Source organism: Anser anser (assembly GCF_964211835.1).
Source record: "Anser anser genome assembly, chromosome: 4".
NCBI lineage: Eukaryota > Metazoa > Chordata > Aves > Anseriformes > Anatidae > Anser > Anser anser.
In genome coordinates, this window is record NC_139724.1 from 64665920 (window position 1) to 64738008 (window position 72089).

General features: G+C 36.9%; 2 long non-coding RNA genes across 2 annotated transcripts; one reads left to right on the top strand and one right to left on the bottom strand.

Moving 5' to 3' along the window:
- Positions 1-14408: 14408 nt before the first annotated feature.
- On the bottom strand, positions 14409-32444 carry LOC310898555. Its single transcript, XR_014583422.1, has 4 exons — positions 32396-32444; positions 22524-22634; positions 19338-19428; positions 14409-16445 (listed from the first exon to the last, which is right to left on the bottom strand). It is a non-coding gene; the product is annotated as an uncharacterized lncRNA (long non-coding RNA).
- LOC310898556 lies at positions 18018-19630 on the top strand. Its single transcript, XR_014583423.1, has 2 exons — positions 18018-18914; positions 19353-19630. It is a non-coding gene; the product is annotated as an uncharacterized lncRNA (long non-coding RNA).
- Positions 32445-72089: the final 39645 nt, after the last annotated feature.

The following is a 72089-nucleotide window of genomic DNA, read 5'->3' on the forward strand; positions in this document are numbered from 1 at the left end:
TTTAAGCAAAGTGCTTGTCCTAGGCTCTGAATACATTTCTAGCTAGGTTCACCACTTATCTCATGGGGCCACTCACAGGAATAAGGTTTCCCTCACATCAGGTCACAGGAACTGCCTGCTCTGTATCCCTGGAAAAGGCTTAAAGCAGGAAGGAAACCTGATTTAGTAAAGGGCAGAACCATGATATCACCCTCTCCTCATGCAGCAGAGGCACTCAAATGCTCGCAACACAGGCTTCCTCTTGAGATCTCAATGTGGGGACAATGAGGTGAAGTCTGTGAAGACTGGGAAGGGTGTGAGTACAGCTCCATCAGCCCATGCACCATTCCCAGTCCCAGCCTTGTCCTGCAGGTCCTCCTGGGGCACTGCTCTTAATCAAGGCTTTCTCAACACTTTCTTACTCTTCCTTCACCCTGCTACAGCGATATCCACCCTGAGTTTCTTGCTCTGTTTCCAAAACTCTCCTACAATGTGTCCCCAGTCCATGCGTGCATTCTGCACCTTTTGCCTATAGAGCCACTATTCCTTGTCTATCTAATTATATTGCAGGGGACATGCACCATCTGGCTGCTTGTATTATAAATATTATAAATGACTGGAATTGTCCACTAATTTTGAACTCTGGAAGTCATTCTGTTCTCAAACGCCCACTAAATCAATCATATATATTCTGAATGTAGGTATTGTGTCATGATGGTCTGCATTTTTATTTTTCTAATAAACAAACTTTCAATTTTCTGTCTCTGTTTTTTTTTTTATTGTTTGTTTGTTTGTTTTTCAAAAAAGTGTTAATTTATAAAAAGGATCTTCAATCCTCCTTAGACAACACTTCAGAAAAGTAAATAAATATATAAATAAAATCTGGGCAATATCTCTTTTCTTCTTGCCAATCTCTCTCTCTCTCAATCTTGCTAATCTAATGGCTTCTGATTATATATAGCAATGTTCATATAGCTCACAGATCACAGGTACTGCTGCTTATGGAAGTTGACATCACCTTTGTCATCAACTGTGCTGTGGTTTCTTCTCCCTGAGTGGCTTCTCTTATCTTTCTATGAGCCGGAAAGAATCACTTGAGTTTTTAATTTCCCAAAGAAAAGGTGGAAAAAGTAAGTTAAAGGTATTCTGAGGTATTGAAGATGATTCCAAATATTTTTAATCCCTATTTTGCTAGAGATGGCTGTTTTTTACTATGTTCATGGACACTAGGCTTAATGATATTTGAGCAACTCACTAAGGCACATGATGGATAATTTTATTGTCTTGAAGACAATCAATCACCTACTTTATTTTCTTATTTATGACCCTATCCATGCATTGATCTGGATGTAAATACTGATGCTTCCCTCATGTGGAAAGCAGGTGGAGTTAGCTCTACAGCCACAATTGCCTCTTGTTTATGAACAGATTCCATGATCCTCCTTGTCCCCTGACCAGGAGTGCTCTCACTGTACTGTCATGTAATGACAGTAATGACAAAGAAAATGATATATCTCACAGAAAAGTCCCCTTAAATTAAAACATCTGGTTAAAGCCAGTCTCAGGTCTTTTTTTTTTTTTTTTTCTCCTTTTCTTTCTGTATAAGGCCTCACTTTGCCTGGAAATCTATTAGAGAATTTCTTCCAAACTGGACATAATACAGAGATCCATAATCTTGCAATCATGCACTGAATACAGAAAAGTAACCTCTTGTTTCATATGTCAAGAACTGAATAAACTGTGGCAGTTTTTAGTTTTTATTTTTTTTCTCTGTATATGTTCAGTGAACATTTTCTAGTGTGGGAATTCATACAGACTAGCATGCCCATCTTTTGCACAGCCCCTTTTTAGATTCAGGTGGATGACTTGGCAAGACGCTGTGGGACTGCCTGATGTACAGATGCTCTGAAGTGTAACAGATTTGATTAGAACAGTAGGCAGCTTGATTTCTTGTACAAGATTATCTCATGGTTTCTCTCTCATGTGCCACAGCATTAAATGAATGATAGCTCTGAAGCTAACTGGATGCTATTCAATTTAGATGATGTTTGCTTTCTAGTCAGAAGTAATATGGACACAGATACAGAAAAAGGAATCTAGACAATGTTGTATAAATGTACCTTTCTGACCCAGGTACTGAACTTGAACAACCTATAGCAACTACAAAAATCAGATAGATAATACTTTAAACACTATTTGAAAGCTTCCTCCTCCTATTCCTCAGCCTGTCTTCCAACCCTGCACAGATATTTTCACTTCAGCAGATGTTTCCCCTTTGAGCTTTTCCTGTTTAATATATTTCAAACTGAAGTCTCAAGCTGCTTGCTTACCTCTCTCTACTTCAATGGATCAGTTGACATGGAAGGAGAAAAATAGCTCAAGCAGATGTTTCAGAAGTTTGAAATATTAGAAAAAAAGTGGAAGATGCTAATGTGGAATTTATATTTGTGTATGGCAGCATTAACATATGCTCACTGAGACTAATAACTACTTCTATCATTTTCCATGGAAACTGAGAGCAAATTTGAATTAAAAAAAAAAAGTTGCTTTGAAAAACTCATGTGGGGTAATATGATTTATTACATACAGTGAAAGTCAATGATATTTTGCCAGGGAGGTACTTATTATATTTCAGACAAATGAAAATGACAGACCCTTGCCCTGAGGAACTTAGCAGGTTTTGACTTTCCTATGTGGGGTTGTACAAAATGCTGAGAAGAAGAAATTAGCCTCTCTATGTCATGCTTCACAAGACCCAGTTAGTCACAGGCCTATGACCCTTTTTGTCTCTTTTGCTCTTAATACAATAAGAGCCAAAAAAAATCAACAGCAACAATGAAAAACTTACATACACACTACATACTGGTGTAATAATGTTAGTCATATGGTAAAAAAACATTTGCAAAACTAATCTGCTTTTCAAATGCTCTTTTATAACATTCTTTATGTTTGCTATATTGAGAGATGGAAGAAGCTTGAAGCACCTGAGAGGATAAGAGATGCACAAAGTTGCAGAGAATACACTTTAGAGAATAGTCATTATGTAAGTAGTAGCAATTATATTTTAGCATGTCTGGTTATCTGTGAACCAAAAACTGTATTTTGAGTTTTGTTTGTAGAGTAGAAATAAATCTTTCTACAGGAGAAAAATAGACTGTATGGCAGCTGAAAAATTTAAATGGTATTTCAGAAAAAAAAATACACATTTAAATATGTATGGTTAGTAGTTTTGTCTTCCTTAATTTTTGAGTGATATAGTTTGAAACATTGTTAGCATAGAATAGGATGTAAATATTTATTCTTTCTCCCTTGTTTCCCTTCCTTTTCTTCCATTTTTTCTTTGGGTCAGAACTTGCATCAGCTAAATTTAACTGTACATAATTAACAAACTTCACATATGCAAAACTGGGGAGATCTCAAACTTTTCTCCCCAAAATTCCCTTCTCAGCCACTTTTCTATGAAGTGATAAGGTAGTAAGACTGCTTACTAGATTCAGCAAAGTCACCCGAGCACCATGTAATCCTTTCTACATTATAGTTAATTCCTCCATAATTTCAGATAAAAGGTGCACAATGTGGTTCTTAAGTGAAATTGCGAATTTCTGAGCTACATCTGTAGAAATTTTTTACGTTTTCTTTATATACTATATGAGAGAAGTGAGAGAAGTTCACTTCAGAAAAACAACAACACAGCGAGATTGTTGTTTAGGTTAGTCATACATACTCTCCTAATTTTGAAGATATATTTTGAATGCCGTGTTTGACACAGGGTTATTGATCAGAATACACCTAACCACACCTCTTTAAAAGTATTGCGTGTTTTAGAAGCCTATGCTCCAAGCAGGGCACACTACGAGAGGATGCTGGACCAGATGATTTCCATCAGTCCCTTAGTGCTTAAAACACTCTATGATTCTCTGTGGAAGATTGGTATCAAAGGTATTTTTAGGAATTAATTACCCATTTAGTTTTTAGCTGTTAGTATTTGGGAGCAGTCAAATACAGTTGAGATGCAGGTATCTTAAAGGACAGAGATTCCACGGCTGCTCTGTGCAAGCTGGTCTGGTCTTTCACAGCCCTCACTGTGAAGATTTTTTTCCTTACTTTCTGTTGGAATTTCTCTTACTTTAACTTGTGTCTTTTCCATTTTGCCCTCGCATTGTATACAGCTGAGAACCAGGCTCCATCTTCTCTATAACTACTTATTAAGGAAGTTAAGACATCATTTAAGTCTCATATACATTTGCTTACACATCCATAAATTGGTTTTACTCTAGTTCCTCAGATACTGCCACGTGACACAGGAACCTGTTAGCACACCTTACCAGAATAGCACTCAGTGAGAAGTACCTTATCCATCCATGCTTGTCTTCTGTCATGCTTACCATTCCTGTGCTTTGAGGAGCTTGATCTACTGATCTCCTGGGCCTGTTTGGTCTTCCACACAGCCTAGCAAGAGGTCTGTATTGGGTTGACATGGACAGGTTTTGATAGAGGGGGACAGATGGACAGGGGTAGCCTCTGTGAGAAGAGTCCAGGAGCTGCCTTGTATTAGATCGGAGCCAGTTCCAGCTGACTCCAAAAGGGACCCACCACTGGCCAGAGCCAAACCACTGAGCAACGTTGGTTGTGCCTCTGGGAAAACAGATTGAAGAAGGGGAAAAAACTGCTCAACACAATCCAGAAAATTTCTGGATTACTTGTGCCCCACCAAGTTTCTCTTTCAGGAGGTGGTTGGATGCTTCACACTCCAATGAAAAATCAGGGCCTTCAATGAATCTTCTTCCAGGTTTGTAAAGGACTTGTTGATTTCTTTGTCTTGATTATGTAGTCTGTAACAGACACCTGACACAACACTCCCTGTCTTTAGCCTTCTCTCTTGTCCCAATCCACTGACAGGCTAGTCATCACAATGGTCAGTGCAAAGACAAAACTCTGCACTTCAGCCCCTTTCTGGAGACCCCTACACCACATTCCCTGCTTGTCTTTCCTACAGAGCCTGCATCCATCCATCATGACAGCTCTAATCATGAAAGCTATCCCACCACAGTTCTGTGATGCCAATGAGAACGCAGGTCTTTGCTTTGACAAAATCCATTCTTTGACAGAGCATGGGTTCCTAATTCCTTCTGTTTGTTTCCTGTGTATTCATGTACAGACACCTGAGACCTTGAGGCAAGCCCCCTAGTAGTGCCATTTTCCAAGAAGAATTACAAAATTTTTAATTTATTTATTATTTTTTTTCACAACACACTTGCCTCCTGGCCTTTCTTCCTCCATCTGTCTGATATTTGACCTGAACCCCCTGAATTGGCTAGTTATAAATCCCCATCACTGTGTATCAAATGAAATCTCAAGTGTTGTGGACTACAGGCCCCATAAAAACCCATCACTTCCAAGTGGATCTTTGAACAACCTGAAATAGTGCACTTCCTACGTGGACAACACCTCTGTGGTCCTTCTCATCGCACCTGGCAGTTCTAATGGCTAACAGGACACAGAGAAGGTAATACACTGCAGCATGTACAGCTTACCAGATATTACTGCAAGCAGTAAAGGAACACATGAGAATAGAGAGGTAAATTGTATACAATTGTGGTGAGTTAGCCGTGAAAAACAGCTGAATGCCCACACTGCTACTCCCTTATTCCTGCTTCTTATGAGAGTGGGAGAAAACAGGATGGGAAATCTTGTGGGTGAGGTAATAGCTTACCAGTTACCATTTTGGACAAAACGGCCTTTACTTGGTGAAAAATCATTTAATTTAATGCTAACTGAAATAGACTCTGGTAGTGAAAAACAAATATAGATATTAAAATAACATAATTTCTCCCAGGCTTAATTTCATGCTTTCATTCCAGACTCTTCTCACCCTGGGCAGTGCAGGGGGGGACTGGGGAGTGACAGTACTCAGTGGTTTCCCTCTGCTGCTCTTTCTCTCTTGCACCATTTTGCCCTGCTTCAGAGCGGGTCTCCCATGAGCTGCAGTCCTTCAGGAAAATATCCATTCCACTGTGGGATCTCCACAGGCCTCAGTTCCTGTCAGGAAACATCTGCTCCACCATGGAGCTGCAGGGAATATCTACTCCTCCGTGGAGCACCTCCTCATCTGACCTTGATGTTCCCTTTGACATTTCCCGCTCTTTTTCCCCCCTTGTTTCTCTCTCTGTCCAGTGCTTTCTATCCTTTCTCAAACATGTTTTCCCAGAGAAATCACCAACTTCACTAATAGGTTCACCTGTGTCTTACAGTTGTCTGTTATGGAGCCAGCTGTATCCAGCAGTCCCTGACCTCTTCCACCTGAGTCCACCCAGCCAGACCCCCACTACCAAAACCTTACCACCTATACCTAATACAATAATATAGTTCTGCTGTTTTTTGCTTTTGTTTGATTGTTTCTGAAAAAATGTGGCAATCGTAGTGCTCACTCCTACAGACACCCTTAGGCTTTGGGAAAGGATGCACTTGCATGTTTCTGAATTAAAATAAAAGCTTTAAAAGCTGGATTATAGTTTGCAGTGATATGACCGTAGACACCTCCCATTAGGAACTGAACTTAGATCATGGTTTGCAGCATGTGACTCACTGGAAAGTTATACACACAGTGCAAAATTAAAATAGTGACTATTTCTATTAACTTTTTATCTAAATTTGTAATCTGTAACATAGCATTATTGGAGGTCTTTCCCAGCCTTAATGATTCTATGATTTACTGGGTGATAGTGGTGGCAGGGGGATGGTTGGACCAGATGATCTTGGAGGTCTTTTCCAACCTTAATGATTCTATGATTCTATAAGATCTTAGTCACTGCTCACTTGAATCAGAGTGAATTGTTGTAATTGGATTTACTTAAGTATAATTGCTTGCAATTTACACTAATTTAATACTAACTTCAGTTTAGTTCCAACTATTTTATACCACTTTCATTTAGATCTGTAGAGGTGGAGGTGTTCTTTTAAGACATCATTTAAACTAGTGATCAACATTTCCACTTGCAATATTTTTTGCAAGAATAAAATTTCAAAAACAGCAAAGTATCAACATTATGTATTTTCAAATATACTGATTCAGGATTTTTTGTACAAGGTGTGTACAATTTCAGAATATTACTTGAAATGACTTGTATTTATTGATTTAGTATAAAAATATGGTATTCATGTTGGTAAAGGGAAGATTCTGGAGTGTAAGTGCGTGTCTGGGTTTTTTGTTTTTTACTTGGACACTAAAGAGCAGTAAAGGAAAACTAAAAGGTAGCTGCATAAAAATGTTTTATTTTGTGTAAGAATTGCTCAATTTTTGTGCACATTTACAGAGCATAAGTGTTGATTTTGATTTCTTTATGTCCTGCTGTGACATAAAATCAAGGGAACAGGAGGTCAGCAAAGGTTTCCTATGCTTCTGTCACTTACTAAATGATTGTTGCATTGTGTTTTCCATTTATTTTATTTTTATTTCTCTAAATGTAAGCTAATATCTAGATCAACTAAACTGTTTCAGGTTGCATAACAAAATTGAAACTGTGAGGTTTTTAGCCTCCAAAATAATCCCACAATATTTCTTTCCTGTGCCAGCACTTTACTTAATCTTGTCCCTCCAGGGCCAAGAAGCCAGAGCTACAGAAATCCTGGCTCCTTGGTGCAGCAGAGCTAATGCAATCCAGCTGTAAAGTGAAGCTGAATGACTGTGAGATTCCATCTCTGTAGCTGTGCAAAGACACAGACGGGCTGTGAGAATTTGGTCCAGAACATATTTTCTTTGATCTATTTTTTTTTCTGTCTAAATGCATACATTTATTTCTCTGCAGTATCAGTATTCATATCCCCAAGTCATTTTATGTGATGTGTGCTTTATCCTTTCTATCTCACAGATGTATACATTTATTTGTAAGCCTTTGAGATTTTACTCTTTCTCATTGTTCTTATGCACTGCTCCTTTCACATCCACAGTCCCATTCTGACATGTTACTTTAATTTCCCTTTCCCTGTTACCTTCTCCAAATAACAGACCAGAACTAATGGGATTCAGAAGGTAGATATGAATGTCACCACTACCACCAAAGCACGACACATAAGCTAACACATTTCATTTACATTTTCATCCTTTAATAATGCAATCATAGAATCGTCGAGTATCCCAAGTTGGAAGAAACCCACAAGGAACATCGAATCCAACTCCTGGGTCCCCCAGGGACCACCCAAAAAATCAGACCATATGTCTGAGAGCATTGTCTAAACACTTCCTAAACTCTGGCAGGCTCAGTGCCATGTCCACTTCCCTGGGGAGCCTGTTCCAGTGGCTGACCACCCTCTCCTGACCACCCTCTCCCTCTCAATGAAGAACCTTTTCCTAACACCCAGCCTGACCCTCTCCTGTCACAGCTCAATGCCATTCCCTCGGGTCCTGTTGCTGTCATAGAATCATAAAATGAATCATAGAATGGCTTGGGTTAGAAGGGACCTTAAAGATCATCTCGCTCCAATCCCCCTGCCATAGACAGGGATGCTACCCACTAGATCAGGTTGCTCAGGGCCTCATCCAGCCTGGTCTTGAGCACCTCCAGGGATGAGGCATCCACAACTTCTCTGACCAATCCTGTCCCCAGGATACTGTGAGACAGTATCAAAAGATTTGCTGAAACCCAGAAAGATTACATCAACTGGTTTCCTTTGGTCAGGTAGATGGGCGATCTCATTATTGAAGCGTGTTAAACATGACCTTCCCCTTGTGAACCCATGTTGGCTGTTACCAATGTCTGCGTTGTCCTTCAGATGTTTTTCAGTAACTCCCAGAATAATCTCCTCCACAATTTTACCAGGCACTGAAGTGAGACAGACAGGCCTGTAATTGCAAGGATCTTCTTTCTTGCCCTTCTTGAAAATTGGGACCACATTTGCCTGCTTCTAGTCAGCTGGAACCTCTCCAGATTCTCAATCCCATTGAAAAATAATTGACAGAAATCCTGTGATGACATCAGCCAGCTCTCTGAGTATCCTGGGATGAATCCTGTCAGGCCCCATGGACTTATATACATCCAGGTGGAGAAGAAAATCCTGCACAAGTTCAGGGTTGACTGGGAGTTTACCATTCCTGCAGTCATGATCCTCCAACTCAGGGCAGTTGGGGTCCCAGAGCACATCACTGGTGTTGAAGACAGGGGTGAAAAATGCTTTAAACATCTCTGCTTTGTCTATGTAATGTCTGCTTAAACCAAGTGGTTGAAAATGGAAAGAAGATTCTTGCTGTAAAAGCAAAGTTTCAGTAAAGGCAAGTATTCACCCTGTGCTTTACCAAGAAAAACAACAAATAAAATGATCAGGTGGCTACTCTATCTTAAGAAAGCTACTCTACCTCCCTAAGTCTCTTTTTGTGTCTCTAAGCAGTAAAAAAAGAAGTAGCAGAGAGCATCGAAAGAAGAAAATAGGTCATTCCTTGTTTAAAGTTCATGCTGCACAGCAGTTCCTGTTCTCAAAAGCTGTTTTATTTCACAAGAGCAGTTGGCTGTGTGCAACATATTCTGCAAGTTATTCACTAAAGTCATCTGGGGGTTAAAAAATAAATAAAATAATAAAAAAAAACACACACACACAAACTGCAGAATAATTACCATAGTAAAACAAACTGTTTTGCAACAACAAAGCCAGTATTGCATAATACAGTTCTGATCAACACTTCTTTTGACATAACAGTTTGCTCTCAAGGGAATAATTTAAATGATTTATACAGATACATGGATTTTGTGTTAATTTAACTTAGACTGCAGAACTACTGTCTGGGAGAAACAGAACTTCCCTGACCCAGTAAGCATGCATGTTAACTATTTATTGTTCTGTATTTGATACTTCCTGTTATTGCTGGCAAATATTGTGTTCCTCCTTGTCTAAGATCTTTATGCAATAAAGTTGTGACTGACATTAGCCATAAACTGAATAACAAGAATTTACAATAATTTTCTGGAGTTTTTATCTATTATTTTGATGGTGGTTGGCATTGTACTTCCTCTTTCATTACACTGAAACTATTTTTATCATGGTATTTAGCACACTGCAATGCCTTTCCAATCAAAGCTTTAAGGTACAAGTTATGCCTGCATTACATCTTCTTCCCGGGCAATTTGATAGTATTAACCACAGTCTCCTTCTTGATGTGCAATAGCTGTTCTACAGAACTTCTCTTTGACCCTTCAGGCTCAGACACAGACAGAAGAGATCAAACTCACAGCGCTCCTTGGTAAAAACTTCCATTCACTGACGGCTGTATTTAACCCACGGGTACACCAATCTGCTCAGTAACTCACCTGTTGCTATTCAAGTTTCAGCTGTAAAGTTACATGATTCACTTGAAAGAAGCATTTACCTTTCAGCTTTCCTCCTTTATGCAGAGAGACTTCTCTCTAGTGAGGGGAATATCCACAACTGTGAAAACAGTATGCCCATGAGAGTCAGATTGCATTGAATGGACAGGACAGAGAAAAAGGAAAATATTAATAGGTCATGGGTATTTAATGTGAATCTAAAAGATAAAAAGCCCATTGCTCTATTTATATGATTTCTAGACTAAGCAGAAGGGATGGCTACTCAAAAGCGTGCAAGATGCATCCAGACATAGATCTGAGATCACTGTGATGCAAATATGGTGTTTTTGTCACCAATTGCTGAATGCTTCATGATCTGCAATGCATTTAGCTTCATGATCTGCAATGCATCCAGCCATAAAACTGCCCTCTTCTCTCACTAGCTGAGATCTTTTTAGACCTTAAGTAATCAAATATCAAGATCAGCAAGCGATTGTACCTTGTACCCACACATTAAGAATCACATAGTGTATTACACTGTATAAAAAGAGCAGGATTGAGGCAAATATCAGATAGACAAAAATAGAGTCAGGCAGAGCAAGAGAAGGCAGGAGATACAGATACCAATGTTACTAAATCATATTAAATATTTTAGATCTCAACATCAGTGCAGATTATTTTTGCAAATCAAGGACAAGTAGCACAAATAACACAAGGATACAGGGAAATGGAAGAGATGTTACAGCAAACAGGAAAATGGTTCTGCATCCTCTCCTGCTGGTGTCAGAAATCTGTTGAGTTTTCTAGTCATGTTTTTGCACATTCTTTGATGAGCCTACAGTAGCAGCAGGCAAGGAAAATTGGTCTTTTCCAACTGCACTATCTCCAAATTAGGGGTCAGAAAATTGGTACAAGAGTTAGGTTGGAAAACAGATCCTAGAGTAAAACTGCATGAAAGTTCATCACTATGCTCTGCAAAGAAGAGAGTCTGGAAATACCCTCCAGTCTGATAGTCCTTTTAGATCTCAAAAACCTCTTTCTCTCTCTCTCTCTTTTTTTTCTTTTTTTTTTTTTTAAGCCTGTTTTTTGTTTGTTTTTAATGCATATAAAGACACGGGCCTAATTTGCCTGTAACCTGTCTTCATTCATGTTATATTCATCCCCACACATCCCATAGCCTGTGAACTTCATGTGCCAGTTTTTCCTTCATATTGCACCTTCCTTCATACAATCCTCTATTCTTTCTCATTACTCATGCCTACATTTGGAGCATTTTTGAGCCATTTCAACCTCTTCCAATTCTCTCTACTTACCTGATTTTGCCTGCCATTACCTGCTTATCTGCCATTAATTCCGCTCTTTTATTGGATGCCCTGATGGACATATTAAAAATCAAGCAGAATTCAAAATCTTAGAAATGCAAATGGAGATTTAAAAAATAAAGATTTAAAACATACTAAAAAACTGAGACTGAAACTGAAGCTTTCATACGTTACATGAGAAGAGAAATGAAAGATAAAAATCAGGGCAGAGAGAGAGGAAGGGGAATGAAAGAGGTTTCATAATTTAAAGAAAGCAAATGTCCTTAAAAAAGTAGTTCTAAAACATATCCCACTCAAATCAGAATGGGGAGAACCACAACCTCATAAAATGATTTACTAGTTAAACTTTACCAAGAACTGTACAGCCCTGCTTTGAAATTCTAGCCTGACAACTAAGAAAAAGGCATTTTAAGGATCAAGAAAAACATAATGAACTTGGAGTTTAATTAACATGCTGATTAAAAGTATCTTATGTTGATTAATTTGAGGATATGATAAAACCAAAACTTGTATCTTGGTGGAAGATGATAATCTAATTACAAAGCTGCTGCAGATATGAATATGCCAGAGGGAGACATCAAGAGAGTGCCAGATTTCCAATTTACCTTACTGCAAGAAGGAAGATAGGGTCTCTTCCACAAATTATACAAAAACAAACATGCTCAACTCTGATGGTGAGCTGCAACACACCCTACCAATACTGCTATTGGAAAAGCTCACAGAGCCTAGCAATCCCTAAGAAAAATACACTTATGGAAGAAAAACACCTCTGAAGGCCTTCCCTAAAATCCCTTCCCATGCCACTCAATAGCTTTCTTCTCCCCTCCATTATCCCAAATATATTAGGCTATTGGAAAATTCTGACAACTTAACACCACTTCAGATTTATGATATATATATATCCTGTGTTGCATATTACAGCAGGCTAGAGAATCTTTTTGCTTGTATTCTTACAAGGAACAAAAATAATAATAACAAAAAAAAAATCAGTGCAACAGAATAAAAATGTGTCTAAACACAGCAGTCATACTTCCACACTGCAGTGCTCAGGTATCACACTTTCATCAGATTTCATCATGACGCTAAAAGAAACATGAGAGCAGAAAAATTGTCTTGTACAAATTTTCTTTCTAAAATATATAGATCATTTTACTGCCCAAGTTTTCTTCAGATAATTGTTTTCAAAAGGAAACAATTAGGCTCTCTGATGCCAGGGTCACAAATGTTCAGGTTCCCTGACACTCCATGTCTTTCTTCCTCAAGAGTTACTACTTTTCTGGCTAACCCCAGACACCTTAATTTTTGGAGAGGAGAAAAAAAAAATGATGCAGGCAGAAACACTGACACAGGCATTCTTAAGAAGTAAAGTTAAATGTGACAATCGAAAAGCTGAAAGATAGGAACTTCTGCTACATAATAAAAATAAAGCTATTTAATGAAATTTTGCAGTCCTGAAGCTGGACTGTCTTATTCCTGACAAAAGCAACAAGAAAGAAGTAGGCAAACAGCAGACTTCAGAATCTGGCAGTTTCTTTTCATTATTGTAGGACAAATATGGTACTACACAGAAATCACTTTTCCAAATGTTAAAGAACTCTAAAAAGTAAGAGTGAAATATTTCACAAAAAATATTCATAGCTCCATCAGTACATAAAAATATGTAAATCAAGGAGAAGTTTTTCTGTTATGCTTCTTTTGAAAGGAATATTCCAACTTGCAATACACATGCAGTGTACCATACCATTGCCTTTGGTATGGGTTGCTCAGTTTTGGTCTTGTAGCAGATATGAGAAAGATAAAATCAGGGAATTCTTAATTATCAATGAACCTAGAATGAAAACATACATTTGTTTTTTGAGGAAGAGATAGAGGAGAAGGTGTGTATCACCGATCTTCAGCTGTTGAGTTCCCTACCTTTTGAAATCACTTCATACTCTACAGCTGAAAATTATGTTTGGGGGTTCACAAAAGGGAATCTCCACACTTAACTTCAGCTCATTATTTGATTAAAAAAAAAAAAATTATTTCAGATACCCATTTCTTCTAACTATTGAACCTCTGTACATATGTTTATAGCCTTTTTAATTTTATTTTGGAAAATTCTCAAACATTTCTGTTTTATTTTCACCTCGAAACATACAGTGTTGCCTTCAGAGATTTAGTAAAATATATTTTTAGTTAGATTTTAACACAGTCCTGAGAGAAGCAAAAGCATTTTCCCACCTTTTTTCTAGCATGAAAGAAAGACACCAATGGAGTGAGAAAAAAAAAAATCACTTGCTTCCAACTATTTTGAAACATAAAACACTTCAAAAAATTTTGTCTGAGAAACACCTTTTCAACAATGCAATTGGATAATGTTTGGAAAAAAGTCCATACTGCTTCTACAGATCTGGAGACATCCCACTCTTTTTCCAGTTTAACAAACAGATAGTTTAGACTGTGAGTAAAACAAGGAAATAAACAAAATTTTATGTGTAAGCCATTTCCCTGAACTACTGGAAGGACAGTATTGCACTGAAAAGAGAAACAAAAAAAGTAAAAACACAACTAAAGGATATTGTAGGTCAAAATTATTATTATTGATTTAAATAGAAAAGCAAGCAAAGAACAATTAAAAACCTCTACTGAACACTGAAGCAAGCTATTTTGGATAGGAATTAATCTACTGACTTTGCCAAGGCTCACGCTTCACTTTTAAAGCACATTGTAGGTTTTTTTACTTCAGTGAATAAAACTATCTGCAGTTTATTCCACAGTTGGTATCTAATTTACGAGAGAAATTAATAGTGAAAATACAAGTGTCTTAAGATATTTAATATTCATTTTGAATTCTGTTTACAATAAAAAGATGACATTTTATCTAACTGGCAAAAAAAATACTGAAAAGTATTTTCTTTATTCTGGCTAGTCTGTAGTATGTGGAATGATAAAAGAATGTTTTATGGATGTGCAAGTATGCTACCGAAATAAATCTGCATTTGGAACAAGAATTTGTGCTGAAACAGTACTTCCCATCACAGCTTATAGAATCATAGAATCATTCAGGTTGGAAGAGACCTCTAAGATCATCTAGTCCAACCCTTAACGTAGTACTGACAAGTCCACCACCAAACTATCTTACTAAATGGTTCATAGATTTTCATTGCATTCATCAACTTCATCTCCCAAAGGCTTTTTTTTTTTTCTTTAAATATAAAGTAAAAACAGATTATGAACTCTGATAGATCATGGTAACCTATGTCAACTCAGCCTTTCTTACAGAACCTTTATCCTATACTCACTTAGAAACAAGATCAAAACTCACTTGGTTTTAGCAGTGAACAAAAAATCCTGTCTAAACTTTTTTGTGACATACAACTGTTTCTCCTGCCACAAACTTCTACCACTTCCTTTCCTGTGCAAACCATGAACATGTTGGATCAGTTCTGCCATATTGAGGAAATGATGAGCAATGTCTTTCCTCATAATTCCCTTAACCATATTAGGACTCAGGCAATTCAGGTAAACAAAAATGTATTAAATGACAGGTCATAAATCATGGATAAAAATATTTTATGTAATGCAGAGCAAAAGACAATTTTGTCATAACACTAACAATAGATGCTTTCCAATATGTTTAATCACCTGTATGTATTAGTAAGTCTTCTGTCCCATTCAGTCATGTTGTACTTGCATAGGTTCAGTCTACTGGGCTTTTTTAACTTCTATTACATTATCTACTCTAGTCCTCTCACACTGGCATTCATCTGAAATTGGATTCTGAGTGCTAAAATAAAGTTGTCATTAATTTACTGCAAATATATTCTCACTTTAGATATTCAATTTATTTATGTCATCTTCAAAAAAAGAGCGGTACTAACAAACTACTAATATTGCTCTTTTTCTACCACCCATTTTTATAGTGTTTTGGACTGCTAACCTCAGGACAACATTTAAAAGTTAACAGTAATTGCCTTCACTTTTGCACTAGACAATCAATTAAATACAAGTTTTATGGGCTGATTACCACTGAATATATTTGAGTTTCCTAAACATGAACATGTACTTAAATACTACCAATTAGGAAACTCTTTGATGATATGCAACCAAAGCCATAAGTGCACAAATTTATGATGTCTTTTTCATAGGTTGAGGACTCAGCAAATACTGGGGAGGAAGGTGAGATACAATTTCTTCCTTCTATCGACTCAGTGCTAATACCCTCAAATCAGTGCACTTACCATCATTTTGGTATTTCCTTTAGCATAGATCAACTCTTCATAAGCTAAAAATTAGGACTATTAAGGTCAATGTAGTTGCATTGCTATAAAGTCTGGGTTAATGATCAGCTTTAAATATTTCCAGATCATTAGCCACGTGGCGGTTGACATTTCAACATGCAGTTAAAGGTTGGGAATGCATCAGGCCATAAGAAAAAAAATACATGGTGTGATGTTCAATTTCTACTGCTGCTTCAGAGATGCTATAGTGATTTCCTAAAATGTTTGGCATGTTACCTTTTCATTTACGATAAACAGGAATATTATTTCTTTGTCTTAAGCAGACCTCACTCTGATTTACTGAGACATCCTCTGGAGCTATGATTCATCAAAGTGAAAGCCAAATAAATGCCACCCTGGTGTATATATATAACAGCAAGTGTTGCTTAATCCAGCTTGTGTCACTATAAATCACCTCACCAGGCTTTGGCATTATCCCTTTTCTTAGCTTCAGTGGGTCATTTCTACCTCCAGGTAAGCACATGTTTGCAGGTAATGTTTTCACTCAGTCTGTTGATTTTGAGTTCTTGCACAGTGTGAAGGCCAGAGTTCAAATTGCAGCTTCAGGCCTTCACTGGAGACAATGAGAACTATGAGGAAAAAAAAAAAAAAAAAAGAAAAAAAAACCTTTAGAAACATAAAGGATGTCCCTGACTTAGTAGGATAATACATGGATTGAATGAGCTAGAATCCTTACAGGGAACACAGGATTGTTTTCATCGTCTTACTTTTATGTTATCATTCACACATGAAATGGGAAAAAAATAAAAATAAAAGGAAAAAAAAAAGAAAAAAAGACAATATTTCTTTCTCTTCAGACCTTTTTTTCATGGTAGGCTTTAAAGGAGCTTTGTATGACCATGGCAGGTAAGATATTGAAATTTTGTTTTATAGTGAAAGAACCAAATATCTGCTTCATAAATACTTTTTAAGAGACAAGAGAATTAAGCACTGTGTAGAAACTTCTTTACTATACTACACTAATGATTAAGCTTGTCAATGAAATAAGTTAGAATCTGAAATTTGGTGTTCAGATTGGGATTTGAAATATTACAGACAAATTTGAAGAGGTAAAAATATTCAGAAAGTAAAAAGATTATTGACTATGGCAGCACTTTTTCAGCAACACTGGTTATATGCTAAAATACATCTACAGTTTATCCAACATTACAACTTCTAAACAATAAATAAATAAATAAATAAATTCAGCTCTAGACCTTTTTAGTCAATTTTTTGGTATTAGTAAAATAGAGAATTCTTTTCATGTCAGTGAAGCTATTCAGATTTTTCAACATTTATAGGAAAGTCTGGAGCCTCAACCAATATTTTAAAAATAATTTAAAATTGATGTCTGATTGGTTTTGAATCTAGATTCCAATTTATTTAAATTTTTAAATATTGTAAAACATTGTAAAATGCTGAGAATATTCAGTATATTCTGGAATTCATCCTTCTCAGATGAAGCTGAAAACAGCATTTGTAGGGCCATATGCCATGGGCTCTTACTGATTAGAAGTGTTCAGATATCTTTGTTCTATAAAACTGAAACCATCAGATCATCAATATAGCAGGTTGCTGTGCTATATGACTTTTTTATTGTTTCCTTTAAGGAACTGAAAAATACAAAGCAAATTTGTGGATATTTCCTAAAGAAAGAGCTTCCATGTGCCATGAAACAAAGACTTGAAGAAGCACCAAAGCATCTTACAAAATTCTATATATCTTTCTATATATCTTTGTTAATGCTTCCATGTGAGGATATAATCATATATACTTGATGTTATATAATTTAATGTTACTTTTAATGTGGCTTAAATGGTTGATAAGGTTAACACAATTTATTGGAAAGCTAATAAATTTTAATATTATTCAGACAAGTGCAGAAAGCACATTCTTATGAAGAAAAAAGTGTTTGCAGCCATTGTGAGTGAGCCTAAAATAATTATGAACATCATTAATCAGAGCCAATTAAACAAATTTTGTTTAAATTACATGCAGCCATAGGCTTTTGGCTTACAACAGAATATGTATTTTCTTTGCTTCTCTCTCATGTTCTTTGCCATTCTCAGTTCTTTTAAGCCATGAATCAAGAATTTATATTCTTGTATTCTTTCAGGCAGAGAGAGGCATTTATCATTCAGCTTCCTTCTACTGAGCAGGACATCTGTGCTTGTTTATTTAACCATCTTCAAGACTAAACTGGCAGTTTCATATTTGTATGATTATTCCTGCTGTCTCCAGTGGAGATGGCTCTAACAGTTTGCAGGTATTGTTCAAAGCCTGTTCCTCTTCTTCCAGAGTTCACAGAATTCAGGACATGTTTTTAAGCAAAAAGATTAGGAAGTTTTGAGACAAAAGAATTTCTTCAAAACAGCAAAAGGAATTGTAGACATAGGATGTCTCAAGCAGCTGGACAGAAGAGGAGTAGTTGAGTCCTTATCTCAAACATATGCACGAGGCTTGAGAAACCTACTCTGCAATGATTTGCTTTAGCAATTAGCTTTCTTCATCACCTACTTCAACAAGCCAAAAAAAAGGCAAGCTAATGAACATGGCAGTAATTAGGACTCTAACACTGGGATAGTTGGGTTTCCAACCTTATCCTTATTTTTGCTTTCTGTATTAACAGCCAACGGCTACCTGTAAGAATAGCCCTAAAAAGAGGGACTACAGATATTATGTAACAACCTGATGGCAAGAACAGAGCTGGGATGTTCCTTGCCTAATAGCTCGCTGAGGGACAGCCTTGCTGATCTGAATTTCTTTAAGAAGGCCAGTAAGTCTGAGTGAGAGTTCTTGTTTTTATCCTGTTAAGGCTGGGAAGCATCAATCTCAGCAGGCATCTCTTGGATAGAATCTGCTCTGTCAGTATTATGGGATTTCCAAGCAGAGCTGTCAGTTTCAAACCTTTCAGAGAATTTAAACTCGGGCATGGCTGAGCTATAAATTTCAGACAGGTGTAGGAGAGAGACAAGCACCAAGCATGCAACTCAGCTGTGAGACTAGCAGTTCTTAGCCTGAAGAGAAGAAGGAATGAAGGCACCTAGGATTTTGGTTTGGTAAAACTGAGACTACTGTGCAATTTTACATAGATACCTTTAAGACAAGAGCTTTGTGGATTTGTTAGAAACTTGGATTTTGCAATAACCTTACTTTTTGGGTACTTTTAAGTACTTAGACCCTCTTGTAGATTTGGTATAAAATGACAGTTGTTGATAAATATCACCAACAGTTAACTCGGTCTATAGATAATTTCTGAAGAATTTGCTTCCTGAGTAGTTCTTTAGCTGTAGATAAACTAGAATAGATTCTAATTATCTGGCAATTTGTATAGTTCAAACATCACAAATTGAACTGTTAATATATACATAATTCCTCATCAAAAGCAAATATAAGATTTTGAATATTAGCACAGAAAAATATATATACGCATTACAAAAAGTGTTTTCTTTAATCTTCAAACTAATATGTGCACATATTACCTTGTATTTGTCCAGATCTACGATGAACAGCATATTATGCGATTTTAGCAGCAGACAAGATGACAGCTGGATTCAAGTATACCAAGATATTCTGAAAAGAAGTAAAGGGCATGTTGTTCATCACTGCCTCCTGCATGTTCCTTAATAGAATATACAAGACTATACAGATAAACCTATTGTACATTTTTGGCCTAAGAAAATTAGCTTCCCTACACAAATTTTGTGAGCAATTACATGCCACCATAGTTATGTAATAATCCCCCAAATGTAGTAGTCCATACAATTTTCCAGTTTTACTATGGGAGATCCAGTTGGGAGAGAAAAAAAAAAAAAAAAAGGAAGAAAGAAAGAAAATCTATCAAATTGAACAGGTAACAAGAGGTGTTTTCTCTCTGTCAGAGAAAGCTCTTCCTTTCCTCTGATGCTAATTCACATCTTGTTGAGGCAGAATTTAGACCCCTATGAGCATCCTGAGAACAAGTGAAGAAAAAGATAAAAAATGCATTCAGTTACATATAGCATCTATCTGCAAAAACTCTACCATATAAAATATCTATGAACTTTTGTAGTTATTCCAGGTGTGTTCACTCTTTTTGAAGACTGTACTTAACTGTGGGCTAACCATCAAGTGCACATTGTGATTCTACTACCTTAATGTCTTATATCCTCCTTTCTGCTAAACACAGGCCTACATATAAGTACATAATGTGTTATGGAAGCATTTTTCAATATCACAAACATTAATATTTGCATATTTCTTAGGAGCAAGTTTTACTACCAAGCTTACAAGAGCAACCATCTTTCTAGCAAAAACTTATATTAAAAATACTGTGGCTATTTTCCTTTTCAATTTCATTTTCAAATGCAAATTCTCGTGAACACTTGAAACTCTTCAATTTCACCACAAAATTCTATTTTAAAGTTATAAAAATTGTACTATTTAAAATGGATGTGTTATAGTGTGCTATAGACCTCTGAGACCACTGTAGAGACAGAAAATGAAGACTAACATGCCAGCAGTTGTATTCTCAGTAAATACTTAGAATATATCAGCATACAGGAAAAATCAATATTTTTATAGAAAGTAGAATCATAGATGAAAAACGATGAATCACATGGAAGCCCATAATCTAGTGTGTCATATCAGCCTGGCAGGCATTCATTTTGGATAAGTAATCTTAATATCACAGGATAAAAATTATATAAAGGAGATGCCAATATTTTGTTATGGAAATGAGAATATTCAGGGTTAAAATAGAGCCGAGCGATTTCTTTTCATCACTGAGTGAGAAGATCAGCAAAAACTCACATGGAGCATCTTTCTGCATCTCTGTGGGAATTCTGCTTCTTGTGATCTGCTACTGCCAGATTTAATGTGCTGAATTTATTAAACACAAAGTTGTTTGACTCACAAGTCCTTTTTTTATCCTCAGCAGATACTGCTTTATGTTGCTGTCCAACAGCACAACAAGCATGTTTTTATCTCTATATATCCTATAATAAATAAATAAAGAGATGTGGTTTATTTCACATATTAAATATGTAATAAAAATAAATGTTGGTACTACCTTCATGTTATTTCTAAAATAGTCTCTAATTCTTTCTCCAGGATCCTCTTTAAAACATCCTTCATATGTGATGATTCTCAGTGTTGATCTCTGACCACATCACCTGTCATCCACATGACTCTGATCAGGGCATTAATCCCTTCAGGACATTAAGCCATTTTTTCTAGTCGTTGTTAAAATACTTGAATAATTAAAATCCTTAGTATTTTTGCTGCATTTTTTTATTTGAACCTCAGTGAAGCACAGCTGAGAGCAGGCCCCTTTCCTGCTCGGGACTGGTGTTATCACTACACCACTCAGTGCTATTACCAGGAAACAAGGGTGGGACAGCGTGTAACTGTGCTGCATAGTCACTTTTCTTTGGACGTCTTTCACCATGGAAAAAAGAACATACACAGTTCAAGATTACTCAGGCATTATCTGTTGGCTAACATAGCAGATAGCAAGGAATAACATTCAACTAGCAGAAACATTAGTGTGCCTACCAACCCCTAGGGAGGACACAGCTGATAAGTCTCTCCTAGACAGGCAGCTGTCAGGCAAGTTGGGAAGGGTTGGATCTTTCTTCTTGGAACGGACAGATCCTTGATGCTGCTGAGTTGCTGTCTTCTAATGCTCTGCTTGTTGTTCATTTTTGTTGTTGTTGTTTGTTTATTATTGTTGTTCTCCCCCACACACCCCTTAGGGTTTCTTTGTTTTCATATCGGTATTTTTCCCCTCGTATCCTTGAGCTGTTGGCTACTACCATCTCAGCTACTGCACTTCTGTTTTTGTTTTCACTTTTCTTGTCTTGAACAACTTTAGCCCACGTATTTTCTTCTGTCTTAATAACAGCTTTCTCAGTAAAACTGAGTCATAGTTTCAGAACTGTCATGCATCAAACCAGGCCTGGATCACATTCAGCTGAACCCTTGGGCCATGGCTTACAACAGCATCAGCATTCACAGCTAACAGATTTACTCAGTGTTGTTGATAAGCCTGGGTTATACTCTGTCCATCCCTGCTGAGCTTAATGACTTATCTGATAGGCCGCCTTGCCTGCCTTCAGTAATGGCACTCACGTAGTCGTGTTGCCCAAACCACAATGGTAAAGAACAACATCAAGTCTGCAAAGTCACTGTTCAACTTTTGCAGATGCTGTAACCAAGTCAGTGATAGCACCTAATTCACTGCCCTTTCTATTTATGCATTCTGATGTAGACTAATCATACAACCACCTACTCCTTTCTTTTAAGTATTATTCAGCCCTCATTTAGGAAGAAGCTATTTAATAATCTGTTGCCTTCCAGTCCCTTATTTGTTGCACATTATTAAAGACCATTACGAATTCTTTATAATGTTCCCTATGAAGTTAATTTCTGCAGTTGACTATAAGGTTTAACCACAAGTTTGGCTGCTTGGTTCAGGGTAGCTGAATCTTGATTTCCAGTCCAGAAGATACATGGTTGTTTCCATATATGCCATTAAAACTTGAAGCTCTACAATCAACCTTCAATCTAATCTTTTCCATTCTTTATTCTTCTGCCAATAGTAACATAATCCAGTGTTAACAACATACTACCCCTTTTTCCTTAAATTTTTGATGGTCATGAAATGTGAAGACAGAGTCAGCACATACCTCAGTTCTGTAGGAAATCATTTAAAATTGGGCCTGCAGCATTGATGTCAAGTGTCAATTTAAATGTTGTGCATTCTCAAGTCTGCAGGAATTCTCAGTCTTCCTCTGCACCTGTCCAGGGATCCATGAGGAAGGAAAAATAAATTGAAAAATATTGAGGGAAAACTATCTGCAAACAGGTTAATTCACTGTCGGTGCATAGAAATCACACATCTTTAGGTAACTTACACAATTTTCATGACTAACTTCCACTTGAGACTTCTGGTCATAACTTAAGGTCTAACTGTTTTTAGAGCCTGATTACATCTGTACAGCTAGGTCAAGTCACATTTCCAGTCTTTGAAAGGTAAACTGAAGTACTGAATATATATTTTATATAAACACGAGATGTTTACCAAGTGGGCAATATAAGGTCTTTATTGTGCAGATCACTAAGGCAATTTAAGTAATGTGGGTTGAAGAGGAAAAGCTGGTGTCTGAACCATCTCAGTGAAAACGAGGTGTCTAAATCAATCTGCCATCACTACTGTTCAAGTGCGTCTACTCAGTGTCTATCAGTGCCTACTTGATAAGGTTCTTTTCTGTCTCCAGAAACCATGTAAACAATACACTCCCCCCCTCCCCCCCCCATATCTGGGAATTTTGGGTAAAAGGAACCAAAATCATCATTTTGTGATGAATGAATTTTTAATTGTCTCAAGATAAGCTTGGTTTTGCTTCACATTTACACCTTGGGCCAAAAGGAGGTGTTTCCTTGAAGAGAAATTCTGTCTTGTATGTGATCAGTTTATCCATTACATAGCAATCTTATAATAGACTAGTATTTTTGCTTTATGTTTTTAGGTGTTTATTATTGCGAAAATCCTTACTTTTATCCTTGTCAACCTATAAAAAACTTAGTTATAATGCACCAGTGTAACTATAACCATAGAAACCTAAGAACAAATACTAATATAGCAAAATAAATTACTTGTATTTTGTTTTCTTTTCCATATGTAATGAGCTGCACATCCGTACATAAATAAACCCTCAGAACTGAGGGCTATGCTTTTTCCACAGGAAATCAAATCCTTTACTAGATTACAAGCTCATTAGGCCTGACTTTCCTCATTTATAATAATTTCTTTTCTCTGATTTATTTGAGAATTTAGAAAGCAAGTTTTTGGAGTAGAGAATCTCTCCAGCCCTCCTTATTAGTCAGCTATAAGCCTCTTTCAGGGAGTAATTGGTTCCAATTAATGATGGTATAATTTGGGAATTCATTAATTAATGAGAGGTTGTACTTTCCACAAAGATATTAACATTTTTCATTTTAAAGACTATGGAATTTTCACTCTTACAGCATATTTTGTTTGTTTTCCAGCAAATTCAATGTAGACCAGATATCTTGCTTTCTCTTTGAAAAAAAACTTCATATATTTGCAAGTAACTTAAAAATAAGTGCACCCAAAGTTTTCCTGAAGTATTGATTAATTTTTTTATTGATTATTTTTTCCAGCAGCTCAAGTTCAGTACCATTCATCTGCACTACTGCATGCATGAGGTATTATCCGATACAGGGTCCTGATTTTTTAATAAGAATTTTGCATTTTGGCAGTCAGTCAGACTGTCTCAGATAATTTATGAACTCCTTTGCTCACAAATTAAACTGATTCTATTCTGGAGGAATCCATGAACTATTTTTTCATGTGTGACAGCGTGATGCATGTTTTCCATGATGAAGTGATACCTTCCTAAACCCCTGTCTTTCTGTAAGAGATTAAGCACTGATACTCTTCACTTTACTGAAAAGGATCTCTCAGATTTATAACAATTATGCTGACTAATTTAACAATAAAGGCCAATTAGGTGGCTGAAGTGCTCAGATGGGTCAGTAGTAAAATAGGCATTGCAGCAAGGGATTATCTACTGTCAATATAGATCATTGCTCCTTTTTTTTATAAGACAAAAAAATGAATATCAGCCACCCATTGCCTATATGTTGTTCACTGTTTCCTCTGGGGCAATTAAAATGATTTTAGCTGGAATATATTTCAATACAATTTAGCAGAAAGAAGTGGGTGTGGAAAGTGGAAAGAACACAATCAGTTTTGAATAAGTGAGCAATATTTGCAGTGGCCCGAGTTTAATAATGAACAAATTATTTTGATGTAGTAGGCTAGATGAAGGGAAAACACAAATTAATCCCGTAATAAAACTAAACACAGAAATAAAGATTACTGTGTGGATTTTCTAGGCATGAACATTGGTAAGGTATGAGCTTTCTTACAGCTGGTTTTTACTCTGCTTTACCCTATTAGGTTAGGTATTTTGCAGATTTGAAGGGTTTACCAACAACAGTGATGGTTATGTTACTATTTGTCACTGAAGGAATTCTCTGCTTAAAAGATGGCTGATGGTTTGTTCCCTTCCAGAGCCCTCTGCAGTCCTACTGATCTGTAGGAAACATACATTACTTTATAGTTCCCCATCAGCAGGGAACTGACACAGAGCTCCTACACATCCCATTAGAGTTCACACCTTCTTATGTGTTTACCTCAGTTATATAGTGTTTGGAGGAGACGAGGGAATTACTTGCAAATTGGATACTTATATTTTGTTAGATAGCCAAAGTTATACAGGTCTCTACATATAAATTACTACCTTTTAAAGCAGTTTATTTGGCTGAGTCTTTCCACATCCATTCTGAGCATATGTGCTCTCTTAAAGTACTGTAAATCTAACTGTCCTCTAAATCACCTTGGAGACTTCTCTTCTGTCAAAAAGAATAGGATTTCAAAGGCTATGTCTTTCCAAAATCATAATACTGGTTTTATTTTATGTTTATGGCTATGCAAAAGAATTACTGATTTATCCAAAGGCAGCAAAGACACTTTCTGAAAGTATTGAAAGGGATTCTGAATTAGAATGATGAAGTGCCTATTGCCTGATGGCTGGTACTGTATAGCAGATAACAGCTCTCCATCATTACAATATATGCAACAGTCAAGCTTTTGCTAAAATGTGCTTAAGATTTAGAATGTATTATTTATTAAATAAACTTGGTTTTCATTTTTTCCTCTCTCTTCTTTTTCATTTCTATTCAGAACAAGATGTTAAGATTGTAGACTTTTCTGCTAGATGGGTGGTTTAAAAACACTAAGGAAATATATAAAAAAAGGCAACATATACCCATATGAAGACTTGCCTGTGGCTTTCTCTAGCAGTTATATGCTTTTGAAAGTCTGGTGCTTCATTAAGTAAATGTCTTCAATTTTAAGATGCAGTTGTCCCATTCATTAATTTGGAAATTTCTAATATTAAAATAAAGCTTTATGTTGTAGTTACTGAAAATAGCTGTTATCTAGTTCCTGAATCCTCATTTTAATACTCTGAAGTATAACCATATTAGTATCACTTCATCCTCCTGTAAAAATCCAGGAGCAAATCTAAAGGAAAACAATAGGATCATCCAGGGTTGTTAATAGAGGTAAAGAACAACAGGACTAAGAGTAGGACAAAAAATATCTCCAGATATAACTGCAGAAAGAAATGGTAAGGAAAAAATGTAAATATCATGCAGCATCGGGAAAGCTAAGCACTGGAGGAAAGCTTTATAATGGAAGTTAAAATTCCATTTCTTCCAACAGCGCTGAACGGGATACTTAATATTGCTGAAAAAAGAATCCATGCTATTGAGCTAGAGAGACTCAAAAACAAAGACATCTACTTAAGGCTTTTAAAGCCAACTAGAAAATATACCTATACAACTCCCAGTAACTGGTTGAATGGCTGAGGATTTTTTGTTTGTTTCTTGTTTTTGAGGTGGGAGCAGGGAAAGGTGGATGTGTGTGAACTCTAAGCAACTTGACCACATCCTTGCCTCAGTGCTACTTAAAACCACAGAAGAATATCAAGGACATTCCTAGCTGTTTCTTCATAGCTGAAAAAGGTAATTATTTTTTTCCCCTTGTATCTCCAGCTTGCTGAGTGCCACTCTTAAATAAAAAAAGGAAGGAAACAGCCTAGTAATTATGTACACACTGAAATGTACTCAAGCCATTCATAGCTCTTAAGGTCTTTCAGAAAACAGAAGTTTAGTGGCCCACAGTACTAGATCAAATACAAATTCTTTCTTTTCTCCCCAATGCATACAGGGGAAAAAAGGGTGGAAGGAAGAAGATTGTTCATCACCCTAGAAAAAATATATATATAAAAACAAATAATCATTAATTTACAATATATATACGCAAAAAATATTTTTTCTAATGTATTTGTTTATAAGATGTATTATATACAGTAATTTGACAAATAAATTAGAAAATAGTTGCCCAGAAGCAAAGTATAGCTTCCTGATTTCAAAAAACATTGCAAATCAGGTGGGTGCCTTTATCAGCACAAAAAAAAAAAAAACATCTATTCCATGGACTTCCACTGATATAAAGATGGGAAAATGAACTGAAATGACTCACAGCTGCACAAACACAAATAAACAAAGGTAAAGTAGTTTTCCACACCAAAGCCTTAGTTCAGCATGTATTCAATCAAGATTGTATTCTTCTATCTTGGTAATTAAGCTGAAGATGAAATGTACTTTCTTCTCGCATTTCTGCTTTCTTTTGTACAAATAAATTGCTGTCCTCTGCTAGACTTCCCCTGTAATTCTTATTTAGTTTTACATAGCCTGATGAACAATTTATTATAGAATAAGTTAGTTTCTATACTGTATTTCATGTAAAAATCTCAGTGTGAGTGGTGAATTCCAGTGTATAACTTTTCAAACTGTTGTGGCTTAACCCACCAGGCAGCTCAGCACCACACAGCCTTTTGCTCACCCCCACACACACCCCAGTAGGAGGGGGGAGAGAATCAGAGAAAAAAAGTAAAAGCTTGTGGGTTGAGGTAAGGAGAGCTTAATACAACATAAAAGGAAGAAAAATAATAATAATAGAAATAAAAATAATATGTGCAAAGCAAGTGATGCACAATGCAATTGCTCCCCACCTGATGCCCAGGCCGTCCCTAAGCAGTGGTCCCCCCCTCCCCCAGCCAGACACCCCATATAAGCATGATGTCATATGGCATGGAATATCCCTTTGGACAGTCTGGGTCAGCTGTCCTGGTTCTGTCCACTCCCAGCTCCTTTTGTGCATGCCCTGCCAGCGAGGAACCTGGGGATCATGAGAGGCTGAAGAGTCCTTGATTTTAGAGTAAGCACTTCTCTGCAACAATTAAAACATCAGTGTGTTATCAACCTTATTCTCATCTTAAATCCAAAGCACAGCACCATACCAGCTGCTAGGAGGAAAATTAACTTTGTCCTAGCTGAAATCATGACACAAACTCTAAAAAGAAAAAGGTTTCCAACAAGTAAACTAACATTGAATTGTGACAAAACATGTCCAAAAAAAAAAAAAAAGAGTAGCAGAATGGATTCCCAGCCATGTGCCCGTGCCTAGATGCATCCTGAAGAAGATGCACCTCACTTTGCTCTCATCTCACATTTGCACACCAGTACTGCTCATCCCCCTATTGCAATTTCATGCAAATGATCTCCTTTCCCTTCCCCCACAAAGCAGGGCCGAGGCCTCTCCCCTTTCACCCTCACTTCCCAATGCTCTATCCAAGATCTACTTAATCTCAGTCCTTGCTATGCCACGTTTGCTTCACTATGCCTCCATATTCAGAAGGGAAAGCACAAGTCTTCTGCAAGGAAAGCAAGCTCAGGTACTTGTTTTATGCACATATAGAAGCAATTTACCAGCTGGTATCATTGGTTGTATGTAAATGTTTATCGTACAGACCAAATGAAAACTTCCTTACAGAAAGCTTAATTGCTATCACTTTAAAGTGATCACACTCCCCAACTGACATATACGCCACAGTTTCCAAACAAACCCTAGAGTCACACTGAAATCTAAAATAAAGAATGCAATGAAATATGTAGCCAAAACGGAAACACCTTATCTACATTGTATTAATGATACACTTAGGAAATTACGAAGAACACAGCTTGTAAAGGGTTGTCAATTGGTGCTATCTGCAACACAAGGTTAACAAATCTCACTGTTTGAGACTATGTACTAATTTTGCATATGATTTTGCATATACCAGCTGACAGGGCTCTCTATATGCTCCTATATGCTCTTAAAATTTGCATACAAACTCAATGTATCTAAAGGGTATCTGAAACCAAGAATGTTTACATATGCCGTTTTTTCAAAAACAAACCTCTTCTCCCCCCCAGTCTGCATTTATTTTTACTTCCACAATGTTAATTTTAAATGTTTTTAACAAAGAAGGTCTAATTTTCAGCCTAGTGCAAATCATTCCCCATGAAACATGGAAAGCATCACATATATGCAATAGTAGTTTTTAGCTGTAAAGGAATAGGTTACGGGATTGGAAGCTTCATCTGTTATTTCTGTAGACTTTGGAAAAAAAAAAGGATAATTTGAAATGTATTGTGTAACACCGGGTTTTTGAGTTCTTGGACATCATTGTTTTGTCATGAGTAATGTTTCATATCACATAATAGAATTAGCATAAGAAAGTAATCCTAGTATTTGAAAAGGAAGACATCTGTGCTATTCTTAGGGGCAAAGCTTCAACCAGTGTTTATCAACAAGGCTATTCAAATTTCCCAAGCTAAGACCCATGTTTGCTTGATTATGCTATCATGAACTTTGAAATCATTTAGTCCGGAGTACTCTGTGCTCTGAATACCTAAATGAAATGATCTGTGTGCACATGTTCAAGGCAATGAACAGCCCAAACAAGATCAGAGTAAAAGAATTTGTCTTGAAAACAAAGAAATTTGACTACAAAGGATTTACATACTGTGTACTTTGTTGCAGACAGTTGCAAAGCTTATTCTGCAAATGCATATCATTCAGAGCATTTGATTATTGAATCTTTCTTGACCACGTTTTACCTCTCTACAGTGTATTATAGATTACTGAAGAAAGAGTCAGAACCTCCATCTACCTGCTGCATCTAAATAACAAGACAAATATAAACTTGCATATGATCATTAGAATCCCGCTGAACTTAATTATCTGCAAATTGTGGCTGCAGCTGTCAAGGGTTTTATATGAGTGTGCAATTCTTTACTGCTCTAGAATGTGTTGTGTGCAGGCTCCAAGAGGAGCACAGAGCTAAAACCTGTCCAGTATTTCCAGTGTCTCCACCAGCAAACACCAGATATAAGCCTTTACAGCCAATGGAGGTAGATAACATACCAGACATTGGAAAAGGAGTGACAAGGATCCTGACAGACACTGGATCTCAAATTGCAGAAAGTATAAATAAAGGAGAGGACCTAATAGACATGATAAATGGCACTGGCTGAGGCTCAATCAGATGACAAAATACTGTGATATTTTAATTATACACATACACCCATAAAATCCAGCAAGTCATATTTCCACATGTTGAAATAGGACTGTACAGACAACTTGTCCTCTTCTGATTTGGGGATATTTGTCTTTTCAATTTTACTATCGATTTTTCTGTTTCTTCTTTTTATAATCCAGGAATAGACACACACAAAAAAGACAGTTAAAAGGTTTTAGTAAACGTGATGTTTGGTTTAACTGAGTTATATTTTCCACTCAAAACAGCGATTCACCCCTTTTGTTAGACCATCTCCCCAAAGCCTGCAGCTTTCACGTTCAAGACCAGAATGAGATGAAGTTAACAACTGCATCTTTTCACTAATTTTAGAAAAAACACCTCTCAGAGGTGCACCTCTCTTTCCCTTTCTTGATGTTATTAACAACTACTGATTTAATTTTTACTGGAAATCAGATTTAATTGATGACATTTGACTATATTTAAGCTAAACTGTTAACTATTGCTCATATTATAATTATAACATAAGCATGCTTAGAAATTAAATTAAAGACGAAATCAGAATTACCCAGCCACTCACAAGCTTCCTTCTGCTAATAATTTGCATTAGCAAGCTTGTTTGTGGTGATACCTCAGTAATATGGCAGAGACTACAGACAGGGGGTTCTCATCAACAGTTTTTTTCTCTCATTTACAGCTCTGGACTGCATTGAATACTTGTCATTTTGAACTTGTAATTATACTTCTGTAGCTGACCCACTTCAAACTGGAACAGCAGTACCAGGAACATAAGACGGCATTTGAAGGAGGTATTTAATCTTATAATAATATTTAAAAAAAAATGCTTGTTTGCTTTTTACAAGGATTTAAGGATAGTGTTTCATTAGAAATAATTCAGGTTAACATTTTCTTGGGATTTAATGTAGGATTAATGTCTGTTTACAAAGTCCATTGTTTTGTAGGAAGTATAGTTTCCTCACAAAAGTACTACATTTGCCTAGAATTAGAGCTGATAACATGAGGAACATAATATAAAAAGCAATTTTTTAGTCAAATTAAGTTAATCCTGGGAATCCAGAATTGTGTTTAAATTTTCATCAACTGGATCAACTTCCATCGTTGTGTTAAAAATCTATCAACGTTAGGAAAATCTTAATCAAAAGTTACATTAAAAATAAAGAAATTAATGTTGTTTGCACATCTTAATGTTGTATATCTATGTTAAGAGTTTCTTCAGTCTGTTTTCACATTATTTTTAACTATAAATTTCCCCGGTTCATATCTTCATTTTAGGGATAAAACATACTCAAGCACTATCTTTTATTTTAAATTAATGCTGATTTAGCTTAAATTCAACTGTAGTATTTTTTATTTAAGATATTTAGATCACTAGGATAGTGATAATTCGACTGCTTTGGGATAAGGAGGATAAGTTACAAATTTGTTTTTAAAAATCCTAATTGTTCTAATAGAAAGAAACAGAAAAAAATGTGTTTTCAAATACAAATACTTTTTAAAAACTCATGTGTGCCTACATTAGGGACTGTAAGGCCAATAAAATGAATCAAGCAAGAATTACACTTTTTTAACTTTAAAAGTAAGTCTTATGTGCATTTTATGATTTGAAGTCTTTTTCAGGTCTTCTTTTTCAACCTGTGTGGAAATGTCTATTTCATTTTCTTTTAGATTTAAAGATATCAATAAACAAAATACCACAACACCTTCATAATACAAAATGACTTATTTCAGACAGAAGTCTATCCATTTTTCAGTTCTATAGGATGCAAAAATAATTCTCTTCATCCCAGGAGTATTCACAACCTTAACTAAAGGAAACAAAATAATTTTTAATATCAGCATTATTTTCATAATTTTAAAGATTTTAATGGTAAATGTTTCTCAACCAGAATTTTTATGCAAAGATGATTTACTTTAACAGTAAGAGTATTATTTAGTAGAAAGAGTCCTGCTTTTCCTGTGTGTCATGACGTCCTTCCTTGTTATTCACACAACTGTTAGAGGAAATGGACTATTCAGGATAGGAAGGAAAAACCTGTCAAAAAAAGTCAAGTGCCATAACAACAAGAAAAAGACAGAGGCCTTCAGTTAAAGTAACTCAGAAGTTATTCAGCAAACAAAATGAATACAACCCACAGATTCCCATCAGTTTTTAGAGACAGCTAGGGATACAGTCTTAAAACAGCAACAAGCTCAGTGTATTGCACATCACTAACTACAACAGACACCCCCATGCCACTTCCCCCCTAAACAGTGCCCCAAAGCTTCTCTGTGTTAGCCAGTGTTATTCACCATACAAGAACAGCCATCTGTCTTAAACTACATGCATCCTCTGATTTGGTAAAAATCAAAATAAGAAAAAAAACAGCTCAAAGAGCCCGCCTCTTGAGTGCTCTCAACAGCCTCTCCCCAGGGACCTTCAAACCTAATAGCTAGAAGCCTACAAGTCCAAATAAATAAATAAATCAAAGACTTGCTGTGGTTTGACAACTCTTAGTCACACATATGAGAAAATACCATACCTTTCAGCTAAGAGGAAAAGAGGAAAGTGAGTTACTATTATGTCCCATCAGCTGTCATATACTGCCAGAGACAATATATATTCCTTCTGCTTAATCAAAATTAAGTGACTCCAGGTGCCCCGTGCAGGAGGAGTAGTGGGAAGAATCACTGATTTTAGAGGTTTGACAGGTCTTATATAATACCACAGCATTCAAACACTTCTGTGTGTTAGTATGAGCAGCTTACTCTTCAAAATGTTTTTTGCCAGCTGAGGCACAGGAAGACACTGTTTTCACTTGTGAGGGCAAAGATGGAGGAACTGCTTTATTTTGGAAAAAATAGAAGGTGAGCCAGAAAGATTAAATTTCGTCAGGAACCCATCTATGGAATACTAAGGTTGTCTGCATGGGGGAATTGCTAATTTGCTGAAGTGATAAATAAGACACAGGAAACAAATCCTATAGACATTCTGTGAATTCACACTTGCAGTTACTACACTCCTGTTTCACCATATATGCAGCCTTCTAAAGGAAGAATGCAGACTGATTAGGTAATGACAGTGTAATAACAGGTTGCAACATTTCAAAAGTGACTAAGTGAGTTGGGATTTTCCCTTAGGAGTTAAGCTCTATTGAAAGCTCTTTTAAATGTATAAACAAGAATTGGTGACATAAACTATATACATATATGTTGATAAACATGAAAATTGAAATCACATTGAATCTGCCACGTAATGATTAAAATAGTCCCTGCATATTTTTAAAACTCTTTTGTGCAGAGTTCAAAAACATTAGAAACTTAGTTCAGTGTCACTCTGCTTCTTACGTTGCAAGGAAAAAAGAAACTGTCAGAACATGTAGACTCACTTCTAATCCGTAGCCAAATATTCCACCTTAATCCAGACATGGTTTTTAATTGAGATATTGATAAAACTTAGATCTAACCTTTTGATGGTTCTATCTAGACCATACATAAATACATTTTGGGGGACACAACAGGCAGTTTCAGGAAGGGAGGGAGGGAGGGAGGGAGGGAGGGAGGGAGGGAGGTGGACAATATCTTATCTTCTACATTACCAAAGCATGAAATAGATTCCCTGGTCATTTATCTTCATTAAAATGATGCATCAGGAATTTCATGAAAAATATGATTTATCAGGATAGTCTTATAACAGCAACCTGGAAAACTTTTTTTTTCCAGTTTTCCTTTGTCATGAATCCATGCTACAACATAAAAAGTAAAAGAATATTAAAACAATTCCAGTCTTTCCAGAAAAGATCCCGCAATCTTTCAGTTACAACACCTTGACCTATGCTAATGGTGTAATCCATTATTTAAAAGAGAAAGTAATAAACAGAATTTTATACCAGGAGAGCAAGACAGTCAAGTAAGTGTTGGGTACTGATGATGAGACTTTACCAGAAAATCTGGAAATTGTTTTATTACCTATTTATATGTTATTTGAGTTCAGATCCTATTTATAAATTCAGGCACATTCTCCACTAGGTCATTACAATTACTTGGTCTATAATTCAGCTCCTGAATCAATTCTGTCAAGATGAAGATGATCCACTTGATGATATCCTATTTGCTGAACAATGGTGGATAGAAGTTTCTTTAATAAAAGAAATAACAATAATAATAATAATAATTAATAATAATAAACTGTAAGTAGGCTAGACACAGTGGACTCTAAAAATGCACTCTACAAATAAAGTCCTGTTTTCTTGTGGCATGATGAGTCACCACCGAGCATTTACATGGTGGAGTGTTACTTACAGATGGAACTGTCAAAAACAAGTTTTCATTATACAGGATGACAAATGTAATCCTCTTGGGAGAAATTTCTCAGCATAATGAAATCTAATCTCTCTAATTTCAACATTGATGTCTGTACTTCTGCAAATAGATCCAGAGGACTGGAAGGCAAAAGATTCACTGTCTCTTCATTTCTGTTTTCTCAGCTTCCCTCTAATTACTACTTTCTTTAGAAGGGTTTCACACATCACTCTTTTTGTCAGCTGTGACAAAGTAATGAGAGAGAAGGGGAAGAGGCAGTAATGCCCCAAACTGAAAATGTTTCTTTCTTCCATGCACTTTCTTCCACGTACAATATGTTTCTCCTATTGTATCTCTCTGTTATAATGGTTCCCAGATGAAACATGGCAAGGTGTACAAACAAGATCTGCTAGACCTATGCCAGCTCTGCCCAGCTAAATTTTTGTCTATTGTGACTTCATGTACATTCTCCCATGCATTTGGACCACTTGACTAAATGGACTATGTTGCAGTTTTTTCTTCCTGATTTCCTTATTTGCTGTGAAATCAGCTTCTGCTTTGACTCTTTCCCTGTCCCAAAACAGAGATGTCTTACCAACTGTCAAGCCAGCAAAGCTAAAGAAGCAGGAGGCAGAGTAACTGCTGACAAGTGGCACAGAGACCACTACAGTAGACTCATATGAACTCATATAAAGCTTGTTTTCAGAAAAGATTGGGAACTGCTGTTTTCCAGCATAAACTACAGAAAGCATCAAGATAAGGTAGAATACTCTTAAACTTTTCCTCTTCTACAAGGAGGTTTCAATGTTTATATGCCCACCAAATAGCATGTGTTTCTACAATTTAGCCAAGGACCTCTGTGTATACATTGAGCTATATATCTGTATGAAAGAGAAATCTTTCCATTGAGTAAGGCAACATGGTCAGAGCAAAAGCAGCAGCAGAACTCAATAAGCTCCACATTCTGCTCCAATTTTTACTTTCATTTTGGTCATTTAATCCACTTTCACTACGTGCTCAGGTCAGAAATTACATTAACTAATACATTATTAATGACAACTTTTATTCCACTCATCAATATCTGTGTGGATAAAGATGAAGGATGTGTCTGCTTTATAGTGTGCTTTAGAAAGTGAGATTTTTTAGATAGACAGCAGAATCTATCTAAGAAGCTATTATTTGTTTCAAAATATAAACAATACTTTCTGCTTTATAAAAAAAAAAAATCTGAAATGATTACACAAAGCACCAAATAGCTGGCTACTAGTCTCTAAAAATTGTTTTAGCTTGTGAAATCTACAACTGGACACATAGAGCATAAATGTGCTTTAAAAAGATTATTTTAGTGTACTTTCATCTGTAAGGTCTTCATCTTGTGTACCACTTTTTCAAAGAGAATGGATCAGATCAAATATTCTTATGCAGATCACATGCAAAATCACATTGCAAATCACATGCAAAAGCCCATTGTTTTTCATTGTGGATATCCATCATGTGGATGGAAGAAAGTAGAGCATGAAGAGTTACAGAAAAAAAAAAAAAAAGTTTCTATTACAACAGGAATCAAGACAATTGCCAAGATATGATATGGAATAGAATCAATAAAGGTAATTTTGTACTCTTACTGAGAGTGGGAAAGAAATAATTCTCTTCCTTGGTCTCATCCCATAAAATTACTGGTGGTTTGCAACATCTTTCTTTTGTTGCAGCCTAACATCTGGTCTGCTCAACAAACTTAGCCGTAGTGTTACTGCATTTTATGTTTCCATACAAGTTTTTGTGTTGCTACCTATATTACCAGAGTTACTTTATATGATTACATTGACATTTTGGTATAGTTTATTCCATTTCCCATTCAGGACCAAACCCTGTTTCTTGACAACTGGAAGAACCCACACGGGTACAGTTTATGAATTCTGGTCCATAATGAAGTTGCTATACTCTTAACTTTTTCAACAGTAAGCTATTCCTTGAAGTAAGTCCTAATATATCACCCACCATGTCTGGAAGGGGCTACAGATCAGAGGAAGCAAATCTGCACTATTTGTACACTTCAAGCAGAGGGAAAGCTAGGGTTGATTAAAATGGGGGTCAGGGGCCAAGAAGAATGAAAAATCCCCCAAACAAAATAACAGCTGGGACCCATCAGCCATTAATAATAACACTGAAGACAGCTGCACACAGGTGAATCTGACCTCATTGCTTTCAATGTTAGTACCTGCTGGAGAGAGTGTCAGATGAGACCGTAATGAGTTCTCTTTGTGAATATGTGTGAAAACTGCTTTCCTATGGTTTCTCTGGGACAGACAGAGCTGAGTTTTCCTGAAGTGAATGCTGGGCTTACTTACATCCAGAGCACTCGATAATAAAGCAAATGGTGAAATCTGATGGATTTATAGAATTGCTCTTTTCCTACTTGGTTGCCACAAGCTACTTCTGGTGATCTGACCGCACCATTCTACTTCAGAAGCTACTCTTGACAGTGAAGGAAAGCTCACAGAAGAATCGAGGGCAGTGAGGGACAGTTCTTGTTCTGCATACTTAGAAATTTGTCCCCAAAGATGTAAGGTTTTTGGGTGGATTGTTTTGGTTTAACACTTTGGGATTCAATCAGTGAGCTATGGCAAAGAGATGTAGATATGACCTTTTCCAGCTAACATGGCTCCACTGGGGGAGTCAATCCTGTCATAAGACAGTAATAAAAAGACCATATATTTCAGGAGACATCACTTTCTTGTAACTGGGAACTCTATTAGCTAAAGAAATCAATGTTCTCTCTGGAGTCTTGCTGTCTTTCTTCTTCAACGCACGGCATTTGTTCATAACCTTTCATATTCCTCCCCACCCTTGCTTCCGGTTGCAATTTAAAGGAAAAGCTAAGTATATCTCACTAACTCCAGAAAGGCAGGTAGTCACTTGCTTTGTGAGTCTTCTGTCACAAACATGAAGTTTGAATTTGCAGTTAGGGCTCCGTATCTAGATGTCTTTCTGCCAGAGGCTTCAGAATAAAATGTGATAAACTAACACTCTCCAGCCAGTACAGTATGCTTCTTAGCTTCTTCACCCTCTGGTTCTCACACAGACACAGTAGGCAGTGCCATTTCTACCTATGTGCATCTAATATCTTTGCTGATGGAAATAAGCATAACAATTATAAAAGATAGTGAAAAGGTTGAAAGTCAATGTAATCATACTGAAATGATTATAAGTTAAGAAAATGTAATACAGACTCACTTTTTTCCGTCCATAAGAAATTATGAAGATTACTCTGTGGTCAGTACTTAATGCTATCTCCATTTGCTCTTGTTCAGTGTGAGTTCAGGTTTTCAGATGGCCCCTCTGTGTCTGTGGGAGTAAGTGTAAATTTCAGTACTGGTATTTGTAGAAAAAAACAGGTGTTTGCTTGTCAAGTCAGTTATAGTATCCATAATAACTAGTTTGCACAAATCAACATGTGCTTGTGGTGAGGTAAACAGATGGTGGGAAATGCATCACATTTTCATACCTGATGCAAACACTTTTTAAAAGCTTTTACAAATATTGCTTCAGTAAAGTTAACAGTGTCACAGACAAACATATTTAGCACCTCTTTTCACTTCTAATTCAAGGTACTGATGCATTTGTAGTTTCTTTATCCACATCTATATTCCTCAAGTCATATATTATCCTTCAGATACAATGCTTGATTGCATTTTGGCCCTCTTCAAGTCAGAGAGACTTTTGACATTGATGTAACTAGTAACAAGATTACTTCTCCATAACCACTTTTTATTTTAACCATAAGCTTTCACCCTATTTCATACATCTGCCACTGCAGCTTAGATCTTCTGAATACACAGGTAACTTCAAACAGACAATACTTTAATCTCTGATACTACTCATCTGCTTAGATCTGCTAAACATTTGTAGGATTAGGGGTTCTGTGATGACTCTGATCCAATTTTAACACACATGCTGGAAAGACACATTATCTTACTGTTTGTTGCTTAGAGCTCCAGTTAGAACCAAACTACCTCATGGCTGTAGGAGGGCACAGAACTGAAAATACTTCCCCAGTAGCAAAGAAGTGTCTGGATCTCAAGCTACCCTCTATCATCTGTGAATGTTACCTCACTAATGTGAAACACAACCAAGTGAGCCTACTATAATAGCAGCATGTGCAATGCCTCTTGCTGGAGTCAGAATGCAGATACTCCTACATGCCTGAAGCTGAACCTCTATGACATCTCTGGATGCCTTTAGCTCTCATGAAACTGAACAGGTACAAGTCTATGGGGACCGATGACATACACCCATGGGTCCTGAGGCTGATGGATTTGCCAGTTCTCTCTCCATCATATTTGAAATGTCTGGGCAGTCAGGTGAAGTCCCTAGTGACTGGAAAAAAAGGGAAACAATACTCCCATTTTTAAAGAGGGCAGAAAGGAAGACATATGGAGCTGCCAACTGGTAAACCTCAACTCTGTGCCTGGGAAGACCATGGAAGAGATCCTTCTGGAAGCAATGTCAAGGCACGTGCAAGACAAGGAGGCAATTAGAGACGGCCACCACAGCTTCGTCAAGGAAAAATCATGCCTGACCAATCTGGTAGCCTTCTATGATGGCATGACTGCATCAGTCAACACGGGAAGATGAACTGATGTCATCTGCCTGGACTTCTCTAAGGCCTTTGATGTGGTCCCACATGGCATCCTTATCTCTAAATTGGAGAGATATGGATTTGAAGGGTGGACTATTCAGTTGATGAATACAAGGAATTAGATGATTTTTAAGGTCCCTTACAACCCAAGTTGTTCTATGATTTCTATTAAAGGTTGACAGTGGAAGCCTGAGAGTTTTGTCTGTACCTTATCAATTCCACATGCCTTAGAGCTTTGATTGATGTTTTCTACAAGTCTTAGGTTAAAAAAGCCAAAAAAAAATCTAATAAATATGTTATTTCACTCAGCAGAAAACTACTTCATTTAAATTTCTAATTGAGAGATTAATACTGATCTTGTCTCAGAACACAAGTCATGGTCATCTCCATGCATTCTGCCCCTTTCTTTCACTTAATTTTCTTTGCACAGTGTGGACAAACACTCTCTGCTTGATCATTTGTAGGAGTTTTTGTCAGCAGGACAGATGTATAACCCACCACTCACAAAAATCAGCTGACAGATTTAGTAGGTAGATTCGCCTCAATTGTTTCTTTCTACAACTTTGTACAACTGAACTAGATTACTAGGCTTGCTTTACCTTAATAAGAAGAAAGAGACATTGCTGGAGGCAGAGCTCATGTTACATTTCTAAGATTTAATTTCAGTAGAAATCACACTATATTGGTTGCATTGGCTATAAGGGTGAATAGGAAAATTAATTCCTGTTGTAGACACTAGGATGAAATCAGCCCTCTGACCAAAAGAACTTACGATTTAATGTGGGAGGTAAGATTCAACAAGTCACTACAGCAAAACCTCAGACAATTGATGTAGATTCACATGTAGCTCAAAAGGCAACATCTAAACAGACTGCTGCTTCAAGATTATTCTATTAATACAGATAGCAACAAATAAGTCAAGTACTCATTAAAAATACAAGCCAGTGCAAGCTCTTACGATAGTAGTTTTGTTGGCCTGTGTTTTGTTGTCAATTTTATTTTAGCATCAGACAGGCTAAAAGGAAACTGGAGCTAGTGGTTTACAGCATTGTAAAACCAATGGCAAGCAAACTGCAATCAGCCATAAATTAGGAGATAAAGTTTATTTTTAAAGTGTCATGTAATTCAAAATAAAATATTAGTATTGAAATTAATAAGTATTTCCAGAATCCTGTAGAATCTGTTGGGGTTTTTTTGCTACTTTGACTCTGGCATTTATATCCTCACAGAATAGACTCAGTAAGAGAGAAGGAGGTCTCCTGTAAGTCAATTTTGTCACCCAGTCATCCTGACTTGAAGCCTAACCCAATGAAATCTAAGGACAATATTGTACCATTGAAGGTTATTTTTGTTTTCAAAATCACTCTACATGGTATTATCTATGGACTTTGCGAAAAATAGAATTTTGGAAAAAAAAAAAGTTTTTGACAGTTTTCAACTTTCATTGGTGTAAAATTGAGATTATATTTTCATTTCTGTCAAAGGGAAGGCAATGGACTTATTCTCAAATCCCTTTTCCCACCAAGTGGAACAGAATCTACAGTCCTGTCTCATGAAGAAGAGAAGTCATGAAGTAACCTCTCATCTCCATATCCTGAGTCTGGAAAACCTTTCCAAATGTGGTCATTAGAACTATCATTTTTCTAAAGAACATTTTGGTTTTAACAGACAAATGCTTCATCTATTTTTTTTCCTTTCTTTCTGATTTTATTTTTAATATGGTTTGGCTATAACAGAGACTGCCAAAGCAGCACCCAGAGGGGATGTTGCACTGCTGATGCCTGACTCTATAGATATTATATTTGTTCAGAAAAAAAAAAAATAAAATAAAAATAAAGACAATTTCTTCTAAACCACATTATCAGTGATCAAGTAAGACTAGAGAGGCACTGTCAGGAAACAGGAAGGATAAATCAAGTGGAATGTTGCACCTTCACAATGTATTTGATAGGTGGAAATAGTTTAAAGGAGAACCAGCATCATCTTTCCATCCACTTCTCCCATAGCTCCTGTCAGTCAATGAATAGTATCATGTAAGCAGAAGGAAAGAAGAATGAGCAGCCAGGGACCCTGTAGCTTATGCTATGTCCTGACAGTGTTCTCTGCAAATCATAGCGCTCTATTTGCATTGTCACTTTCCCTGGATTTCCTTAACAATAATAATAAAATGCAAGAAACTGCAAGGCAGGAAAGAAAATGCATTTATGAGCATAAATGACACATTTAAAGGAATACCGCATCTCTACTGTAGGAATCAGAGTTCAGTAAATACAGAGCTTGTGTCAAATGTAGTCTAAAATAAACACTGTGATTAAAAAACAGGACAAAACAAAACTCCTAGACTGCTGCTGAATCAATTTCTTTTTGTAAATGTGATTAAGATTTCATCTCTCTGTCATAATTTTAGAAAAACGAAAATGAAAAATAAAGACTTTTGGACAGCAGAATAATAATAATAATAAAAAAAGTAAGAACACTGAAAGCACAGTAGCAATGTTTACTCTCTTCTTCAGTAAATTTCTAAATGAGCAGTCACTGGCAATAACAAATGATGCATGTTTTCTATGAGCACATACTGCAGGGCTGCTCAATTCTGACAAAACTTAAGATTGTTAAGTAATCCAAGTTTCAGACATTGCTTCATGGCACTAGCATTCAGGACAGTAATAAAAGGGGAGTCAGAAAAGAGAACAGAGCAAGAAAAGAATGAACAAAATTAATATTAGCAGAGAGTTATATATTTAGAAGAATGGGAATACAATAACATTACAGAAGGAAAACAGTTAGTAACACTTGTACCTGATTCAACGGTACAAGTCACAGAAGTGTCTTATCTGACAGTGGTCTTGGCATCAAGTCCAGTGTAACTGAACCTAGTATGAAACTACATCATGAATTTGTAGTTATTCAGTGTTTGTTGATCAACTATAGATAATAATTTAGAAAAAGAAGACAACAGTTTTCATCTCCAATTTTTGCCAATACACTTGCATATTTTTGTGGAATCCATATATAATGATATAGTATTCACAAAAACTTTTATTTCAGTGAAGATCAAAGTCTTCATTTCCAAATACAGATTCTTTAGATGTTTCTTAAGTACCAGACACCTTAACAGATTAAATCTACTTTTATTTACATCTAGACACCAAGTTTAAAAGTAGCTCTGTATCTCAATTAGAATACATCCTTCCAGATCACATTAGAAAGCCCTGAAAATCACTCCACAATCTGACAATTGGTTATCTTAATGCAATAAGCCATGAGTCCCATATGCAGCACCTTAGGACACTGAAGCTAAGCATCTGTTCTGCTGCACCACATTGTACATTAAGATGACTGTGAAAACCTGACTTCTTCTAAATGGTTCATAGCAAGTGGCAACCTATTGCAGATAAATAAACAGAAAAAAAGACTCCAAAGCTGTTTCCCTTCATAAGCTACATCTCACCTTCTTGCTCAGTGTTTCCAAAGCCATATGTTACTTTTCCTTTCTATTGTTTAATATATGATATATATCATGTTCTCCTTATTCCCATCAATGGCTGTCATTGATTAAGTTTGGTGATGCCTGTCACAACTTATACTTTAATCAGACATAGGAACTAACTCCTTCATTCCTGTTCATTCTGTATAGTAACCCATGACACAAGTAAAAGGGTAGTAGAGACAAGACTGCAAGACTAGACCAAGAATTGAAAGGCCAAATGACCAAACATACATAGACTCTAATGGAAACTGCAAACATTTACTGACTATTGTTTATTTCAGAAAGAACAAGAATACCAAGTGTAATGCAGGACTTTTAAGTACTTTTGCTGAGTAGAAATTAATCAAGCACTTGACTTGGTGACATTTGATTTGCACATTTAGAGGATTGTGAGAATTTTATTAACATCTGCTTCCTAAATAAAAGACAGATTTACAAGGATTATATGGATTTATTCTGGAAAAAAAAAAAAAAAAAAGATCATTAGGGAACAGTTGAAACCGTTGAGAGGGGAAAAAAAATGCAGAACATTTCAGGATTACCAGGTTAAATAATAATAATAGTTGTTTGCTAACAAATAATTACATAATAAAGATTTAACTTTAGTTGTCTTTTAGGCAAGCATTAATCATACAACACAGGGAAAAGAACTGCAATAAATCATGGATTAACAGAATAATTTACGTTGGAAGTGACATACTGAGATCATCTAAGTCCAACCCTCCTGTTCAAGCAGGGCCACATACAGCAGGTTGCTCAGGACTACGTCCAGTCAGGTGTTGAATATCTCCATGGAGGTTAACTCCACAGCCTCTCTGGGCAACCTGTGCCAGTGCTTGGTTACCCTTTCTTGCGTTAAGATGGAATGTCATGTTTTTTTCATTTGTGCCCATTTCTTCTCTCTTGTTTACTACTGAGAAAAGTCTGGCTCTCTTGTCTTCATTCCTTCTTGTCAGGTGTTTATGTACATTGATGAGATCCCCCTGAGCCTTTTCTCCAGGCTGGAGTCCCAGCTCTCTCAAGCTCTCCCCATATAAAAGATGGCCCAGTTCCTCCCTCATCTTTGTGACCTTTTGCTGGACTCACTTTAGTAAGTCCGTATCTTTATGGTACTAGTAATCCCAGTAAGTTTAAACAAACCCAAATAAGTTTATTCATTGCTTTCTAAAATGTTGTAGAAAAGAGAAATGACACAACACCTATTGCAAAGAAAAAGAAAATCTTTGAAGAATAAGAAAGGATTTTGTATGTTACACAAGTTATTTTTTATATTTCTATTTGATTCCCTTTCAGATTAATAAAAACCTTAGTAGACTCCAAAAGCAGAGGAAAATTTTCTGCAACATGCAAAAAGAGAACAAATCATTGAAGAAAAAGAAAACCAAGTAAAATACATACATAATGTCTGATTTGTTTTCTACAGATGCAAGGCCACAATGACACAAAGGAAAGCAGAAAGGCAATGCTACAGCAGCAGTAGTTGACAGTTAAGAAAAGGCTCAAACATAGGCACCTTTCTGAAAAAGAGGAAGTCGAGAATGCAACCACAATTTACAGCAACATGTGGATATTCTGGAGTAAATATGCACAAGTAGAGATAAGCTAGAAAACTGTTCAAACTTTATATGACTATTCATTTTACTACTTCCTCACATAATACTTATTTTCTCATTTTTCTCCTCTAGGCTTCTTCCATGATTTAAATGATCAGACACATATATTGAATCTGCCCATACATGCTCTGGCTCTTTTCTGTGACTATGCTGGATACTCTTCTATACATCAGCTAATGTAGGTACCTAAGATACCTGGGAGCCCAGATGCTCTTTCTGTAATTTGTCAGCAAAAGGACAGAGGTGTCTAGAAGATGCCTTTTGGATCACATAGTTCCTCAGCGCACCTCTGCCTTGCTTTAGCCTTCATCTCCCATCAGGGCATGCTGACAGTTCTACACAGCATGTTTATGCAAAGGCTGTCCTTAGGCCACCATTCTTGGGAGAGCCACTCTACCATGAGCCCTGCCATTCCTGAGAGTAGCCTAAAGGTCTCAAATTCTGTCCCTTCTGACTGCATAACCCTGTAAAAAAGTATACAACAGAATGGCTGAGATCTCAGCCACATCCTCTTTACAGCACCACTTCACTTACTCTAACACAAACTTTAGAGACACTTAAAGCAATGCCATGGAGAATATTGCAGCTTTTGCAGCACATGAAGCAAAAGCAATGGAGCACATCTTACCTGAGGCAGGTAAAAAGCAAAAACCTAAAATGATTTCTTTACATCTTTTAATTGTTGGATATCTTTTCCTCTCCACAAATTATTATAGAGTTAATATTATTTTCTCTCTGGGGATGGAGTTTTGAAAGGATAACTAAATAAACTGGTCTAAATGGTATAAATTAGTCCAGTGATTTTAGTGTTGATTCATGCCCATTAAGGATCAATGTTTTAAGTCTACTTTCTGTCTCCCATTTGCAGTTATTTTAGATTATATTTTCAGTTACATCTTTGTCTTTCCGTTGTTTTCCTTTTTTCCTGTCGTACATCCACAACACCACTCTTCTTATTATCACTGCAAAATGCAAAGAGCAAAACTGAGTTCTCAAGCAGCTCAACCACAAACCACCTTACTCTGATGTTACTACAGTATTCTATCCTGTATCTTTGTTTATTTTCTCTCTTGCAGGAATTTTGATTTTCTCAACCAGACACATTGGCACAATTATTTTTACCTTATTTTATGTACCCTGCTGTGTATGTCTACAGGCTCACAGCAAACGTCTGCTTCCTCAGCAGCTGATAATCTTCCAAGCTCTGTGGGACTTGTTTACTAGTCTGTGCCAAAGGGGCACAATGTTCTTTGAGTGGCTCTAGTAGAGAGCTGTTGAATTTTTTACAAAGATGAAAATCACTGATGGGAAAAAACAAGGATGAATTTGCTGTCACTTAATTACATCAAAACAGTACATTTTCAAAGGAGAGTCCCATTTATTCAATCCTGCTATTGTAAAGACATAAACCTTATAATTATTTGGGCTGTATTTTGTGGCTGTTTTTGCTGTTGTTGTTGTTTTGTTTTTAAACTAAAGCATAAATAACCAATCAAAACCTGATCTAAGGAAATTAGAATGGGATTTTGATACTCTTTTACAATATCCAGGTTAAAACATTGGCAGATGATGTCAGATGTATATCATGGATATATAAAATCACCATATAGCCTAGCTAAGTGCTTAATCATGTCAAACTTGTAGTCTCTCTATATCCAGTATGTGCTGTTGAATCAGTTCTCCACATATATATATTTTTAAAGCAACCACCTACACTATGACATAAATAAGATGAAACAAATAGGATTTTTTTCTCCCTGTGCTCTACTGCATGGGGGAGACAGCACGTCCCACTGGACAACAGAACGTAATTTTATTTCATGCAGTCATATTTCCCTTCCCAATTCAGCCTCTGGATGTGCTGGACAAGTCATTTCACTTCTACTTCTCCCATGAAACAGGACCTACAATACTGACCTCAACTGCAGATTGCTTTGAGATTTAATGATAGAAACAAAATAGAGAACACAGGAATTATAATAAGATGACCAACATTTAATTGTTTGCACATCAGCAAAAATGAAATTAAAAGGTAGTGCAGTAATCTTAAAACAGTATGTAAATTCAGCTTTTGAAGACTGCTTTGCTGTGCATTTGCTAAACTTTATACTGATAGTTCCCAAAGTCTGTTTTCCAAGAAAACACTGTTACTTTTCACCTAAAGGTATATCAATTATCAGCAACTTCCTTTATAAACAATAACTTACTATAGATACATGAATTACTTCCGTGAAATTTGAGTGTTTGTCTTAATACACTTGGATACCTTTAGCATGCTCAGATTTTCCTTTTCTACAAAGTGGAATAGCTAATAACCACTTCTGTTAAACTATCAACTGATGGGACAAGTTCCAGGCAAAATTTAACACAACCAAACTTCACTAAAAGGTTGAGCTGGAACAGCATCCCTCTGAGATGGATTCCCTTTGGGGCAGAAATGGACAAATTGACTACTTCAGCTTTATCACCCTGAAACTCTCCAAATCATACAAGGTCATACTGCAGATTTTTCTGGAATTTTGCTGTAAGAGTCTTACTAAACATAATCCTCAGAAAATCCTTTTGGTTTTGGTATCATCCCTTTAAAGAGCTTGGTTTAATTGAATTAGCAGGATTAAAAATTATGTGTGCTAAATAGCAGAAGTCAGCATCAGATTCTGCAGTTCATGCTACTGTCACAACAATTGCAGTAGGCTATTCATATGATGGTACCAACATCCACCTATTAATTCTAATGCCTTTGGTGGGTACAAAATCAGGAATAAGGTTTAAATTGGCTATTGAGTAAAACATTTTACATGTAGTTCTGAGTGTTGTTATTTGCCTTACTAGCCTGAAATATGATTAAGTGGTCATGGTTATAACTGCATGATATAAGCAATAGTCATAGCTGTATGTTTGTCTTGTCAGTTTTAGAGCATGTAACAAATACATACAGCTACAAATAGAAACTTTTTTTTTCTTGTATTCTAACCTATGTCTTCTATCCTAGTGGGAGTCCAGAAAAATAAAAAAGATATGTACCAAAGTAAAATTATGTGACTGCTTTTCTCCTAGGGCCATCACAAGAACAAAGGCATGGATATTGGGGGCAAACAGACATCATTTGACATGAAAAATAAAATAAATGCACCAGCCTCAAGGACAAAAGGAATAAAGGCTTGAGTAATAGGTCAAATTTCAGGCATCTTGCTGAGGTACCTGACAAATTTCCTGTCGTGTTATAGAGTCACCAGGTGAAAGAAATTGCTATATAATGGTTAAAGAAACTTTGATAATATTCAATTATGGTAACTTTTTCTTCTGTACGTGACATACAACTCAAGTATTTGGATGAACAGAATAATATATGAAGCTACAGCACAAGTGACAGATATAGTCATGTGGTATAAGCTGGCGGGCAGCTAAGCACTACACAGCTGTTTGCTCACTCCACCCCAACCACCCCCATCCCCACCCCAGCTGGAACACACAAAAAAAGTGATGCACAGTGCAATTGCTCGCTACCCACTGAATGACGCCCAGCCACTCCCCGAGCAGCAGCAACCCACCACTCTGCCAACCCCCCCAGTTTTATTGTTCGGCATGATGCCATGTGGTATGGAATATCCCTTTGGATAGTCAGGGTCTGATGTCCTGGCTGTGTCATCTCCCAGCTTCTGGTACACCCCCAGCCTCCTTGCAGGCAAGGCAGCATGAGAAGCTAAAAAGCCCTTGGCTCTGCATAAGCATTGCTCTGCAATAGCTAAAATATCAATGTGTTATCATCATTATTCTCATTCTAAATCCAAAATACAGCACCATACAAGCTACTAGGAAGAAAATTAACTCTATCTCAGCCAAAATCACCCCTTATTCTATATCATCTATGTCATGCTCAGGTACACTTTCTAATACATCTCAATTAATCAACACTTCCTTTCCTGTCTCTTGATATATACACACAGATATCATTCCCACAGTTTATGGGTCATCCTCCTAAAATGTCCGTTGAGTTTGTTTAGTCCATGACTTTGGGATCCATCTGCCATTAACAGTCTTGCAGTACAGGAGAGATGGTGTGTGGTGTTGAACTTTTGCATGCTGAAGCCAGTTCTGGTTCCACCACCACTGTGCTTGTCCGGTTCTGCCACCGCTGTACTTTGCTCAGTTCCATCAAAATTCATTTTTCATTAGTCTAGGTGATTCCTACTGTAATACCATTGATATGGCATATAGTAACCACAATAGTACTGACATACAGTATTATATAGTAATTCACATCATACAATTCAAATTATTGTCTACTCTAACCCAACATCAAAACCCCTAGAGGTAGACATTGGACTTTCCCATCCTTCCACATTACCCATCAAGTGCACCCTGGTCCTTCAGCCTTCAGTGTTGACTAACCATGATTCACAGCGTTGACTAACCACGTGGCTTTTGCCAAATGTGTATCCCAATGTTTGAATGTCCCAGCACCCATTGCTCTCACTGTAGTCTTTAACAGTCCATTGTGTAATTTGATTTTCCTTGACGCTGGTGCCTGATAGGGGATGCGATACACCTATTCAATGCCATGCTCTTTGGCACAGGTATCCAAGTTGTTTCAAAGATGAGTCCCATTGTCTGATTGAATTCTTTCTGGGATGCCATGTCATGACAGAACATGCTTTTCAAGGCCCAGCATAGTGTTCTGGCAGTGGCATGAAGCACGCGATGTTTCAAACCATCCAGTGGTTGCTTCTGCTGTTGCAAGCACATGGTGCTTGCCTTGGCAGATTTGTGGGAGTGTGCTATAATCAATCTGTCAGGCCTCCCCATATTGATATTTCAGCCATCATCCTCCATACCAGAGGCTTTAACCTCTTGGCTTGCTTAATTGCAGAACATGTTTCATATTCATGGATAACCTGTGCAATAATGCCCATGGTCAAGTCCAACCCTCAGTCATGAGCTCATCTATATTTTGCATCTCTTCCTTGATGGCCTGAAGTGTCATAGACCCACTGAAATATAAATAATTCACCCCTGTATTACAAGTCCAGATCCACCTGAGACACTTCTATCTTCACAGCCTAATCCTTCTGCTGGCTGTTTTGATGTTCTTCAATGGCCTGACTGTTGGATACATGAGAATCTATGTGGCATAATTTTACAACCAGGATCTCTATCCGGGCAGCAATATCTTGCCATGATGTGGCAGCCCTGATAGGTTTCCCTCTGTGCTGCCAGTTTCTCTACTTCCATTGCTGTAACCACTCCCACAGGGCATTTGTCACCATCCATGAGTCAGTACAGAGATAGAGCATGGGCCACTTTTCCCATTCAGCAATATCTAAAGCCATCTAAACGGCTTAAAATTCTGAAAATTTGCTCAATTCACCCACTCCTTCAGCTGATCACTCCTTGTCTCTCCAATCAATGAATCACCTTATGGATGGAAAGTAGGGTGTCTTGGTTGATGCAATATTACCACCTGAGCACCGCTGAGGTAATGATCAGCACTTGCTGTTCTTCAACCATAAGCAACACCATAACAGAAGGGTCCTCTGAGAGACTGGGCAAGGTAGACAGCTTCCTCTGTCTCAAAGGCATACATGCCAAAAGCTTGTCGGTACCCTTCTGGGTCTTTGAAGTATCCTCTCCTGAGGCAGTCTATGACAATGGTGCACAGAGCATCCGGGCCAGTCACAATGGGGTGCTTTTACCACTCTTTCCCAGTTAGGCTCACTTTGGTCTTCAATAGAATTAGTTGTTGGGATCATATCCCATCCAAAACCAGAGCAAGTCAACAGATTACAAATGGAAAAAGTTATGAAAATAAAACTAGGCAAATACCTTCTGCAGATTGAACATCTAAGAGTTGACCATTATACACAAACTAAAACAAACATTCATAATAGAACAAAGATGGAATGAGGTAATATGGGACCACTAATTAATTCTGAAAATATTTAGGTTGTTCTTTTCCCTTTGACATATCCACTAGCTTTTAAATTTATCATTACTCTTATTGGACAATGAGCTGCCTACTTTGGTTTAATCTGAATATATTGCTGTTAAGATTTAGCAGCCTAATGAAATATGAATAAATAATATTTTCAGTGTCAAAGCATCTCTCTTATGCAATATCACTATATTACAATAAGTTTTGTAAGCTCTCTGGGTATCTACATCTAGTGCTATGCTTACATGGAATGCAGATAAGCTCATTTAATAAAGAAAATTACTAATTATTCTGTGGCTTCATAAGGAAGGCCATATGGGAGATATTCAGATGTTTTCCTTAAGGGAACCTACATTTCAGAAGTATGAAAGAAACACATTTGAGGGCATATTCTAATCTAATATACAAGGCTACAGAAAATGATAAACAATACAGAAAGTCCATATTTTAAACAAGCATATATTAAAAAATTTGTGTTTAAAATTTATGTTGAAAAATGAACTTTTAGCCTCCTTGATTCAGACATGAAGTTCCACACAACAGGAATGGCATCTTTTTTTCCACTGATCAGTCATTTCTTTGAGGCAGTTAAAACAAAGTTCTTGCAGAAATTCTCAACATTAACAAATCAAATTATCAGTTGTTCACACAAACTTTGACCCTGCAAATATTAAGGGAAAATTAAGATTCAATTCTATACATTCAAAAGCAGCACTACTGCTACCATATACTAACATAAATAAATACCAAAGCACTTACAAAGTTTGATGTCAAAAAATCTAATATCACAACCTATAAAATTAATCAGTGAATCCAATAAACCTGAACACAGCTCACTGGCCCACAAAATCATTTTGGGGATAGGAAAGTTTAACATGTGCAGTACAGAGATAGTTCAATGGCTTTTAGATTTCCCAAGTGGATGGCAGTGCTCATTACTGGTCATTACAACTCAAAAGTGGTAAGTGGGCTCTGATGTGTAGGGCACCTACATTCTGCAAAGTGGGATTTCTTGAACACTAAACTACTTTTAGCATGATTCTTAAGATTGTATTGAAAACCACCTACACACTTAACATTTACACCTTTAGGAAGGACATACACATCATGGGAGCAAATACTGTTAGAATGATTATTGTTTTTTCCTTGCTTTTTCTCCATGTCCATGTTAATTTGGGAAAATAAAATCTCCAAATGTTTAAAAATTGTGAGAAAAACTTTTATCAATGCAGTATTTCCTGAATTAATAATTTTTTAAAAAATATTAGTATAATTTTGCAGTTCTTCTACAGATGAATAACTTACAGGGGAAAAAAAAAAGTAGGTCAAGTTAAATCTATGGTGCAATTCTACTGTAAATTGATTATATTATTCTTAAAATGCACTTGGCAGTTGACTTGTGCCAAGACAGCACATTCACATTTCTAAAAAGTTAAATGAGTTTTGGTAAATCCTTTTCATCTCTGAACTGGAACCTCTTCCTACTGTGTTTGAATCAAATGCATCAATGCACTGAAACCCACAGAACCAACTGTATGTCTGTGCCTGAAAACTTCTGCTACATCCAGTTTAACAGAGCAAAAAATCCTTTGAAGGCAGGGTCCCAAAATGTACTGCACTTTAACGTGAAGCAAGGAAAGTAACTTGTAAAATGTTTCCTTCCCAATGTGGAAGACAGTATTTCACCTTTGTTTCTAGTGTGCTTATAAATTAAGATGGGTGTATCTCCTTGACATTGCAAACATTCTTAGGTGATTTTGTATCTAAACAATGCTCTCCATCCCTTTCTGATGTATTCCAAAATACATTGGAAATTGCTTTATCAAGGGCAAACAGTTCTGCATACTCTATGTCATTAAACCAAATTATTCCTTTTATATATATATATGTATATATGTGTGTGTGTGTGTGTATATATACACACATATATATACATATATATATGTATTTGATGTCCTTGATCTTGAAATCAGGCATGGAAAAATCTACATTCAGACTATCAGGTGCTTTCTAGTCAACAGATGATAGGCAGAACACAGTAAGCATCCTAGCATCGCTGACCAAAGGTGAGACTCGGACTGTGGGTTTGAGACGTGACCACACTCCGAGTGTGGTCTAAACTCTGTCCATGGACTGGGGTCCTTGTTCAGCTCTTAAGATTCTGCACTGCATTTATTTCTGATCCTGTAATCAGTGCCTAGTCAGCCTAAGACCACTCTCACACTTGCATAACCTCCACTGAACTATCACTTGGTCTCTTACTAGTTATTATTTGACTTCTCTGGGTTCCTCATTAAGCTTTCTTTTAGACTAATAGAGCAGGAGACAAAGGAGTGCAAATTTAGCCGTGATAAGCCAGGTTTAACCAAAGTATATACCTTACCCTTGCTTTTTAAAGCCAGTGCAGATTTGGGGTGATTATCTGTTCCTTTGTTGAGAAAAGTGTTCCTTTGTTTTGGCTATGCAGACAAGCTGCGTATTTACAGACAGAGCATTGCTGTTGCTGAGGACACAATCCACCATTATGAGGAACTAGACCAGCAGTTGTAGATACCAAAGACGATGGTCCTTAACTGCTGTCTGATGCTTTCCCAGTCACTAGCCCTGCAGAATTTGTCACTAACCTCCTGTGGAATACACCATGACAGATTTGCCTGGGCAAGCTTAAACATACATTGAACACAACACAAAGCGCAAGACTGTCCAAAACAGATGCATGCCATGTGTCACAGCCACCTTCCACCACTCCACTTTCAGTTTAGAAATAAAACCGATTTGCTGATTATTAGCAGTCACTGATGTTACTGTGTGATTTCTCAACCTTATTTTGTCAATGATATCTTAGCAAGGTTCTGGACAGGTTGTTGTGTTCTACTTACCTCCTGCTCCTCGTTGTTCTTACATTAGACTGGAAATTCTCTACTGCTTCCTTTCCTAAACTGATGCATATTTGTAAACTAATTTCAATTTTACTACTTTTAACTGACCAAAGCAATTCCTGTAATTATTTGAGTTTCTGGCAATTTTTGTACTGAAACTGCTCCAGGTAGTGAGCAGTTCTTTTCTAATTTTCACTGTATCCATCATCGCTTATAAAAATTCAAATCAACATTTCACACATCCACATTAGCTATGACTAGAGAAACAACTTACTGATTGGTTCTTTTGAAAAAATCTACTCCCAATAAAAATTTAATAAATGAAATTACAAAGTAAAGGAATTAGGATGTTGTGATACCACTTAGATTATGCAATGCTAATCTTACTTAACCCATAGTAATCGTAGTATTGATGACTTAGGATAAACAACAAAGCATGGCATACCCTCATAAAAAGGTAATGATTGGCAATATCTGGCAGTAATAAAAATGATATTAAACTGAAATATACTTGAGATTATCTTTTTTTTGTAAATATATTTGAAATTATTAAAGAAAGGAAAGGCTTGGTTATTTTATCTGTTTGGCTTCTTATCACTTGTCACGAATGATAACTATGTTTTCTCACTATATTCTCCCTTCACTCCCAATTAGTGACCTTTAACTATGATGGGATTTCATTTTTGGCAAAACACACTAAAACCATGCAGGGGATGGATGTAGATTCTTTGTGCATCATCAATTTTGATGGTAAAAGCTAGGCTCCAAAAATATAACAGAGACACCTGCCCAAGTTCCACAGCCTGCTCTCTCACACAGTATATCTTGGGAGCACATTTGAAGTTCAGAAAATCTGTGGCTGAAATAATACAACTTCACTGCAGACAGATCTCCTTAAATTGTTGGATTTTTACAAGACATAACGAAAACTATCAATAGAACTAAATTGATGCCATTTGCATAGCTCTCTGTAATTATAGATTCTAATCATAAATGCATCTAAAACTATCTTTAGAAGTGGCTCCCAGTCCCTCAGATCTTCAACTCTAACAATTCTCATTTTCTTCCCACAGCTCAGTCGCCTCGATCCCCACATTCTGTCCTTCAAAGGTCTCTGTCTTTCCAGTCTTCTAAGGAGACAGGTCTTCAGCCTCATACGCCATTTAACAAGTGACCCCTGTTTTTTTGGATGAAGACAAGCCATGATCTTATACTGTCTTTAGGAGAAACACATTCGAGTTGGCCAGCAGAAGCAGTTTACAAGCCAATTTCTTTGACTGACCTGTGAAGATCCACATTTCCTCTACATCCTTTCCATTCTGGAAGACTGAGCAAGCTTTAATCTCTCAGTCAGTGACTACCATGCTTCAAGTTCAAAGAATAAAACATAATCTAGTGGAAACATATGATTTACTGTTACTATCACCAGGCCAGCACCCTCATGATTTAGAACACATTACATGTGAGTCCTTCCTTAAATTTCATCAAGAGGAGATTAAAATCATGGCATATCATCCTGTTCCAACCATATCATCAAAACAAAATGTTATCCACTAATTATTACACATCTGGAGGATTTTAAGGTTTTGCTTAATTTATTTTTTTTTAACCTTCTCTTCATTGTTTCTGCTTCTTTTAATCTTTTCCTTCCACCATTCTTTCTTTCTTCTCTACTGATCCCAGCAGACCATACTTTGCTTTCTCAGGTTTTCATCTCATCCTCACCTTCATCCTGCTCCAATTCTCACCTTCTTTTGTGCATTCTATTTTTTATTATTATTACATATATATATATATTATGTATTCAGCTCACATTTTTTACTTCCACATCCTTTCTGTTCCTTTGGTTATTACCAAATATCTCCCTTCCTCCCACTTGATCTCCTTGCTATTTCCCAGCAGTTAATAGGAACTCTGCAGCTGACAGACTCTTGCCTCTCAACATCTTTAAGGCTTCCTACTCTACCTAACAGCTAAAGTAAAAGGAACACCAGACACAATATGAAAAAGGAACCTCATTAATGACAGTATAATTACAATTTTCTTATCAAATTGCCAAAAGCTATCCGCACTTAATTGCTATGATTTGAATATGTCCAGCCTCAGCTAATATCAGGAAATCCTAGAAAGTATATTTGGGACTATTTTGTAGTTTAAAGAGGTATTTGAGTCTTTACCATCTATCTTTACTGATATAGCACCAAATGGATGCAATTATGCCATTCCAGACATTTCATTCTCCATATGGAAAGATGAATAAACTGTATTAACTCAGAGCGTTATTATATTAGATTAACTGTATCCCTGAGGTTATCCAGTGTTATGACTATTGTTAATATGTTACATCTTCTATGTATACGCAAGATCTCAGATGATCTAGATAGCCCTTAGGCTTGACCATTACACTTGAATGCAGTCATTTAAATGATTTGCTGTATTTTCCTAACTTAGCTAAAGGAAAGCAGTTATTGCTGTGCAATTTGGTATTGCTACTGGTATAGAAGGATCTTGTATAGAACTTGCTTAGCATAAGTAGCTAAATTTGCTGAAGCCTAAGGCTGCAGGCTGTTGAATTTTTACCTGGTTACAAGTAAGGAAGGTCACAAAGATGGCTTGAACTGGAAGATAAGAATGTAAAAAAGACTACACTAACAGATTCTGCGTTCATCAGCACATTCTGCAACCCTGAAGATAGAAGAAAACAGCTCACCTAGAGACAATGAAAGGAACCAAGCAAGAGCAGAGGCCTCCAACCCTACTATTACTGTTGATATGGACTGTCGAGTGAGGGGTTGGAAATGTAGAGTACAAGGGCACAATTGCCCAGAGATTTATTTGTCCAAGGTTCCTTCTTGCAGGCACTCAGCTTGAGCTGTGGCTGTAACTTTAACTCTGCAGAAGGTTTTGCTTTTTGGTGTTTTTGTTTGTTTGTTTGTTTGTTTGTTTTTGTTTGTTTGTTGTGTGGGGTTTTTTTTGGTGGTGGTGGTGTGGTGGTTTTTTTGGTGGTTGATTCTCATAAATTCCATAACAGCTTTGTGACATATAATTTTCTTTGTCAACAAAATGATGGAATTATTTTTCTCTGTTTCCAGTAGCTGTTTACTCCTGGTAGCTAATAACTTGGTGACAGTACCTGTTTTATTTTTAATTTTATAATAAAATAAGTTGTATAAATTTAACTCAGGCATTAGAGAGAATATATGACCCTTTTGTACAACATACATAATTTTTCTGCTGTCTGTGGTTAATTTTAAACTTACTGTGATTTTTGGATCTCTTATTTGGATTATTTTAAGTAGTGCCACTATGTTTTTTTAGATATGTGGTTGGATGTAACTTTGAATTTTATGTACAGGAAAAAAAAATCAAGTATCTTGTTCTGAACCAACATGTCAATATATATATATATATATAAAAAAGACAAAACATTTTACATAAAATAGTCTTCTTCATTGTCCATTTCCAGTGGGACTCCCATGGAAATTCTGGGAATCATTTTGTCCTTTAAAACATGTACTTTAAAACATGACACTTTGGCTGGAGGCAAGGTTTTCCATCTGATCAGGAAAGCGAGGGACACAAAGTTGACTCTTAGGGAAAAATACTGCTAGCTAGAGTGATCCACTAACAGATATGCTTTGTTTTCTGAAAAAGCAGAAGTGCCAATGGTTTGGTTTTTTTTGTTGGTGTTTTTTTTTTCATACCATTTCTGATAGACAGCTGAAAAATTCATAGTGTGTTTTCCGACATAACAGATTAGAGATTGCCATTGTAGCTTCTTACACTGTCTAACCAAGTTTACTGAATGCAGAAATATACTCGCTGCTACAAAGATAATGTCTCACACCGCTCTCTCTCCTCATTGTCTGCATTCATCTTGTCATAGTCCTACATGAGAAGGGGAAAGGCAAAGAAAGAAGATGTACTTAATTTGTTTGCAAAGTGGGATCTGTTTTCTTAACTGGAAGTACTGGGGCACTCTTGAGATATACTCATCTGCTTCATGCTTTATCTAACGTGTTTCTTTTCACTGGCACCTTGACCACAGAGTCTTCAATAACCCCAGTACTGTGCTCCACAATACTGTAATCCATACTGCAAAGGGACTCTGTCACCAGACTTTACCCAGGTTGACCAAGAGATCTGCTGTGGAAATGGAAACCTAAGCCTACAATTTCACAACTTAAATCAGAGCCTTAAACCCTGAGCCATCATAAAATATTACTTACTATACAAGAAACCATGTGTATTAAAGAAATATGTTGTCCTGAGAACAAGTTGGTGGAATTTATGTTTTTATGCTCTCCACTTCACTAGGCAGAAGACAGATTCTGACTAGAATTGAACAAATATGTGACAAAGCATGCTACACTTTGCCACTAGCTTTATCACTGCTTACAAAATAACATTTACTTTGACATTTACATTGGCCTTTCTTTTGCTCCTACATACATTTCTCTCTATACTCTAAACACAACTTTACGTTTTGTCATGTCAACATTATTCTGATGAATGGTCTATACCAGTTATGTTTCAGTATATACAGGATCATGCCAGCTTCTAGTGGCTCAGTACCTGCACCATACATAGGATTATGGGACAAATCCCACAGCTTTATTGGCATGCTAGTTACACTGACTGCATCAGAGTTACTACTGTGGGTAAGATAGCTGTGATATAGTCAGTACAACTGCATCAGCTATATATCAACAGATATAAATTCTGAAAGCTATCAGGGTTGTATGCTATTTAAAAAAAAATCACATTTTGTTTTGTGGGTTGTTTTTTTTTTTAATTTTAGCAGATGTATTGCATGTCAAAATCCTTCATGGCAGAGAAGAAATAAACAACAAACAAAATGCATAAGTGGAATGAATAAATAAATGAATATAAAATAAAATGTGTTCAAAGAATGAAGAGGAAAAAAATAAGAAAAGAAATAAAAACAGCTCTAAGACTAGCAGGTATTTTGAGGTACTTGACCAACAGCTCCCAAACCAGAGGTTATAAAGCATTTTGGGGTCATAGAAGGTATCACTGAGGTCATGAACTTGATGGAAATTCTGTTGTAGAAGTGTTTTTTGCAACCAGAAGTATTGATAGCTGTTGTGAGCTGGGAAACAACAGCTGCCACAGAGAAACCTCCCTCTCAGACTTACAAAAAATTCATTTACAATCATAAACTCATAACACAATGATAAATAAAGAACAGTGCATTGCAGATAAAACATAGAGAATTTATACACAAAAGCAATATTAAATCCGAGGGTCTAGATAATAAATGGAAAATATTTTCAAATATTGTCTTGAATATCACTAACAAATGGCTGTTCCACTGGAAATACATCTAATTTCAGCTTAGAGACCATTTCAAAGAAGATGAGGGAGATTTCTTATTCTATATGAGGTAACTGAATATTACTATGTGATTTTTATCTACATACAAAAATAAATACATCTATTAGTAATATAAGTTGTTTCATGTTAAATACATACATATATATATATTGGTTGGTTTTGGACCAAGCTGTCTTTCAGTCTCTGCTCATGGAAAGTCCTGAATCATTTCCTTTTCCTGATTCATCCTTCTGACAATAAGTTTTTAATTATCTTATTTCCTATTTACATAACTAAAGCCAGACTTTTTTTTTTTTTTTTTTTTTTACTTATGTTTTGCTAGAAGCTTTTACAGATATGTATTTAAAATTTTTAAAGATTATTTTGGACTATTAAATTAATTAAGGCTTGATGACATACCTCAGAAATAAGGTCAAGAGTCTGGAAACAAAGTCACCTGTAAATGTGTTTTTAAATGTTGTGGAGGGAAAAGAGCTCTTTACATTGACAGACAGTGAAAAGAGCAGCCTCAAAACTGCTTTATATACATGGGCTCTTTTACTCAGAGATTAATAGAAGCTCCAAAATGAAGAAACTTTCTACTCTTGTCTGGATGAATGAGGAAGGACAACTTCACTGGCACAAGATTTCTACTCAGACATCTTCCAAATACACTTTGGAAACCATCATAACTTAGCATGAACTCAGCACTAGTTGGCAGTTAAATTAACTCCATCAAGAATAACATTTAGGAACTTAGCTTTCCCAACAGAAATTTTGCTCAAGAGCCTCAGTTATGTTAGTTCTCTGCTCTTGAGTTGCATATGGACTACAATAATATATTGGGTTTACATGGCAAGGGTTTGGTAGCAGGAGGCTGCAGGGGTGGCCTCTGTGAGCAGAGTCCAGCAGCTGCCCCATGTCAGAGCAGAGCCAGCTCCAGCTGGCTCCAAAGGGACCTGCTGCTGGCCAGAGCCAAGCCAGTGAGCAATGCTGGCTGGGACTAAGGAAGAGCAAATTTAAGAAAGAGAGAAACTGCTGTGACACAGCAGCTGAGAGAGAGGAGGGAGAAAATGTGAGAAAACCAGCCCTGCAGCCCCCAAGGTCAGTGCAGCAGGAGGGCAGGAGGTGCTCCAGGCACGCAGCAGCAGTTCCCCTGCGGCCTGTGGAGAGGCCCCTGGTGGAGCAGGCTGTCCCCCTGCAGCCCATGGGTCCCACACGGAGCAGATCTCCACGCTGCAGCCCGTGGAGGAGCCCCCGGTGGAGCAGGTGGATGTGGCCTGGAGGAGGCTGCGGCCCATGGAGAGCCCCCGCAGGAGCAGACCCCGGGCCGGAGCCGCAGTCCCTGGAGAGGAGCCCACGCAGGAGCAGGGGTCTGGGGGGAGCTGCCGCCTGTGGGGAACCCATGCTGGAGCAGTTTGCTCCTGGCGGATGGACCCTGTGGTATGGAGCCATGTGGGAGCAGTTCTTGAAGAGCTGCTGCCTGTGGGAAGCCCACGCAGGAGGATGGCATCCCATGGGAGGGACCCCACATGGAGCAGGGACAGAGAGTGACCATGAAGGAGCAGAGGAGATGAAACATCATGAGTTGACCGCAGCCCCCATTCCCCTGTGCTGCTTGGGAGGAGAAGGTAGAATAGGGTTGATATGGGGAAGGTGGTTTGTTTGTTTTTTGTTTGTTTGTTTGTTAGTTTCTCACTTCTCTAGCTTGTTATTAATAGGCAGTAAATTTCTCTAATCTCCCTAGGCTGAGTCTGTTTTGCCCGTAACGATAATCACTGAGTGATCTCCCTGTCCTTATCTCAGCCCTTAAGCCCTTTTTATCGTATTTTCTCCTGCTTTCCCTTTGTGGAGGAGGAGTGAGAGATCGGTTTTGGTAGAGCTCAGGAGTATAATGCTGGACATCTTTTCAAAATAACAGTATAATACTTTTTACACTGATGGGTCCTCCTCCTTCCAATATGCCCATTCCTTTAAAAGATTGCTAATATCTTCATGTGTGATAGTAAAGTAGAGTCTTACACACAGTCTGGTGGGGAAGGAGAAGAGTCTAATCATTCTGTGCTGAAACTGTCTTGATTAATTTCAGTCTTTTCTTGCTTTTCTGTTGTTCTGTTTGACCTGCTAGTATGGCATGCCAGATTTACAAAAGTCAATTCATGCTTCACTGTCACTTTTCTTTAAACTTTATTAAAGCACTGATATTTAGAAATTGTAATTTAGTTAAAGGTGAAAGTCTGTTTTTTTAAGTATCTTTAGAAATGTGATGCTTAAGCAGAAACATTAAGGTATCAAAGAGTGACTGAATACCAGTTTTTGTATTACAGGTTGTTGTCTGAACTTCTGACATCTGGCATTTTACTCGACTCCCTAAAGAACATGATTCTTAAGTGAAATTACTGTGGAGAACGTGATACAAGCGATTTAGTACCAACAGATGAAGTATTGATTTATTACCAGAAGTGAAACCTGCTGTAGGAAGGAAAAGAAAAACATTGGTAAATGTATATAAATGCTGGTGATAAGTGTTTATAATCTTTGTTTTAAAAATATGGTTGCACAGAGGTTTGTACAGAGGGCTTATATGAAAGATATCTGCACCCGTACTGTTGGAGGAGGGAGGAAACAAGACATAGCAGATGAAGTTGTCACATGGCCTCTTCACCTCCTTGGCTTTCAATATGTGCTTTCTGTCACAAACTCCATAGCCCAATTCAGAAAGCATGGCAGGTAGAGGCTACATGAGAGGCCAGAAAAAAAGTTAGGGGTTTAAAATAATAAGAACATAGCTTCTGTAATGGAAAAAATTTGACTGTGCTTTCAGCACACTAGTTGAAAATTATCAGATAAGACCTGCTGGTGGTTGCTGGATTGATGCCTCGAGATTCTAACCACGAAATCCTCATTGCGTAGCCTTCTAGATTTACAAAAAGAAAAAAGCCTTGAATGATTGTAGCCCAATCCTCACACCAGACAGCTAGATTTTGGAGAGCAAAAGGTTGGGGAAATAAATCCCATTCTTAGACTAAATTTGCCATCTACAGTCCTCTAGTCAATGAAGAGAGATGGACATGGAAAAAGGCAATTCATCTCATCCATCTTATGACAGAATGAATAGTTCTCTGGAGACAGTGATTTCTCTGCACTGTCTAGAGAGTGAGCCTGATGACTACCTTAGATTAGAGCTGTATCTTTTTGATGGCTGAAATAAAATAAGATGAATCTAAGCCAAAATTACTAGATTTTCTAGAAACCCATTTATTTTTCCTTCATCTCATGCTACCTGCAATCACTGGGAACAGTACAGATGACTACATTTTCTCTGCTCATTAATTTTAATCCAACAACAATTCTTACTTAGCCTAATATATTGTTTTTTTTTCAAAAATGCCAGATTCTCTTCAAGTGTAATACATTTCTACGAAACTTGCAACTCTGTTTAATTTTTGAAATAGATTATTTTAACCCTGCATCATAAAATATGCAGTATTTCATTTTATTTAAAAAGTCTGAACAGTGGTCTGTGAGATGTAAAATCTCTGTTCATTAGTTCTCTGTCACTTTTCCATTTTATCTTTTTACTGGTAATGGCTATTTAAAAGACAAATCTATAGGAACTATCATATTTGAGAAGTAGCATTATGTAATTAGTAAAAAATGTTATTTTAGTTCAACAGAAAGGCTTTTAGTAACTTGCTTTTCTTTACCGGAATAAATTTCCTTTTTAGTTTCCTTTTATCCTGCCTGGGCTTGTGCTTCCCACTTTCACATACAAGATGTAAAAACCTCCTTTCTAAATTACACGAGCTGACTTTGGATCCAAAGGCACATGGTTTGGAATTGCTCCATATTATTTCTGCTTAAGTATCTGTCTTCTTCCCTCCAGAGTAAATGAAAAAGAATGTTGAAAATGAATTGAATTTTGGTTGTGCCTTTAACAGACCGTTCTGCTCAACTTGAACTGGTGCCAGTCAGTAGCAAATTAACACTGTATAGAGCTGGACAGAATTTGGATGAGCAGTATTGTGAGAGAAAGCCTGTGCAGACTACTCAGAACAGGTAGTGGGTGATGAAACATGAATCCTGCTCTGGTTGGTAACTAAAGAGAAGCAATCTATCCTTCAGTTATAAGTTATTAACATTGAAAGTTAAAAAAATAAAAGCACAATGTTTTTCTGCTTCCAATGTTTTTGACTGAATGATACTGAATATTATCATAAATAACACTACTAATTGGATTATGAGTACCTTTCCAATGCTAGTAATTCAAGAATATGCTGCAGACTTGCATATTTAGGGCACTGTTTGGAAATCCAAAATTATGAATGAATTTTTGTATACCTAGTTCATTTCCAGAATTTTTATATGTGTATATATGTGTGTGTGTGTATATATATATATATATACACACACACTTTTTTTAACCGTAAAATATGTTCTATTCATCAAATCAGGAATTAACACAGTGGTAACAAACAGTATAAAAAAGGTGTTAAAATATTAGTCCATTGGTGGAGTAGATCAAACAGGGCACAACCCATGGTGGGGTATGGTGCCAGGCTGATGTTTATGGTTGGTGCGCACAGCATGCACATAAGCTTAGCACTCTGCTCTCCATTCGCCTAATGGTGTTTACATCCTGAAACAAGTGCCCAGAAGGATTATGGTATCTCCTTGGAGGTGTTCAGGACCAAACTGGACATGGCCCAGAGCAACTTGATCTGGTTATTCCGCTGTGAGCAGAGGGCTGGATTGAGATGATCTCTGGAGGTCCCTTCTGCCCTGGATTATGATTCTGTGTGATGACATTATGTCACCAAGTGCTTTTAAACAGTCTGTGATGCTGCTCAGCAATAAAGCAGAAAAATTGGAAATACAGCATTAGCTAATGCAACTTTGGATACTCATGTAGCCTAAGCTTGTGGCAGAAGATGAGTTTGTGAGACAGCATAATGATACACAGTTGGTACATGTTAATAATCAGATGCAAGTCTAAGAGAGCCTAATTTGCATGTTAAGATGCTTAGAAGAGTCAGTTTATGCTGATACGTGAGTGTGGAGAGCTACAGATAGCTCAGAAGGCTGGAATCCTTACCTTGATTTTACATTTACTACACTCGTCAATGGTTGGTGTCACTTCCACACAAGCAGTGAATTATACAAGAAAAAAGTTAGCAAGAAGCAGAGTGAATGAAAAAGGCAAAGGATATGTAAAAGACTAAAGAATTTGATACTTTAAAACAAAATTCAATGTTTTATAAATATTTTTTGAATATTGCATTCAAGCAGAAATCTAATTATTAATAATTTGATCATCAGTGACACTTCTATGCTATAAATCTGGTCCTTACTTAGTTTTGAAAGTTAGTTTTGAAAAAGTTTTTTTTTGCTTCCTTGTTTTTAGTTTAAGTGACCTTATTCTTTCTTTTTATTGTTGAGAATTTGCCAAAGATAGCAGAAAGGTCTTTTGTTGTAAGGTTCCTGCCTTTTGTTGTGTGCAAGCTTCTTCTAGAACCTTCCAGAAGGATCATCATGTTCTTACTAACCAGCTCACATCTGGGGATGATTGCAGCACGTGTATGAACCCTGAGCTGCAAGACCTATCACACCACACTTAATTTTTCTAACTGAGCCCTGGAAAGCTAGGTCAGGCCCTGCATGCTTTGGCTGGCAGCTGTCAGGTACAAACACATGAGGTGCACAAGGCTGCAGGCAAGATTTTAAAAGCCTATTGGCCACTTAAGATAAAACATATTAATACTGGTATTGTGGGCAGTTAGCATCTCCCCACAATGCAGGTAAACCCGTCACTAACAGTCTCACTACTTTGTGTCTACTGTTTTCTTCCCCTCTTTTTTTTTTTTTTTTTTTCTTTTTACCTAAAAGAAATGGAATAATTGCTCATAGGTTTTGTGGTATCATGGCTGGTTCCGCAGTAGCATTTATCTAGAAATCACCCTTGCCAGAGCTCAGCTGACAAACTTGATGAAGCAGGTGCACTGCATGAACAAATAAGTGTTGGCAAGATAAAGTGTCATTTCAGTTGAAGTTGTGATTCTGAAACAAAATAAGCAATGTTAAATCCAGTTTCACTGAGGGGGGGATCAACAAGGTTTGTTAAAGTGATAGTGATTTTTTGTCCTCTAAAGGAATGGGAAAAACATCTTACTTCAGTCTGTACTCTGGTTTTATTTAAGCAACGGAATGCTTTCCTTCCTCTTAATGGACTTTAGGACTGAAAAAGCTTTAGCAGTCTGAACTGTAACCATTGCTTTGTTATAATACATAATTGAAGTTGTTTTAAGAAACTAAGAGAACACTTTTTGATGAACAGTGTTACTAAAAGATTGTCCTTGATAGCCAAGTCATTTCAACCTGGGCTTAAAAATATTTCCACTGAATGTCATCTGTTTTAGTCAATGATATGACATTTTAAAAAAGCTTGTTTTTCTTATTCTTGGAGAAAGAAGACTACATCACTGAGTTTTGTCAAGCTTGTGATGGGAGGGCAAAATTTAAAATATATAAGACAAATAGTTACATGCCCACCATAAGTGACTTCATGAGTAGTCCCTTTGCTCCTGCGGTTGGAAGTACTTGCATTTATATGCAGTGTTGTATTTATGTAGGTCTCACAGTTGATAAACTGGGAACTGCTGTCACCTCAATTGTCACACTAATAACTGTGCTATCCGGTGTTCTCCCTACTGCTGTGTTGACATATTATCTCGGAAGTTAGCCTAAAATAGCATGCCTCTAAGCTCTAAATTTTACAGCTCTGTCTCTTAGATGTAAAACACCATGCCCAGCCTGATGAGGATGAGAGGTTCAAATCTAACACAACAACAAAAAATACGTTTGAAGGCACTGTTGTAACAACATACCTTTTGCACAGGTCTAGCAGTGCATGTGCTAAGAACTTTTACAGCTGTACCTACAAAAGAAACCAGCATTTTAACTTGGGAGTAATATCTGTTCATCCAAGCTCAACACTGCTGATGTAACCAAGTGCAAAAGAAAGGTTGATTGTAGGAATTATCTACATGAAAGCTATTTTTCTTTCAGTTTTCAACAATACTCTTTTTTAGAATAACTATTCCAATGTACATCTGCATACAGACATTAATTTCCTGGCTTTAGCTTAATATATATGTGAAACTCCCAGCTGTAGGTGTAGATGAATCATAATACAGAATATGATACTTTATTGATAACTTTGCACCTCATCCTTTAATGAGGCTTTCCAGCCTGGGCCACACTTAATTGCAAGCTGGTTGTATATATTTGGATACATTTGTTTGAATTTAATGACATAAATAGTCTTGGAAATATGTGTAAAAAAATTCATTCCTTGAATAAAAAAGGAAAAAAGCTTTAAAATATTCTCATTCAAGGATAAAGAAAATAGAAACAATTCCAAGCTTATATTCCAAGTGTATTCTCCTAGAAGTACAGCTTTTAAACATAGTTCAGTGTGTAGGTCTACATACAGTGCATTTTCAGAACATCAGCCTACAAGTAAAATATGACAACGCTTTGTCCAGTTATTTCATTTAATCTGGCAGTTTAGAATATAAAGAATATAAAGATTTAGTGAAGAAAATATACATGCCTGAAAGACAACAGAATTCCATAACTGATTTCAGGTAGAACAGTTCCCACAAAAGATACACCTGTCAAACTGCCATCTAGAATGGGGAAAGTTTGAAAAACAAGAAAATAAGTGAACGTGCAAGTCTTTTTAACTCATCAGTTTGGCTGTGATCCTCTTGCAGATTTGCACATCTTTGCTTTTCCTCTAAGCAGTCAACATGCAAATTTAATTAGGAATTTAGTTTGATCGCAGGGTTTTCGATGTATGAATATAACCCCAGACAATAACTTCAGTACTAGACGTCAGATTCATATGACCTTTCCTAAGCCCCTTATCTGATCAATACAACCACTATGTTAATGAAGTCAGCTACTTACTGCCTTAGACCTATGAAGTTCAGAAATCCAGATACAATGTTATGCATGTTTACTGTGATATCAAGTATCGTCATTGATTTGGCAGCTCTTTCTTAATTGAAAGTGAGACCATACACAGGGAATATTTGTATTTTACTTGTTTTGAGGACAAAAAAATAGTTTTTCTGTTCCAAAATATTTTTCAAAGTAATTTTCAAACATACATGGAGCATTTATGTAACAATATTTAACTTCTAAGCAGCAATAAGCAAGCATGCATTGCACTGCTGATACTTGCAGCTGAGAGAGACAGAGATAGAGACAGAGTAAGACTTGTGAATGCTCAAGTATTTTTCTGTTACAACTGTATGGCTTTTTATAATAAAGCACAGCTGGGGACCCATACATCTCAATTCTCACCAACTGAAAGTTATAACACTTTCTGGAACACAACTGGAAAAGAAACCAGCCAAAGCAATCACACAGGGCAACAAGAAGTGTTCTTAGAATTTTAAAACATGGGATTCTGCTGATTTCATAGCAAGGCAAATGTGCACTGGTCACAGTCCTGCAGGAGGGTGTTTCAAATGGAAGTCATCCCAGCCATATTTAAGAGCCTATATTTTCTTAAAGAAAGTTAAATCAGATGGTCTAGCCACATAAAGTCCAATGTCTCTGTGCATGCATAACATTAATTTTCATTTCTTGCATTAGAACTGCTGAAAAGCTGGCTTCACCTTTGAGTTTGCTAAGTTCTCAACAGAAAAAAAAAAAAAAAAAAAAGAAGGGTAATTCTGTAATTCTTAATCTTTTATGGAAAGTTCATTAAACAGAATGTTGTGTTGTTTTTTGTTTTTTATTTATTTGTTTTGTTTTGTATTTTTATCATGAGTGAAACTTGGCAATGATAACTGCATAACCTAGTGAATATGTCTTCAAAAAAAGCCCTGACTTCAGAGTGAAAGAGTTTTAATTGTTCCTTAAGTTCTGCTTGTCAACAATTGACACAAATTTCACAGATTTCAGATAGCAATTAGCTTCCTTTGCTTTGTAGTATACGACAACTTTATCACCCCTTCCACTCTTCTGGACTTTTGCAGGTTGTCATGGAAAATTTGAAACTACTTGACCTCAAAAGAACAACAGTTATTTGATGCCAGCAAATGTCTGTTCTAAATAGCATTTTTTTCCTTTTAACATTAAAATGGAAGTATCACTTCCAAGAATATTTCTCATTCCATCTTTGCATAGAAGTGTAAAGAAAACTTATTAAAAAAAAAAAAAAAGTTAATCAGATGAAATTTAGATGTGCCTGTGCTTTCTTAATTATCTAATTAAATCTGGAAATTTTGCATGGTTCCCATTGCTCTGTTGACTCAGCCTTGTGTCACTAGAAATGGATTAAAGTAGATCAAATCAATAATCTGCCTTTCATTTTGACATATTGCACAGACAAAATAGAAAACAATGAGCTTTTGGGGATTCCATTAAAAAGGTAGCTCCATTCTGATGGGTCTGAAATAGCTATTGACTCAGAGTTAAGTCTTTCAAATGTACTCAAATCCCCTACCAGTGGAAATCAAGAGTAGAGTGCTCTTGCTAAAAGGCAATTTTACATATTTTAAAAAATGGAAAATATGAATGAATGAATGAATATTCAGTTGGGACAAAGTTAAAATACCCAAGTGTTCCTGACATGCATTGAAAACATGACTCTTCACAGTTCATTACTTGATTCAACTAAATTACTTATAAAATGTTTTAATTAATTTCCAAAGGTGTTGCCAATGCTATTCCTTATTCCCTGTACAAATATTCATCTATTCTGATTGTTCTTAAATCTCTGAATAAATACAGGTACCTTTAATCCTACAGGAATAGCTGAATTTCAGATTCTCTTTTCTGAAGAATTACTCAATACAATTATAACCCACAAATAATTAAAATTTGTGTAAGATTAAAAAGAGGAAGATGAAATGTACATTTTAGAAAGTGATGATGTTCCCTCTGTAGTCATACTTGTCCTAAGATCTGTCCATTTCCAGAAGCTTCTTTAAAGAATTAACCAGTGCCAACAACTGTATAAGTGCGGTCCCCTTTTGTAAATAACAAATACGATGTTGCAACTATGTGTAGTACAATGCTGTATCTGTTCAATACTGTATACTTGTTTAATTGGTTTATTCACAATTACTACATTTACGTGTTTACAAAGCTGTATCTGGGCAGAGGGGAGGAGCACTGCGTCATTTTCTTTGGCCCAGCATGTACACCTTGAGTCTAGGAAGCCTGGGAGATGGGAAGGTTTCTCCTTCCTTGAGGGCATCTGAGGGGAAGCCAGTGGGAATAAGGCAATGCTCAGCATTCTAGTGTCCGGTCCCAGAGTGCTTGCTTGGAAAAAGCACTCTAAATGATTCATCAATATCTAACCAAGCTGGGCATATGATAACATTTAAAAATATATACATTTGGATAAATAAACACTTTGGGGATCACTTGATACAGTACTATCCTTTTTGACTTGAAAAACTAGTTTGAATTCTGATAACAGCAACAGAATTAGGGATCTTTGGTTCAAATCTGTTTGTTCAAAACCTATCAGGAGTAAAGAAATAGAGATGGTTTTATGTCCCACAGCTACAAGGCACTTTTGGTCAGTACTCTGCCACAAACTCTCTCATGACTTGTGTTTTTTTGTATCATATCAGGTTTTGGGATCTTTTGTGTTTCCTTCTGTGTTCTGGCTTGCTTTTGCCTCTTTCCAAATACCTCCCTGGCTCAGATAGACCAAATAAAAAATATTCCACCTAAATAGCTCCAACTTTTAAGTGATTATACATATGTCTTTCTCTCTATTTGGAAAAATTTAATCTCATAAGTTTCTGCAGTCATAAGTGTAGGGCAGGACTATATCCATACTCGGCTAAGCTTTTCCCTAAGCTTTATTAGCTTTAAACTAACAAGTACCTAATTTATTTTCTGTTCTACAAAGCAGGCTATTCCTTTATTCACTTTGAGTTTTCCATTAAAGATACTGTGTATCCAAACATCTTTTTTTTTACCTCAGCATCTTTATTGTCTTGGTACATATCAGAGGTATTTCTTTGGTATTGAGATGTATTTATTGCAGTGACAACAAACCCTTCAACCTTCTCTGTGACAGAAATTCTTTCATTCTTCTTTGGCCAAGTGGTCCTTAGGGAAGTTTGGAGATCAACAACTGGCAAAGGCTGGTGACCTTTCTTCTGGGAGTCATAATATGTGGGTTTGCTCCTTCCAAGGTAGATGGATTTGGGTATCCAACTTCTGTGTGTCTCCAGCTCCTAGGTACTTCATAGAACAACTATGTTTTTTGGTGGTCTTTTTTCAGTCTTAAGCAGCTGACTGATTCTTCTGAAACGAGATTTTTTTCACATCGTAAAAGCTGACAGCTTTTCCCTCCAGCTGCTCTCTCTTTTGAAAGTGTTATACAAATTCTTTTCATTGATGTATATTACCTTTCAACTTCAGTCTAAATGGGTATTCTCATACGCATTTGTTCCAGTGCCAACTTTGTTTTTTAGTTTAAATAACTCTTCTCTCCCTGTTATTTTTCTTCCTAGCACATAGAATTCCCTCCTAGACTTTCTCATACAAGCAGTGCTCTTCCTGTTTATTTTCTTCAAATATGCTTCCTATTCCCCTTCTCTTTACATGCTCAGTTTAAATTTGTCTTTCATGAAGTTCATCTGCATAGACTTCCAGATAAGATATTAGGAATCATTCTTGGTCCCCGCCAACACATGACAATTTTCATTTAAGGATCTGTGTTTGGAAACCACCTCATGAGAAAGTAGAATTTGAGCATTATAATTCTATCCTTCCTTTTAATTTCCAAATAAAGACAGACTTGAGATCCCTCAAAGAGCAAGCAGATAAACCACATCCACATGAATCTCATGACAAATGTTAGCAAAGAACTATCAATAAGGTGGAAAATTATGAAAAGTTAAATGCTGTGGAGCATCACATTAAAAATGCATAGCAAATCTGAGGGTTACCTAGAATAATAATTATCCTGTTTTCCAGAGGAGGGTGAGACTTTTTTTAGTCTTCTACACATAACCATGTAATCTGTTGTAAAGGAACTTCCCAGGTTTTTCTTCTAAATGAAGACAATGAAGTAGATATCTCCTACAAAACATTTTTTTTGCACGATTTCATGTCTTCCTTTTTCACAAGCAATAAGTCATCTGCTTCACACCAGCAGTTAAACAGGCACTTAACTCATTTTTTTGCATGAGTAGCTATCAGAAATATATATATATATATCCCACAGTTTGGGGGATAAATACTCCACCTAAATCTTTCCAGTCATGGTACTGAATTGCAACTAAAAGACAATTAAATTTCATGCAACCATAAAGACACAGCTGTGTTAAACTGATTGGAATACTAGGACCACAACCTTCAGGATGCTGACACTGTTAGAAAACAGGGTTCAGAAGAAGTTAATTTTTCCCTGCAGTGTTGAGTTCATAGGCTGAATGTGCAAACAAACTTTGCCCAGCATGAGCTCCACTCAAGTACAACCAAGAAGTGTTAAAGCTTAATGCGTTTCATTCCTTGTATTCGTCCCAGATGCTTCTGTCCCTCCTGATTGCAGAATGCAGGTTATTTCTATCCCTACTATTCACTCCATATAAACAGGAGTAATATGGCAGATTTCTGGGTGAAGGTATATTCAGGCTTTGAACATGCTTCAATTTACATCTCCATGAATTTGCTTTCTATCCTTTTAGTCTCCTGTTAGTCACCCTGTTGAATTCAGCTTCCCAACAGTATATGATTCCAGGGAGAATTAAATACAGAAGCTTCAGCCACAGGAATGCAACACTCCTTCTTGTGGCAGGCTTAACAGAACCTCATTATTTTCTGAGAACTCCTCAGACACACTTGTTTTGAAAATACAGTGAAATAGGCTGCATTTAAATATGTAGCATGACTATAAATGCAAGTTATCCAATTTCAACAATCTCTGACCAAATTAAATTGACTCCTGGAACACTGGGTTAATTTATCTGCATTTTGAAATCTTTGTGAACTGTACTCAAAAATACAAGACAATTCTATAGGAATATCCTATCAGTCATGCTATCAAGTATGAGTAAAGCCAGAGAAAATCACAGAATCACAGAACTGTAGGGGTTGGAAGGGACCTCGAGAGATCATCAGGTCCAACCCCTCTGCCAAAGCAGGTTCCCTAGAGCAGGTTGCACAGGTAGGCATCCAGATGGGCCTTGAATATCTCCAGAGAAGAAGACTCCACAACCTCCCTGGTCAGCCTGTTCCAGTGCTCCATCACCCTCACCGTGAAGGAGGTCTTTTGCATATTGGTGCAGAACTTCCCGTGCTCCATTTTGTGACCATTGCCCCTTGTCCTGTCCCCACAAACCCCTGAAAAGAGGTTGCCCATATCCCTTTGTCTCCCACACTTACGGTGTTTATAAGCATTGATAAGGTCCCCTCTCAGTCTTCTTTTCTCAAGGCTGAACAGACCCAGGTCTCTCAGCCTTTCCTCACAGGGGAGATGCTCCAGGCCCCCTATCATCTTTGTGGCCCTCCACTGGACTCTTTCCAGGAGTTCCCTGTCTTTTTTGTACCAGGGAGCCCAGAACTGGACATGGTACTACAGGTGAGGCCTGACCAGGGCAGAGTAGAGGGGGAGGATCAGCTCCCTTGACCTGCTGGCCACACTTCGTTTAATGCATGCCAGGATCCCATTGGCCTTCTTGGCGACCAAGGCACACTGCTGGCTCATGGTCAACCTGTCGTCCACCAGGACCCACAGGTCCTTCTCCGCAGAACTCCTCTCCAGCAGGTCATGTCCCAGCCTGTACTGATACATGCAGTTGTTCCTTCCCAGGTGCAGGACTCTACACTTGCTCTTGTTAAACTTCATTTGGTTTCTTCCTGCCCAGCTCTCCAGCCTGTCCAGGTCTTGCTGAATGGCTTCTGTCACTGTGGTGTGTCAGCCACTCCTCCCAGCCTTGTATCATCAGCGTACTTGCTGAGGGTGGACACTATTCCCTCATTAAGGTCGTCAATGAAGATGT